Genomic DNA, 65283 nt, shown 5'->3' with positions numbered 1-65283 from the left:
GAAAGACCTTGCTCAACAGGCTGTCATCTCCAAGCAGCATAAGGAAACAGATAAAGTGAACCGCCTGAGTCGGACAATTCACAGATTGGCTTCTGAGAAGAAGAAGCTACAAGGTGAACTTGAGGATGCTCTAAGTGAGAAAGACATTGCTCAACAGGCTCTCATCTCCCAGCACTGTGAGGACACAGATGAACTGCACAAGCTGACTCAAGAAAATCACCAACTGGATTCTGACATCAAGACGCTACAAGGTGAACTTCAGGATGCTCTACAGGAGAAGGACCTTGCTCATCAGGCTGCAATCTCCCAGCACCATGAGGACGTCTATAAATTGGACCAGCTGACTCTGAAAAATCACCAACTGGCTTGTGAGAACAAGAAGCTAGAATATGAACATCAAGATGCTCTTCATTTGAAAGACCTTGCTCATGAGGCTGTCATCTCCAAGCAGCATGACCAGCTGACTCATGAAAATCACCAACTGGATTCTGAGGTCAAAACACTACAAGGTGAACTTCAGGATGCTCTATGTGAGAAAGACCTTGCTTATCAGGCTGTCATCTCCAAGGAGCATGAGGACAGAGATAAACTGGACCAGCTGACTAAAGAAAATCACCAACTGGATTCTGACATCAAGACGCTACAAGGTGAACTTCAGGATGCTCTACAGGAGAAGGACCTTGCTCATCAGGCTGCAATCTCCCAGCACCATGAGCATGTCTATAAACTGGACCAGCTGACTCTGAAAAATCACCAACTGGCTTGTAAGAACAAGAAGCTAGAATATGAACATCAAGATGCTCTACATTTGAAAGACATTGCTCATGAGGCTGTCATCTCCAAGCAGCATGACCAGCTGACTCATGAAAATCACCAACTGGATTCTGAGGTCAAAACACTACAAGGTGAACTTCAGGAAGCTCTATTTGAGAAAGACCTTGCTCAACAGGCTGTCATCTCCAAGGAGCATGAGGACAGAGATAAACTGGACCAGCTGACTAAAGAAAATCACCAACTGGATTCTGACATCAAGACGCTACAAGGTGAACTTCAGGATGCTCTACAGGAGAAGGACCTTGCTCATCAGGCTGCAATCTCCCAGCACCATGAGCATGTCTATAAACTGGACCAGCTGACTAAAGCAAATCACCAACTGGATTCTGACATCAAGACGCTACAAGGTGAACTTCAGGATGCTCAATGGGAGAAGGACCTTGCTCATCAGGCTGCAATCTCCCAGCACCGTGAGGACAGAGATAAACTGGACCAGCTGACTAAAGAAAATCACCAACTGGATTCTGACATCAAGACGCTACAAGGTGAACTTCAGGATGCTCTATGGGAGAAGGACCTAGCTCATCAGGCTGTCGTCTCCAAGGAGCATAAGGACACATATAAACTAGACCAGCTGACTGTGAAAAATCATCAACTAGCTTCTATGAACAAGACGCTACAAGATGAACTTGAGGGTTCTCTACGTGAGAAGGACCTAGCTTATCAGGCTGCAATCTCCCAGCACAATGAGGACACAGATAAACTGGACCAGCTGACTCTGAAAAATCACCAACTGGCTTCTAAGAACAAGACGCTAAAAGATGAACTTGAGGGTTCTCTACGTGAGAAGGACCTTCCTCATCGGGCTGTCATCCCCCAGCAGCATAAGGACAAATATAAACTGGACCAGCTGACTCAGGAAAATCTCCAGCTGGCTTCTAAGAACAAGAACCTACAATATGAACTTAAGGATGCTCTTTGTGAGAGTCAGCTCGCTCAGAGGCAGGGCCAGAGAGATAGAGAAGCTCGCAGAAGACTCTGGGAAGAAATGGAGAAGGATAAAGCACAGAACTTGCGTCTTCATAAAAAATACTTGAGGCTAAAGAAAGCCTCATCAGATGCAGAGGAGATGATGCCAAGGATGGAGGGCAAACACATCAGAATTCTCTGTCACCCAAATGAAGAAATCAGGGAACAGATAAATGATATCATGTCCAAGAATCCACCTACGATTGCTCAGCGCCAACATACGGCCGGAAAGTTCAAAGAACAACAGTCAGAGAGCAAGACAAGACAGGCCCAACCAGAATGTGCCCTAAAACCGGAAATTATACAAAGGAGTGTCATGGTGGAGCGAAGCAAACACACTGCATCTGCTCTTGTAAAAGAATCGAAGAGAGCTGCTGAAATTGGTTCTGCTCTTGAAAAAGAAAGTGCCACAAGAAGTACATGTCTTCAGATTAAGGGAGATATGACCAAGGAAGGTAAATTATTGTTGAAGCGGGAGCGTCGGCTTCCAAACCTCCTTAAAGGTTCAAGAGCATTCAAACCTTCAGTGCACACAACATTCGTCGAAATTAAGCCCAAGCCGGATGATCGAAAAACTGTTGTGTTTGAAGATTGTTTGAAAGATCTCTGCCTTGCCAGTGTCAAGTCCACAGAAGAATACTTCAAGTTGAGAAGCCACACCATGGCAACATGAGAGGGATAAGATTTGCTCATGCATTGTCAAAGAAGTAATTACTTAGTTTTTGATTCATTAAGGCCACACACCCTCCTCCAACCACTGAACATTTGAACACTTGCACTACACTGTTACTTTTTTTTACCACTGTATTATCCTGTCATATTGATATATTTATCTTGCTTAAAGTTATTATATCATACAATACCTGTTAATACTGTATTATTCCATATATATTTGCTACTGTACATATCTTATTTATTTACATTTCAAATATGCACAATACTCTGCACTTTAACTCCTTTTTTTGCACTTCTGGTTAGACGCTAAACTGCATTTCGTTTTATAAGTACTTGTACTGTGCAATGACAATAAAGTTGAATCTAATCTAATCTAATCTAATCTAAATTAAATAGAGATACAAAAGTTAGAAAACGACACTGGAAATGTTTCCAGGGGACAAACAAGTGATGAGCCTTGTTTTAGTTCAATGCTTTATGAAGATCCATCACCACTGATGAGTAGCAGACCTCAATAACTTCCCAAAGTATCGAACTACAGCCAGGGTCACACGAGAGATTGTGTACATTTGCATTAGCTGCATCTCTGCAACTAAATGTGGAAAATATCCCATTGAGGAGACATCACAATATCATTGAGTCAGTACATGGTCAACAACATTTGCTGAAGTACCCACGTTTCTGTTCTTCATGTGACTGTCATTGATATTTACATCTGCAAAGGAAGTGATGTTTCAATCACAATTCTAGTCTGAATGTGAGTCTGATACCGCTCCATTGGGCTGTGATTATGGGGCGTATTTCAATCGAACCAGATAAGAAAAAAAAAACTACAACCAATCAGGGCCACGTAGTATGTGACGTCTGTTAAGCGACTCATTGTGAGTTATTACTAACTCCGGGTTCACACCGGACGCTGAAGCGACGCTTAAGCGCAGCTAAATAGCCTTAAATAACAGCTGGCTCCTATCCACTCCCATGTTAAACCTTTGTGCTGGTCACACTGGAGGCTGAAGCACCGCGCTGCGCCAAGGCTGCCTCGCGCCGTGCAGCGATCATTTCATCGTCGAGTTTAATTTTTTGCGTTTGACGAGAGTGTATCGCACCAGGAAACACACTGAAAAATGATTTTAAACGATATTGATGACATATTTTATATGATATAAATGATCAAATATGCATCCCATACTTTGAAGTCCCCTTCTGTTGTCCTGGAGTTTTAATTTGACCAATGACATTATTAAATGTCCCCCTCTGCCCATCCACTACAGCCACACAAGCAGTGATACAGATAAAAAGAGAGAGAGGGGGACTACGTATTTTCCACATAGGCTTGAGTGGAGAATACGTAATTTAGCCTCGACACCCGACATCTAACGGAGCAAACAGCGAAGTTCTTCAACATGGATGACATTAAATTAATAATTGAAGTGGGGAAGTGCAGTGAGTTGAATGATACTCGGAACATGTTGTATAAAGACAACACCAAGAAAGACAAATGTTGGGACGCTGTTGCTTAATGTTGGAGCAACAAGTAAGTATATGCTTGAATAATTTCTTAATGAGTTGAGTGAAACAGAAAATTAACACAGAAATTGAATGATGTAGTATTTGTGTGTAACAGTATATTTTGTTAATATAGCCATGTCACAATTATTCAACCCTGATATAATATTGTTGTTTTTAAAGCTGTCTGACAGTTTTTATGGCCTAAAGTGGAGTTCAAACGTAATTAAGCCTTTGGAATCTCTATAATGAGCCGTCATCGGCTCAGATGTCATGCGTATATAAAGAGAGAGATCAACTTCATAGGAAATAGGAATCTAAGAACTAAAGACCTTAAAGCATGATGTTGCTCTTTCTCCTATGATGTTGGTTTCCACTTGTCAATGTTATACCATAGAAATGAGGAAGGAGTAAGATTTTCAATATATGCTGTATATACCTATGGTCAATCATTGGAGGATCGATTTACCAGAAGTTATATAGAGGAAAGTGAAAAGGAATTTGAGGAGACTGGATACAAAGAGGAAAAAATGGAGGCGATTATACAGCTTGAAGTAACATTGATTCCATTTCAATAATTGATTATTTCAATAAGATAATTCACCCACAATTTTGTTAATTTGGTTCAGCTTCAAAAGCACATGAGTAATAATTGTTTTGTTTCACAGGAAAGTAAATCAAAGCAGGCTACTGCAGGTGGTCTGCAAGAAGCCCCTCAGAGAGACACAGAAGCCAGAGCTGCACTGGAGATTAACTTGAAGCAAGAACAAGCTCAAATAACCCGTCTGCTAGAAAAGCGTCAGCAAATGAAGTCACAAAGGAAGCAGTTAAAGAACTGCAAACTCCAGAGGGCTGATGAGGCTGGAGTCTCCCAGCAGCAGATGGACAGAGAAGAACTGATCCGTTTAACTCGGGAAAACCAACTACTACAATATGAAGTTCAGAGTGCTCTAAAGTTTGGTGAAGACACTGTCATCATCCTGAATCAGAAAAATAATCAAAATCACCAACTGGATTCTAAGATCGAGTCACTGAAAGGGGAATTGGAGGGTGCTCTACGTGAGAAGGACCTCGCTCATCAGGTTGTGATCTCCCAGCAACAGGAGGAAGTGGAGCTGCTGACTCTGAAAAATCACCAACTGGCTTCTGAGATCAAGACGCTACAAGATCAACATGAGGGTGCTTTACGTGAGAAGGACCTCGCTCATCAGGTTGCGATCTCCCAGCAACAGGAGGAAGTGGAGCAGCTTATTCTGGAAAATCACCAATTTTATTCTGAAAACAAGGAGCTAAAAGATGAACTTGAGGATGCTCTTAATCAGAAAGGCCTTGCTCATCAGGTTATCATCTCCCAGCAGCATAATGACAAAGATAAACGGGACCAGCTGATTCTGGAAAACCACCAACTGGCTTCTGAGATCAAGATGCTACAAGAAGAATTGGAGGATTCTCTACGTGAGAAGGACCTTGCTCTTCGGGCTGCAATTTCCAATCAGCATGAGGACAGAGATAAACTGGACAAACTGACTCAGGAAAACCACCAACTGGCTTCTAAGAACAAGAAGCTACAATATGAAGTTCAGGATGCTCTAGAGCTTGCTGAAGAGGCCTCCATCTTCAAGCAGCTGAAGGAAAACACCTCTGACCATCTGAGTCCTGAAAATCTTCAACTGTCTTCTGAGACCAAGAGACTACAGGGTGACCTTGGGGATGCTCTAAGTGAGATAAACATTGCCCATCATGCTGTCATCTCCCAGCCCCATAAAGACACAGATAAACTGGACCAGCTGACTCTGGAAAACCACCAACTGGCTTCTGAGAAAAAGGAGCCACAAGGTGAACTTGAGGAGGCTCTAAATGAGAAAGATATTGCTCATCAGGCTGTCATCGCCAAGCAGCAAAAGGAAACAGATAAAGTGAGCCGCCTGAGTCGGACAATTCACAGATTGGCTTCTGAGAAGAAGAGGCTACAAGGTGAACTTGAGGATGCTCTACATGAGAAAGACCTTGCTCAACAGGCTGTCATCTCCAAGCAGCATAAGGAAACAGATAAAGTGAACCGCCTGAGTCGGACAATTCACAGATTGGCTTCTGAGAAGAAGAGGCTACAAGGTGAACTTCAGGATGCTCTAAGTGAGAAAGACATTGCTCATCAGGCTGTCATCTCCCAGCACCGTGTGGACACAGATAAACCGGCCCAGCTGACTCAAGAAAATCAACTACTGGATTCTGAGATCAAGACGCCACAAGATCAACATGAGGGTGCTTTACGTGAGAAGGACCCCGCTCACCAGGTTGCGATCTCCCAGCAACAAAAGGAAGTGGAGCAGCTGATTCTGGAAAATCACCAACTGGCTTCTGAGATGAAGACGCTACAAGATCAACATGAGGATGCTCTACGTGAGAAGGATCTCGCTTATCAGGTTGCGATCTCCCAGCAACAGGAGGAAGTGGAGCAGCTTATTCTGGAAAATCACCAATTTTATTCTGAAAACAAGGAGCTAAAAGATGAACTTGAGGATGCTCTAAATCAGAAAGGCCTTGCTCATCAGGTTATCATCTCCCAGCAGCATAATGACAAAGATAAACGGGACCAGCTGACTCTGGAAAACCACCAACTGGCTTCTGAGATCAAGATGCTACAAGAAGAATTGGAGGATTCTCTACGTGAGAAGGACCTTGCTCTTCAGGCTGCAATTTCTAATCATCATGAGGACAGAGATAAACTGGACCAACTGACTCAGGAAAATCACCAACTGGCTTCTAAGAACGAGAAGCTCCAATATGAAGTTCAGGATGCTCTAGAGCTTGCTGAAGAGGCCTCCATCTTCAAGCAGCTGAAGGAAAACAACTCAGACCATCTGAGTCCAGAAAATCACCAACTGTTTTCTGAGACCAAGAGACTACAGGGTGACCTTGGGGATGCTCTAAGTGAGATAAAAATGGCTCATCATGCTGTCATCTCCCAGCCCCATAAGGACACAGATAAACTGGACCAGCTGGCTCTGGAAAACCACCAACTGGCTTCTGAGAACAAGGAGCCACAACGAAAACTTGAGGAGGCTCTACATGAGAAAGATATTGCTCATCAGGCTGTCATCGCCAAGCAGCAAAAGGAAACAGATAAAGTGAGCCGCCTGAGTCGGACAATTCACAGATTGGCTGCGGAGAAGAAGAGGCTACAAGGTGAACTTGAGGATGCTCGACATGAGAAAGACCTTGCTCAACAGGCTGTCATCTCCAAGCAGCATAAGGAAACAGGTAAAGTGAACCGCCTGAGTCGGACAATTCACAGATTGGCTTCTGAGAAGAAGAAGCTACAAGGTGAACTTGAGGATGCTCTAAGTGAGAAAGACATTGCTCAACAGGCTCTCATCTCCCAGCACTGTGAGGACACAGATGAACTGCACAAGCTGACTCAAGAAAATCACCAACTGGATTCTGACATCAAGACGCTACAAGGTGAACTTCAGGATGCTCTACAGGAGAAGGACCTTGCTCATCAGGCTGCAATCTCCCAGCACCATGAGGACGTCTATAAATTGGACCAGCTGACTCTGAAAAATCACCAACTGGCTTGTGAGAACAAGAAGCTAGAATATGAACATCAAGATGCTCTTCATTTGAAAGACCTTGCTCATGAGGCTGTCATCTCCAAGCAGCATGACCAGCTGACTCATGAAAATCACCAACTGGATTCTGAGGTCAAAACACTACAAGGTGAACTTCAGGATGCTCTATGTGAGAAAGACCTTGCTTATCAGGCTGTCATCTCCAAGGAGCATGAGGACAGAGATAAACTGGACCAGCTGACTAAAGAAAATCACCAACTGGATTCTGACATCAAGACGCTACAAGGTGAACTTCAGGATGCTCTACAGGAGAAGGACCTTGCTCATCAGGCTGCAATCTCCCAGCACCATGAGCATGTCTATAAACTGGACCAGCTGACTCTGAAAAATCACCAACTGGCTTGTAAGAACAAGAAGCTAGAATATGAACATCAAGATGCTCTACATTTGAAAGACATTGCTCATGAGGCTGTCATCTCCAAGCAGCATGACCAGCTGACTCATGAAAATCACCAACTGGATTCTGAGGTCAAAACACTACAAGGTGAACTTCAGGAAGCTCTATTTGAGAAAGACCTTGCTCAACAGGCTGTCATCTCCAAGGAGCATGAGGACAGAGATAAACTGGACCAGCTGACTAAAGAAAATCACCAACTGGATTCTGACATCAAGACGCTACAAGGTGAACTTCAGGATGCTCTACAGGAGAAGGACCTTGCTCATCAGGCTGCAATCTCCCAGCACCATGAGCATGTCTATAAACTGGACCAGCTGACTAAAGCAAATCACCAACTGGATTCTGACATCAAGACGCTACAAGGTGAACTTCAGGATGCTCAATGGGAGAAGGACCTTGCTCATCAGGCTGCAATCTCCCAGCACCGTGAGGACAGAGATAAACTGGACCAGCTGACTAAAGAAAATCACCAACTGGATTCTGACATCAAGACGCTACAAGGTGAACTTCAGGATGCTCTATGGGAGAAGGACCTAGCTCATCAGGCTGTCGTCTCCAAGGAGCATAAGGACACATATAAACTAGACCAGCTGACTGTGAAAAATCATCAACTAGCTTCTATGAACAAGACGCTACAAGATGAACTTGAGGGTTCTCTACGTGAGAAGGACCTAGCTTATCAGGCTGCAATCTCCCAGCACAATGAGGACACAGATAAACTGGACCAGCTGACTCTGAAAAATCACCAACTGGCTTCTAAGAACAAGACGCTAAAAGATGAACTTGAGGGTTCTCTACGTGAGAAGGACCTTCCTCATCGGGCTGTCATCCCCCAGCAGCATAAGGACAAATATAAACTGGACCAGCTGACTCAGGAAAATCTCCAGCTGGCTTCTAAGAACAAGAACCTACAATATGAACTTAAGGATGCTCTTTGTGAGAGTCAGCTCGCTCAGAGGCAGGGCCAGAGAGATAGAGAAGCTCGCAGAAGACTCTGGGAAGAAATGGAGAAGGATAAAGCACAGAACTTGCGTCTTCATAAAAAATACTTGAGGCTAAAGAAAGCCTCATCAGATGCAGAGGAGATGATGCCAAGGATGGAGGGCAAACACATCAGAATTCTCTGTCACCCAAATGAAGAAATCAGGGAACAGATAAATGATATCATGTCCAAGAATCCACCTACGATTGCTCAGCGCCAACATACGGCCGGAAAGTTCAAAGAACAACAGTCAGAGAGCAAGACAAGACAGGCCCAACCAGAATGTGCCCTAAAACCGGAAATTATACAAAGGGGTGTCTTGGTGGAGCGAAGCAAACACACTGCATCTGCTCTTGTAAAAGAAACAAAGAGAGCTGCTGAAATTGGTTCTGCTCTTGAAAAAGAAAGTGCCACAAGAAGTACATGTCTTCAGATTAAGGGAGATATGACCAAGGAAGGTAAATTATCGTTGAAGCGGGAGCGTCGGCTTCCAAACCTCCTTAAAGGTTCAAGAGCATTCAAACCTTCAGTGCACACAACAATCGTCGAAATTAAGCCCAAGCCGGATGATCGAAAAACTGTTGTGTTTGAAGATTGTTTGAAAGATCTCTGCCTTGCCAGTGTCAAGTCCACAGAAGAATACTTCAAGTTGAGAAGCCACACCATGGCAACATGAGAGGGATAAGATTTGCTCATGCATTGTCAAAGAAGTAATTACTTAGTTTTTGATTCATTAAGGCCACACACCCTCCTCCAACCACTGAACATTTGAACACTTGCACTACACTGTTACTTTTTTTTACCACTGTATTATCCTGTCATATTGATATATCTATCTTGCTTAAAGTTATTATATCATACAATACCTGTTAATACTGTATTATTCCATATATATTTGCTACTGTACATATCTTATTTATTTACATTTCAAATATGCACAATACTCTGCACTTTAACTCCTTTTTTTGCACTTCTGGTTAGACGCTAAACTGCATTTCGTTTTATAAGTACTTGTACTGTGCAATGACAATAAAGTTGAATCTAATCTAATCTAATCTAATCTAAATTAAATAGAGATACAAAAGTTAGAAAACGACACTGGAAATGTTTCCAGGGGACAAACAAGTGATGAGCCTTGTTTTAGTTCAATGCTTTATGAAGATCCATCACCACTGATGAGTAGCAGACCTCAATAACTTCCCAAAGTATCGAACTACAGCCAGGGTCACACGAGAGATTGTGTACATTTGCATTAGCTGCATCTCTGCAACTAAATGTGGAAAATATCCCATTGAGGAGACATCACAATATCATTGAGTCAGTACATGGTCAACAACATTTGCTGAAGTACCCACGTTTCTGTTTTTCATGTGACTGTCATTGATATTTACATCTGCAAAGGAAGTGAAGTTTCACTCTCAATTCTAGTCAGAATGTGAGTCTGACGCTTAAGCGCAGCTAAATAGCCTTAAATAACAGCTGACTCCCATCCACTCCCATGTTAAACCTTTGTGCGGGTCATACCGGAGGCTGAAGCACCGCGCTGTGCCAAGGCTGCCTCGTGCCGTGCAGCGATCGTTTCATCGTCGAGTTTAATTTTTTGCGTTTGACGAGAGTGTATCGCACCAGGAAACTGATTTTAAATGATATTGATGACATATTTTATATGATATAAATGATCAAATATGCATCCCATACTTTGAAGTCCCTTTCTGTTGTCCTGGAGTTTTAATTTGACCAATGACATTATTAAATGTCCCCCTCTGCCCATCCACTACAGCCACACAAGCAGTGATACAGATAAAAAGAGAGAGAGGGGGACTACGTATTTTCCACATAGGCTTAAGTGGAGATTACGTAATTTAGCCTCGACACCCGACATCTAACGGAGCAAACAGCGAAGTTCTTCAACATGGATGACATTAAATTAATAATTGAAGTGGGGAAGTCCAGTGAGTTGTATGATCCTCGGAACATGTTGTATAAAGACAACACTAAGAAAGACAAATGTTCGGATGCTGTTGCTTTATGTTGAAGCAACAAGTAAGTATATGCTTTTAATCTACTGGATCAACGGGTGATATTATTAGCGCTGCCCGGCGGTTCAACGTTGCTTTAGTGCATTTGCAGTTCATTAAAGTTTCTTGAATTATTGTGATTGTATTTTACGTCTGTCACACTTTGAATCTGTGTTTGTCTTTGTGGAGAAAAATTCCCCTGACTAGGTGTCTCCCTGTTATGACCTTGATAAACAGGCAGGAACCCTTATTTGGTGATGTTTTTCTTCCAACTGGTACCGCGGACGGACGGACACAGCAGATAACACACAGAGGATGATCTCCTGTCTTTCATGTCTTCTTCTTTTTCATATCCTGTCTGATGAAATTCCTCTTTGTATAAGTTCTGGCTTTTGTGAACTTGAAGCCATTGTTCCATTTCGAGCACCCGTACTTGTTGTATAAACTCTGTAGAGTGTATTATTATAAAGACTCAAAAGCAACTCCAGTCTGAGAATTTCAATATTTCAAATCTCAAACTGAATTTTCATCTCATCTGTTAGTTATCAAAAATATGCTCAAAATCCAGGATGTCACCATGAAACTGGATGATAGGATGTGGTAAGGGTCAGTAAAGTACGGATTACACTTTGGTGCAGTAACAGGAATTCTTGCAACTTTCCTTAGAACATGACTGTTTTTATATCTCTAATAGATGCCGGAGTTACAAGGAGAATTTAATGTTTTAGTCCTGAATCTGTTTTGAGCCATCCATCCAGAAGGTGGAAGCAAAAAACTCCTGGACATCAACATGAAACTGGGTGAAAAGATGTGGTCAGGTGATCTTGATGAAAAACATCTTACATATTGACTATCATTCATAAGTGTGTGTAACTTGGTGCTGCTGGATTGAATGGAAACAAGTACGATACATGGAAACACTGAAGAATACTTTGTTTTAGAATGATATCAACAGAGAAGACAGGAAGTTAAATATCCAGCAGCTGTAGGAATACTGCATCGGTCTGTCTCCTTTTGAAACCACATTTAAATTCACTCGATCTAGGTTTTTGCTTGGATCAGTACCTAAATATAAACACTCATAACTACTATTAATCTATCAGTTTTCTATGTCTGTCTATTGTCTCCTCCAGAGCTCCCAGTGCAACACTTTCTTAATGAGGAAATCCTTCCTGCTGACCAGCAGCTCTGGAACCTTGAGAGGAACCCCAGTCTGGACCAAGAGGAGCCAGAACCTCCACAGATTAAAGAGGAGGAGGAGCACTGCATCGGTCTGGAAATAGAGCAGCTTGTACTGAAGCAGGAGGATCAAGATCACCTTTTGTTGAATCCTACTTTCAAGGAAAGTGACCACAGTGAAGCAGAACCAAGTGACCACCAGCTCCTCTCCCACAGCTCAGCTCAGTGCCAAGATGTCAACGGAGGCCAGCATGGAAACTCGAAATCAGTTAGTAATGCGGAGCAGGCATCAGAAAAGGGACATCATGTCATCACAAGAGCAAAAGTGAGCCCAAGTCCCAGTAACATTTCATGTAGCACTACCATGTCAAAGATTGTGCAGAATATCTGCAAGAGTAAAACGATTTTCCAGTGTGACACATCCATGAGAGAACACACACGGGCGAGAGACCTTTTCCTTGTAAAACTTGTGGGAGAAGTTTTAGTGCGAGAAAATCCCTGCAGGGACACGAGAGAACGCACACGGGCGAGAGACCTTTTCCTTGTAAAGCTTGTGACAAAACTTTTACAACTAGCACAAATTTGAAGATCCACGAAAGAACGCACACGGGCGAGAGACCTTTTTATTGCAAACCTTGTGACAAAACTTTTACAACTAGCACAAATTTGAAGATCCACGAGAAATCGCACACAGGTGAGAAACCTTTTTATTGCAAAACTTGCGGGAGAAGTTTTACAACTAAAATTAACCTGCAGGTCCACGAGAGAACACACACGGGTGAGAAGCCTTTTTCTTGCAAAACTTGTGGGAAAAGTTTTAGTGCGAGACAAACCCAGAAGGATCACGAGAGAACGCACACGGGTGAGAAACCTTTTTCTTGCAAAACTTGTGGGAGACGTTTAACACGTGCATGTAGCTTGAAAGTCCACATGAGAAGCCATAAAGGTGAGAAGTCGTATCCATGTACAACTTGTGGGGAAAGATTTGTTATCAAATCACTTCTAAGAAAACATTTGATGACCCACACATAGCAAAACTGATATGTTTGTAAAATGTTGTAAAGATCTCTGACTTGCCAGTTTATACAAAGTCCACAGGAGAATACATCCAGTTGAGAAGCCACACCATGGCAACAGGAGAGGGATAAGATTTGCTCCAGCATTATCAAAGAAGTTGTTACTTAGTTATTGATTCATTAATTAACGATACAACAGTTAGGGAAAATGACACTGGAAATGTTTCCAGGGGACCAAACCTGAGATGAACCTTGATGTAGTTCAATGCTTTATGAAGTTCCATCACCACTGATGAGGAACAGACTTCAATAACTTCACAAAGCATTGAACTACAGCCAGGTTCATCACTTACATCTACACAAGAGAGATTGTGTACATTTACATTAGCTGCATCTCTGCAACTGAATGTGGAAAATATCCCATTGAGGAGACATCACAATATCTTTGATGCAGTACATGGTCAACAACATTTGCTGAAGTACCCACATGTCTGCTCTCCATGTGACTGTCATTGATATTTACATCTGCAAAGGAAGTGATGTTTTCAACCCAAGTCTCTTTGTTTATTAATTTATCAGCAATTTATACCAGATGGTGCAGGAAGGGGACGGGGGTGAGAGAAATTGATTGGGTTAAAGTGGCAGATCCTGGATATTTTATTATCAGTGAATGTTGAGAGATGTTGTCAATGTGTCAGGAAAGACTGTGGAACATTAAGTAAAAATCTGACATAATGGTGGTACAGAAATTTATAAGAACACAGTATGTGGTGCAGATTATCAGATGACTTCCCTTTTCTTTTTTCCCTATGTCAAATGAAGAAAATATGTTGTTAATGTGTACACTGTCCTAAATTACTCAATGGTTATTTTTTTGTGATACGTGAATTCAATATTTCTGTGCATTTGCAGTTCATTAAAGTTTCTTGAATTATTGTGATTGTATTTTACGTCTGTCAAACGTTGAATCAGTGTTTGTCTTTGTGGAGGAAAATTCCCCTGACTATGTGTCTCCCTGCTATGACCTTGATAAACAGGCAGGAACCCTTATTTGCAACTTCTTTAGAACATGACTGTTTTTATATATCTAATAGATATCAGAGTTACAAGGAGAATTTAATGTGTTAGTCCTGAATCTGTTTTGAGCCACACTCCATCCAGAAGGTGGCAGCAAAAAACTCCTGGACATCAACATGAAACTGGGTGAAAAGATGTGGTCAGGTGATCTTGATGAAAAACATGTTACACATTTAGAGGACGATCATTCATAAGTGTGTGTAACTTGGGGCTGCTGGATTGAATGGAAAAAAGTACGATACATAGAAACACTGAAGAATACTTTAGAATGATATCAGCAAAGTAGACAGGAAGTTAAATATCCACTACAAATTAATCAGACAGAGCTGAATATTACAGAACTAGTGCTGAGGAGTTCAGTAAAGTACATGACTGTTTTTATATTTCTAATAGATCCTTGATTTCCAAGGAGAATTTAATGTTTTAGTCCTGAATCTGTGTTGAGACACACTCCATCCAGAAGGTGGCAGTAATATACCCGGACGCTGTTTTACAACCGTCATTAGAAGAAGAATAAGAAGAAGTACTGTTGTTAGCCTGCCATGCTAACATCCAACAGAACTTGATGTTGTGACGCGGCTAAATGCGTTCGGATCAACTCTTCTACTACACACGTGGTTATGTTGTGTTTATAACACTTGTCGGCAGAAGTAAAGCAAGTCGCCATCTTCCGTATTCGGTCTTCGCTGCGTTCTCTGAGAAGTTAGTTGTCTAAAGCGTTCGAATGGAAATGTCTACAATCCAGAGTTTAAGACAGTTTATCCACGAGAGGTTACACACTGCTGCTGAAGACATATTCGGATGTTTTGAAGCGACTGTCACAAAGTACGAGGAGGAGATCGGTCGTCATCGCAGACTGATGGATGTAACTTTGAAACCTGTAGTAAAGCTGCAGAGAATAGGTCTGTATCACCTGAGTTAGTGAACTATACACCACACTTATAATCCCTGCTAGACTAAACACATGGGCTCTTTTATCATGACTTCTGTCCATTGTCTCCTCCAGAGCTCCCACAGCGACATGTCTGTATCAAGGAAGAGTTTCCTGCTGACCTGCTGGAGAGGAACCCCAGTCCAGACCAAGAGGAGCCAGAACCTCCACAGATTAAGGAGCAGAATGAGCAGCAGGAGGAGCACTGCATCGGTCTGTCTCCTTTTGAAACCACATTTGAATTCACTCGAATTCACTGGATTTTTGCTTGGATCTGCACCAAACTGCACACACTCATAACTCTCATTAATCTATAATTTACATACGTCTGTCTATTGCCTCCTCTAGAGCTCCCAGAGCAACATTGTCTTAATGAGGAGGAGTTTCCATCTGACCAGCAGCTCTGGAACCTTGAGAGGAACCCCAGTCTGGACCAAGAGGAGCCAGAACCTCCACAGATTAAAGAGGAGGAGGAGCACTGCATCGGTCTGGAAGTAGAGCAGCTTGTACTGAAGCAGGAGGATCAAGATAACCTTTTGTTGAATCCTACTTTCAAGGAAAGTGACCACAGTGAACCAGAACCAAGTGACCACCATCTCCTCTCCCACAGCTCAGCTCAGTGCCAAGATCTCAATGGAGGCCAGCATGTAAACTCAAAATCAGTTAGTAATGCAGAGCAGGCATCAGAAAAGGGACATCATGTCATCACAAGAGCAAAAGGGAGCACAAGTCCCAGTAACCTTGCATGTAGCACTACCATGTCAAAGATTGTGCTGAATACCTGCAAGAGTAAAAAGGTTCTCCAGTGTGACACTTGTGGAAAAGTCTTTAAGTGGAAGTCAGGATTAAATAGACATCTGAAGGTGCACACAGGTGAGGAACCATATCTTTGCAAGAGCTGTGGAAAAATATTTTGTCAAAAGTCAGCACTAAAAACCCATATGAGAGTCCACAAAGGGCAGAAACAGCATTCTTGCGAAATGTGTGAAAAAGGTTTCACAACTAGCACAAATTTGAGGATCCACGAGAGATCACACACAGGTGAGAGACCTTTTTCTTGCAAAACTTGTGGGAGAAGTTTTACATCTAAATATACCCTGCAGGTCCACGAGAGAACACACACAGGTCAGAAACCTTTTTCTTGCAAAACTTGTGGGAGAAGTTTTATGCGTGCAAATACCCTGAAGAGACACGATAGAACACACACGGGCGAGAGACCTTTTCCTTGCAAAACTTGTGGGAGAAGTTTTACAACTAGAATGAATCTGCAGGTCCACGAGAGAATACACACGGGCGAGAAGCCTTTTTCTTGCAAAACTTGTGGGGAAAGTTTTATGCGTGGAAATACCCTGCAGATCCACGAGAGAACACATACTGGCGAGAAACCTTTTTCTTGCAAAACTTGTGGGATAAGTTTTAGTGTAAGAAATACCCTGCAGAGACATGAGAGAACGCACACAGGCGAGAGACCTTTTCTTTGCAAAACTTGTGGGAGAAGTTTTACAACTAGAATGAATCTGCAGGTCCACGAGAGAACGCACACAGGCGAGAGACCTTTTTCTTGCAAAACCTGTTTGAAAAGTTTTACAACTAGAGATGTCCTAAAGATACACGAGAGAACTCACACGGGGGAGAAGCCTTTTTCTTGCCAAACTTGTGGGAAAAGTTTTACACGTGGATGTAGGTTGAAAGTCCACATGAGAAGCCATAAAGGTGAGGAGTCGTATCCATGTACAACTTGTGGTGAAAGATTTGTTATCAAATCACTTCTAACAAAACATTTGATGACCCACACATAGCAAAACTGATATTTTTGTAAAATGTTGTAAAGATCTCTGACTTGTCAGTTTATACTAAGTCCACAGGAGAATACATCCAGTTGAGAAGCCACACCATGGCAACAGGAGAGGGATTTGATTTGCTCAAGCATTGTCAAAGAAGTTGTTACTTAGTTATTGATTCATTAATTAAAGATACAACAGTTAGCGAAAATGACACTGGAAATGTTTCCAGGAGACCAAACAAGAGATTAACCTTGTTGTAGTTCAATGCTTTATGAAGTTCCATCACCACTGATGAGGAGCAGACTTCAATAACTTCACAAAGCATTGAACTACAGCCAGGTTCATCACTTACATCTACACAAGAGAGATTGTGTACATTTACATTAGCTGCATCTCTGCAAATGAATGTGGAAAATATCCCATCGAGGAGACATCACAATATCTTTGATGCAGTATATGGTCAACAACATTTGCTAAAGTACCCACATTTCTGTTCTTCATGTGACTGTCATTGATATTTACATCTGCAAAGGAAGTGATGTATTCACCCATGTCTCTTTGTTTATTCATTTACCATCAATTTATACCAAATGGTGCAGGAAGGGGACGGGGGAGAGAGCAATTGATTGGGTTAAAGTGGCAGATCCTGGATATGTTATTATCAGTGAATGTTGAGAGATGTTGTCAATGTGTCAGGAAAGACTGAAGATCATGATGTAAAAATCTGACATATTGGTTGTACAGAAATTTTAAAGAACACAGTATGTGGTGCAGATTATCAGATGACTTCCCTTTTTCTTTTCTTTTTCTATTACAAAATAAGAAAATATATTTTTAATGTATACACTGTCCTAAATGACTTACTGTAAATGGTTATTCTTTGTACTATGTGTATTCAATACTTTAGTGCATTTGCAGTTCATTAAAGTTTCTTGAAATATTGTGATTGTATTTTATGTCTGTTACACGTTGAATCTGTATTTGTCTGTAAAATAACAAAAAACTCCGGGACATCAACATGAAACTGGGTGAAAAGATGTGGTCAGGTGATCTTGATGAAAAACATCTTACACATTTAAAGGACTATCATTCATAAGTGTGTGTAACTTGGTGCTGCTGGATTGAATGGAAACAAGTACGATACATGGAAACACTGAATAATACTTTGTTTTAGAATGATATCAACAAAGGAGACAGGAAGTTAAATATCCACTTCAAATTGATCAGACAGAGCTGAATATTACAGAACTGCTGCAGAGGAGTTCAGTAGAGTACATGACTGATTTTATATTTCTAATAGATGTCGGAGTTACAAGGAGAATTCAATGTTTTAGTCCTGAATCTGTTTTGAGCCACACTCCATCCAGAAGGTGGCAGTAGTGCACCCGGTAGCTGTTTGTAAACCGTCATTATAAGGAGAAGAAGAAGTACCGTTGTTAGCCTGCTATGCTAACATCCAACAGAACATGATGCTACTCGACTAAATGCTTTCGGATCAACTCTTCTACTACACACGTGGTTATGTTGTGTTTATAACACTTGTCGGCAGAAGTAAAGCAAGTCGCCATCTTCCTTATTCGGTCTTCGCTGCGTTCTCTGAGAAGTTAGTTGTTTAAAGCGTTCGAATGGAAATGTCAACAATCCAGAGTTTAAGACAGTTTATCCACGAGAGGTTACACACTGCTGCTGAAGACATATTTGGATGTTTTGAAGCGACTGTCACAAAGTACGAGGAGGAGATCGGTCGTCATCGCAGACTGATGGATGTAACTTTGAAACCTGTAGTAAAGCTGCAGAGAATAGGTCTGTATCACCTGAGTTAGCGAACTATACACCACACTTATAATCCCTGCTAGACTAAAAACATGGGCTCTTTTATTATGACTTCTGTCCATTGTCTCCTCCAGAGCTCCCACAGCGACATGTCTGTATCAAGGAAGAGTTTCCTGCTGACCTGCTGGAGAGGAACCCCTGAAATATAGAAACTCATAACTATCAGTAATCTATCATTTACTTACTTCTGTCTATTTTCTCCTCTAGAGCTCCCAGTGCAACACTTTCTTAATGATGAAAACCTTCCTGCTGACCAGCAGCTCTGGAACCTTGAGAGGAACCCCAGTCTAGACCAAGAGGAGCCAGAACCTCCACAGATTAAGGAGCAGCAGGAGGAGCCCTGCATCGGTCTGTCTCCTTTTGAAACCACATTTAAATTCACTCGATCTAGGTTTTTGCTTGGATCAGTACCTAAATATAAACACTCATAACTATCATTAATCTATCAGTTTTCTATGTCTGTCTATTGTCTCCTCCAGAGCTCCCAGTGCAACACTTTCTTAATGATGAAAACCTTCCTGCTGACCAGCAGCTCTGGAACCTTGAGAGGAACCCCAGTCTGGACCAAGAGGAGCCAGAACCTCCACAGATTAAAGAGGAGGAGGAGCACTGCATTGGTCTGGAAGTAGAGCAGCTTGTACTGAAGCAGGAGGATCAAGATAACCTTTTGTTGAATCCTACTTTCAAGGAAAGTGACCACAGTGAACCTGAACCAAGTGACCACCAGCTCCTCTCCCACAGCTCAGCTCAGTGCCAAGATCTCAACGGAGGCCAGCATGGAAACTCAAAATCAGTTAGTAATGCAGAGCAGGCATCAGAAAAGGGACATCATGTCATCACAAGAGCAAAAGGGAGCACAAGTCCCAGTAACATTTCATGTAGCACTACCATGTCAAAGATTGTTCAGAATATCTGCAAGAGTAAAAAGGTTCTCCAGTGTGACACTTGTGGAAAAGTCTTTAAGTGGAAGTCATTATTAAATAGACATCTTAAGGTGCACACAGGTGAGAAACCATATCTTTGCAAAACCTGTGGAAAGAGATTTTGTTACAAGTCAGCACTAGAAACACATTTGAGGGTCCACACAGGGGAGAAACTGTATTCTTGCGAAAGTTGTGAAAAAAGTTTCACAACTAGCACAAATTTGAAGATCCACGAAAGAACGCACACGGGCGAGAAGCCTTTTTCTTGCAAAACTTGTGGGAAAAGTTTTAGTGCGAGACAAACCCTGCAGGATCACGAGAGAACTCATACGGGCGAGAAACCTTTTTCTTGCAAAACTTGTGGGGCAAGATTTAACCGTAGAAGTAACCTGCAGGTCCATGAGAGATTGCACACAGGTGAGAAACCTTTTTATTGCAAAACTTGTGGGAGACGTTTTACAACTAAAATGCATATGCAGGTCCACGAGAGAACACACACGGGCGAGAAGCCTTTTTCTTGCAAAACTTGTGGGAAAAGTTTTAGTGCGAGACAAACCCTGCAGGATCACGAGAGAACGCACACGGGCGAGAAGCCTTTTTCTTGCAAAACTTGTGGGAGAAGTTTTAGCCAGAGATCTTCCCTGCAGGATCACGAGAGAACGCACACGGGCGAGAAGCCTTTTTCTTGCAAAACTTGTGGGAAAAGTTTATCACGTGCATGTAGCTTGAAAGTCCACATGAGAAGCCATAAAATTGAGGAGTCGTATCCATGTACAACTTGTGGGGAAAGATTTGGTATCAAATCACTTCTAACAAAACATTTGATGACCCACACATAGCAAAACTGATATGTTTTTTTAAAATGTTGTAAAGATCTCTGACTTGCCAGTTTATACAAAGTCCACATGAGAATACATCCAGTTGAGAAGCCACACCATGGCAACAGGAGAGGGATAAGATTTGCTCATTCGTTTTCAAAGAAGTTGTTACTTAGTTATTTATTCATTAATTAAAGATACAACAGTTAGCGAAAACGACCCTGGAAATGTTTCCAGGAGACCAAACAAGAGATGAACCTTGATGTAGTTCAATGCTTTATGAAGTTCCATCACCACTGACGAGGAGCAGACTTCAATAACTTCACCAAGCATTGAACTACAGCCAGGTTCATCACTTACATCTACACAAGAGAGATTGTGTACATTTACATTAGCTGCATCTCTGCAACTGAATGTGGAAAATATCCCATTGAGGAGACATCACAATATCTTTGATGCAGTACATGGTCAACAACATTTGCTGAAGTACCCACGTTTCTGTTCTTCATGTGACTGTCATTGACATTTACATCTGCAAAGGAAGTGATGTTTTCATCCATGTCTCTTTGTTTATTAATTTATCAGCCATTTATACCAGATGATGCAGGAAGGGGACGGGGGTGAGAGAAATTGATTGGGTTTAAGGGGCAGTTCCAGGATATGTTATTATCACTGAATGTTGAGAGATGTCAATGTGTCAGGAAAGACTTTGGATCATGATGTAAAAATCTAAAATATTTGTGGTACAGAAATTTATAAGAACAAAGTATGTGGTGCAGATAACAGATTACTTCCCTTTTCTTTTTTTTCCAATTACAAAAGAAGAAATATATGTTGGTAATGTGTAAACTGTCCTAAATGACTCAATGGTTATTTTTTTGTGCTACGTGTATTCAATACTTCAGTGCATTTGCAGTTTATTAAAGTTTCTTGAACTATTGTGATAGTATTTTACTTCTGTCACACGTTGAATCTGTGTTTGTCTTTGTGGAGAAAAATTCCCCTGACTATGTGTCTCCCTGCTATGACCTTGATAAACAGGCAGGAACCCTTATTTTTTTATGTTTTTCTTCCAACTGGTACCGCGGATCGACGGACACAGCAGATAACACACAGAGGATGATCTCCTGTCTTTCATGTCTTCTTCTTTTTCATATCCTGTCTCATGAAATTCCTCTTTGTAAAAGTTCTGGCTTTTGTGAACTTGCAGCCAGTTGTTCCATTTCGAGCACCCGTAATTGTTGTAGAAACTCTGCAGAGCTTATTATTATAAAGACTCAAAAGCAACTCCAGTCGGAGAATTTCAATATTTCAAATCTAAAGATGAATTTCCATCACATCTGCTAGTTATCAAACATATGCTCAAAATCCAGGATGTCACCATGAAACTGGGTGATAGGATGTGGTCAGGGTCAGAAAAGTACTGATAACACTTTGGTGCAGTAACAGGAATTCTTGCAACTTTCTTTAGAACATGACAGTTTTTATATCTCTAATAGATAACGGAGTTACAAGGAGAATTTAATTTTTTAGTCCTGAATCTGTTTTGAGCCACACTTCATCCAGAAGGCGGCAGCAAAAAACTCCTGGACATCAACATGAAACTGGGTGAAAAGACGTGGTCAGGTGATCTTGATGAAAAACATGTTACACATTTAGAGGACTATCATTCAAAAGTGTCTGTTACTTATGGCTGCCGGATTGAATGGAAACAAGTACGATACATGGAAACACTGAAGAATACTTTGTTTTAGAATGATATCAACAAAGGAGACAGGAAGTTAAATATCCACTTAAAATTAATCAGACAGAGCTGAATATTACAGAACTAGTGCTGAGGAGTTCAGTAAAGTACATGACTGTCTTTATATATTTAATAGATGCCGGATTTATAAGGAGAATTCAATGTTTTAGTCCTGAATCTGTTTTGAGCCACGCTCCATCCAGAAGGTGGCAGTAGTGCGCCTGGAAACGGTTTTACAACCATGATTAGAAGAAGAAGAAGAAGAAGTACTGTTGTTAGCCTGCTATGCTAACATCCCACAGGATTTGATGCTACTCGGTTAAATGCTTTCGGATCAACTCTTCTACTACGCACGTGGTTTTGTTTCGTTTATAACACTTGTCGGCAGAAGTAAAGCAAGTCGCCATCTTCCGTATTGGGTCTTTGCTGCGTTCTCTGAGAAGTTAGTTGGCTAAAGTGTCCGAATGGAAATGTCAACAATCCAGAGTTTAAGACAGTTTATCCACGAGAGGTTACACACTGCTGCTGAAGACATATTTGGATGTTTTGAAGCGACTGTCACAAAGTACGAAGATGAGATTTGTCGTCATCGCAGACTGCTGGATGTAACTTTGAAACCTGTAGTAAAGCTGCAGAGAATAGGTCTGTATCACCTGAGTTAGTGAACTATACACCACACTTATAATCCCTGCTAGACTAAACACATGGGCTCTTTTATCATGACTTCTGTCCGTTGTCTCCTCCAGAGCTCCCACAGCGACAAGTCTGTATCAAGGAAGAGTTTCCTGCTGACCTGCTGGAGAGGAACCCCAGTCCAGACCAAGAGGAGCCAGAACCTCGACAGATTAAGGAGCAGCAGGAGGAGCACTGCATCGGTCTGTCTCCTTTTAAAACCACATTTAAATTAACTCAATCTGGATTTTGGCTTGGATCTGCACCAAATTGCACAAACTCATAACTATCAGTAATCTATCATTTACCTACTTCTGTCCATTGTCTCCTCCAGAGCTCCCAGTGCAACATTTTCTTAATGAAGAAGAGTTTCCTGCTGACCAGCAGCTCTGGAACCTTGAGAGGAACCCCAGTCTGGACCAAGAGGAGCCAGAACCTCCACAGATTAAAGAGGAGGAGGAGCACTGCATCGGTCTGGAAGTAGAGCAGCTTGTACTGAAGCAGGAGGATCAAGATAACCTTTTGTTGAATCCTACTTTCAAGGAAAGTGACCACATTGAACCAGAACCAATTGACCACCAGCTCCTCTCCCACAGCTCAGCTCAGTGCCAAGATCTCAACGGAGGCCAGCATGGAAACTCAAAATCAGTTACTAATGCAGAGCAGGGATCAGAAAAGGGACATCATGTCATCACAAGAGCAAAAGGGAGCCCAAGTCCCAGTAACCTTGCATGGAGCACTACCATGTCAAAGATTGTGCCGAATATCCGCAAGAGTAAAAAGGTTTTCGAGTGCGACACTTGTGGAAAAGTCTTTAACTGGAAGTCAATGTTAAACAGACATATGAAGGTGCACACAGGTGAGAAATCATATCTTTGCAAAACCTGTGGAAAGAGATTTTGTTACAAGTCAACACTAGAAACACATTTGAGGGTCCACACAGGGGAGAAACTGTATTCTTGCAAATTTTGTGAAAAAAGTTTCACATTAAGCACAAATTTGAAGATCCACGAGAGAATACACACGGGCGAGAAACCTTTTACTTGCAAAACTTGTGGGAGAAGTTTTAGCCAGAAATCTACCCTGCAGGGACACGAGAGAACGCACACGGGTGAGAAGCCTTTTTCTTGCAAAACTTGTAGGAAAAGTTTTACAACTAAAAGGAACCTGCAGGTCCATGAGAGAACACACACGGGCGAGAAGCCTTTTTCTTGCCAAACTTGTGGGAGAAGTTTTAGCCAGAGATCTACCCTGCAGGATCACGAGAGAACACACACGGGCGAGAAGCCTTTTTCTTGCAAATCTTGTGGGAGAAGTTTTACAACTAAAATGAACCTGCAGGTCCATGAGAGAACACACACGGGCGAGAAGCCTTTTTGTTGCAAAACTTGTGGGAGAAGTTTTAGCCAGAGATCTACCCTGCAGGGACACAAGAGAACGCACACGGGTGAGAGATCTTTTTCTTGCAAATCTTGTGGGAGAAGTTTTACAACTAAAATGAACCTGCAGGTCCACGAGAGAACACACACGGGCGAGAAGCCTTTTTGTTGCAAAACTTGTGGGAGAAGTTTTAGCCAGAGATCTACCCTGCAGGGACACGAGAGAACGCACACGGGTGAGAGATCTTTTCCTTGTAAAACTTGTGACAAAACTTTCACAACTAGCACAAATTTGAAGATCCACGAGAGTACACACGGGCGAGAAGCCTTTTTCTTGCAAAACTTTTTGAAAAAGTGTTAGTGCGAGACAAACCCTGCAGGATCATGAGAACGCACACGGGCGAGCGACCCTTTTCTTGCAAAACTTGTGGGAAAAGTTTTACACGTGGATGTAGCTTGAAAGTCCACATGAGAAGCCATAAAGGTGAGGAGTCGTATCCATGTACAACTTGTGGGGAAAGATTTGGTATCAAATCACTTCTAACAAAATAATTGATGACCCACACATAACAAAACTGATATTTTTGTAAAATGTTGTAAAGATCTCTGACTTGTCAGTTTATACAAAGTCCACAGGAGAACAGTTGAGAACAGGCCATGGCAACAGGAGAGGGATACGATTTGCTCATGCATTGTCAAAGAATTTGTTACTTACTTATTGATTCATTAATTAAAGATAAAACAGTGATCAACAACGAGACTGGAAATGTTTCCAGGGGGCCAAACCTGAGATGAACCTTGATGTAGTTCAATGCTTTATGAAGTTCCATCACCACTGATGAGGAGCAGACTTCAATAACCTCACAAAGCATCGAACTACAGCCAGGTTCATCACTTACATCTACACAAGAGAGATTGTGTACAATTGCATTAGCTGCATCTCTGCAACTGAATGTAGAAAATATCCCATTGAGGAGACATCACAATATCTTTGATGCAGTACATGGTCAACAACATTTGCTGAAGTACTCACGTTTCTGTTCTTCATGTGACTCATCGATATTTTCATCTGCAAAGTGATGTTTTCATCCATGTCTCTTTGTTTATTCATGTGTCAGCCATTTATACCAGATGGTGCAGGAAGGGGACGGGGGTGAGAGAAATTGATTGGGTAAAGTGGCAGATCCAGGATAGTTTATTATCAGTGAATGTCTAGAGATGTTGTCAATGTGTCAGGAAAGACTGTGGATCAAGATGTAAAAATCGGACATATTTGTGGAACAGAAATTTATAAGAACACAGTATGTGGTGCAGATTATCAGATGACTTCCCTTTTCTTTTTTTTCCTATTACAAATGAAGAAATATGTTGTTAATGTGTACACTGTCCTAAATGACTCACTGTAAATGGTTATTATTTGAACTACGTGTAATCATTACTTCACGGCATTTGTAGTTATAAAAGTTTTTTGAAATATGATGATGTATTTTATGTTGTCACACTATATTTGTATTTGTCTGTAAATTAGCAAAAAACTCTTGGACATATATATGACACTGGGTGAAAAGATGTGGTCAGGAGATGAAAAACATCTTGCATATTTAGAGGACTATCATTCATGTTTGTGTAACTTGGTGCTGCTGGATTGAATTGAAACACAATACAGGGAAATACTGAAGAATACTTTGTTTTTGAAGTGATATCAACAATGAAGAAAGGAAGTTAAATATCCACTTCAAATTAATCAGACAGAGCTGAATATTAGAGAACTGCTGCAGAGGAGTTCAGAAGAGTACATGACTGTTTTTATTTCTCATTCCTAATAGCTTTTTTCAGATAGGCCCTGGAGTCCAGAGGAGGGGCGGAGAATCTCTCAGATTGAGAGCCGCTATTAAAACTCTGGCGCCAAACACCAGCTAGGGGGCGCAGTCCCTTGAAATGGAAAGGACTCCTGTCTAATCTGGAAGTAGTTTTTCCCACCCCTGGCGGAAGTAAACAAATAGTCGCAGCTGTGTGCAGCTGTGTGCATATCCCAGCGTCTCGTCAGCTGTGGTTGATCTCATGTCCCGCGGATTAAACATGTCGTCGGTCCTGTGTTTCAGAAAGTTTGTGAGTGAGCGACTGATCGCTGCCGCTGAGGAAATATTAGGAGTCTTTGAACAAACAGTTCAGGTTTACGAGGAGGAGATCGAGCGTCAGCGGAGACTGCTGGAGACCAAACCACCCGAGAAAGGTTTGTAGCATCACCGTCCACTGATGACAGGGGCTAAATGAATTGACGACAGGTCTCCATCCTCTTTTTTCATATTATATATATGCTGTATTTTACGGTGGCCGAGAGAGCTGAACGCAATGCAACTCATAGCACATGCAGGTACAGAAACAAACAAAAACGCATGAAACAACACATTAGAAAACAATTCAATTCACTACACAATTGTACGCAGCAACCCAAGAATAATTCTCTTAGAAATCAATCCAAAATGTCGCAAACCGTCCTATCCAGCAATGTTTGAGAAAAAAAAAATCAAAAAAACGAATACTGAATCTGCTTAATGTTTCCAAAAATCGTCAGATTTATACGACGTCCGTCCAACAAGGTTTGTGGTCGGTGGAGTTGTTTATTTTGAAATCATGGTCACAACCAAACAAACAATAGGACACAGGTGAAAACCTAAAGTCATTGACGGAGTGTATTAGTTATTGATTCATTAATTAGTGAAACAGCTCACAATACGCCTCCTAGGGCTTAAATAATGGGTTTGAACACACCACTAGGGGATTCATAGCTTTCCAGAGATGCTCCTCTAACCCACTGACTATGTGCTTTTTTTTGGTTCCACTTCAGACGTCTCTCAGTCTTCTTCCTGTAATGAGGAGGTTCTCCTGGGACAACAGAGTCTCTGTGACTGTAACCAGAAGAGGAACTCCACCCTGAGCCAAGGGGAGTCAGAGTTTAGCGTGGATGCGGAGGAACTCTGCTCCAGTCGGGACAGAGAGCAGCTTGTACTGAAGCAGGAGACTGACTTGTTAAGACTTGCACATGAGGGAAGTGATTACACTGAAGACCAGATTGTGCTAATGGATCCTCACCAAATTCAGAACGCAGCACAAAGACAGTTGCAGACCCACCTCACAGCCACACAAGTGAAATCCGAATCTTACACAGGGGGTTCGGGCGTATCCGTTCTAAACAGTGACCATCAGCTTACCAACAACTCACACATAGCTAATGACAGAGACCTTGAAGGAGGACACCAGGAGAATGCGAGTTCTCATCAGACACCAGAGAACAAACATTTCAAATGCATGCTTTGCTCTGAAGAGTTTAATGATTTCTTAAAGTTCAAATTTCACTCGAGGACCCACACGGGTGATAAACGTTTTGAATGTGGCACCTGTGGGAAAGGGTTCAAATGTCAATCAAACCACATCAGTCATATGAGAACTCACTCAGGCGAGAGGCCGCACAACTGCGTCACTTGCGGGAAAACTTTCACCCGTAGAGCCGACCTGAGGAGGCACAACCGAACTCACACGGGGGAGAAGCCGTACAGCTGTATCTTCTGCGGTAATAAGTTTTCTCATCACTCGTCTCTCACTAATCACGTCCGGGTGCATACAGGGGAAAAGCCTTATAAATGTATTTGGTGTGGGAAGAGGTTTGCCATCAACACCACGTTGAAAATACACACCCGAGTCCATACAGGGGAGAAGCCGTACACATGCAACCTGTGTGGGAGGAATTTTGCTCATAACACGGGGCTAAGATTACACAGAAGGACTCACGCTGGGGAAAATCAACAGAGCTGAAATACTTTGTGTGGAGTGGCTTCTAAAAGTCAAAACTTAAACTGGGATTCAACTTGAACAGCTTATTTATCGCCTTTCGTCATTTTCCTTTTCTACTAAAGCATAACTTGCAGATTAATAGTACACTTGTGAGTAATGGTGCAGAGTTTATTGTATTGTTTTACATTACATATGCATCTTTGCCTTGTTTCCCAGATGTCATGTCATACCATCACGTTCACAAACCTGTTTAGAATCTCTACCGTGTAAGAGTGAAAATTATTTAACGTTTAATGTGTTCAGCATGAACTATGGAAATGTTAAGATATAAAATTAAAGACAGTATTTCACTTTCGGTCACCTTGTCTTTCTCTGAATCTAAACTGGAAATTGAGAATGATAATAAGAGTTTGCAACTTTTATCAGTGTGTTCGCTCATCTTAAAATACAAGCTGGAGAGTCTTTTGATTTTAATTCTAAAGTCCTCTATCTTTTCTATTCAGTCTTTCCTTGTTTGAATCGGCATCAATATTATGAAATGTAGCAGTCCTTCACATTTCAAACTCATTTACAGTTTACGTTGATGTTAAAACCATTTTCCCTGGAACATCATGTGACCTTCAAAGTTTAAATGCAGATGTTTGATGGTTTCATCTTCGTAAAAAAGCCTTCAATGGGAAACGTTTAGTTTGTAACGAAGCAGCTCAGACTGCCATTATACCCAGAAACTAAGTAGAAATACTATTACTGGATATACTTTTATTTGGAAATCAGAGGGATCTAAGTGTTTATGGGGGTGGAAAGTGCCAACGTACAAGACACTGCAGAATTTGAAGTATTTGAAATATTTTTTTGAAGAAATCTCAAGGGGTTGATATCAGTGGGGGTGACAAATTAGCATATATATTATAAACACGAAAAACTAGATAAGATATGTGTAAAATCAAAAGTGGAAATTTACGATTGGATGTTAAGTAAACCAATAACAATTGTATAAGATATTTATCACAGGAATTGTACGACACATGATTTAATAACTGGGAATAAAGTATCGTGCTTGTTTAAACGGGGACACAAATCGAGACGGAACCACTTCCTTCCTGGACCGGATATCCCATTTTAAGTGTCTGGATTTGCGTTTAACCAACAAGTAAACAATGAGATTAATAAACAGAACGGTTCGGCTTTAGCTCGGATTCTGCGTCACCGCATCTCTGCATCAATGGCTCCTCATTATTGTGCCGTGTGTCGGCAAACTACCTTCGCCGGGAAGGGACACATCTTCGGGAAAAGTCACCAGAGCCGATTGAGAGTGGTTCTTCTCAAATTCCTAGAGAAAGTAAGTGGTTTGATCTGAAGCGACTCGCGCTGATGCTGAACATTTTCAGTGACATTCGTTCTATTTTCCAACACTTGCATGCTAGCCCTGATGCTAGCATCTGGTGCTAACCAACAACGTCACTTCTGACGTTTGTTGACTTTTAAGTCCACAAAATGGCCACTATGTGCATCAGAGACATTGGGGACCAGCCTAATAAAGAAATGTCACAATTTGACCAACAGTAGATTATAGAGAAGTGAAATTAGGTAATTTATATTCACATACAAACATAAGCTTACATGTTCAGGTTGGTCAGTTACTCTAATAACTGAGCGACCATAAAAGTATCCAGAATTGTACTAATAGATTATTTATTAAACACAAATATTTGAAGTGTCCATTTATACGATCTAAGGTGTTTTAGTCATGAATTCCACTTTGTATTTCCTGTATTGCTCATGATACATAAATATGAGGTTATGATGTTTGTACCCCAGCCCACATGCATTCTAACATTTCATTCATGTATCTTTTAATTTATGTTGTGTGAAATGAAGTATACTAAACTAAAAACTGATGTGATAAAAACACAAAAGCAAATAACAGACAAAGAAGTGACCTAATCAACATTTAACCTTTATGAATTGAGGGTCTATTGCAGAGCTGTAGTATTAGAGTAGACTGCTTCAGATTTAATCAGAGCTAGAGTCCAACCACCATGTTTATCTATGCTTCCTGTGTTTGTTCCATTCTCTCTGTACCAGGTGAAGGAAGCTCGCCGCACACTCAAAAAGCCCCAAGTAGAGAAGTTCGACTCCAGCCAACACCAGCAGACATTCTGGTGCTACTGCTGTGGGCTCGAAGTAGACAGAAATGTTACAGACGGCAACATGACAGTGCTTTATGGAGGCTTGTTGGAACACATGGCCACGTAAGTAACAGCAATTTTTTTTTTATTGGTTTTGTAAAATATAAATTGCATGATCGACCTTTCAAATGGACTTGGTTTCAGCCCAGAACACAGGAAGAATACACACAAGTTCTGGTGGGAAAATAAAGCCGACCCCAAGCTTCGAGACAAGGTCATCATCACAGAGGAGGAAACTGAAAGGTAGTTCTCCGAGAGCTAGAAGTCAATATTTATGAAGATTCTTTTGGAAAATAAAAGATTGTCTTCATGGATCACTGTTTGCTTTTGTTTAGGTTTAAAGCTGAGCTGCCACAAGTTTTGGAATCATTTGTGGAGGAGGAGGATGAATTCATTAAACAGGTACACTAATGGACTTGACATTAACTTTAATGACAACTCATAGTCTACAGCCGTGGTGGCAGCTCTAACACTGCCACTAGCAATCCTAAAAAGTGTCTAAGAAATTATATTTCTCCCGAACTTGAAATCTGTTCACGGAAATCAATTTTTGTCTTTTCATGGCTTAAGCAAGCTGACCATATCCGGGCCCAGGAGAAGCATCGTCAAGAGGTCCTTCAGTCTCTATTAGAGGTTTGTTTTCCAGGGATGCAGTGGCAGTATCCATCACTACAGCCTTGACTGTTGATATTTGTGGTTTTGAGTTGTATGTAAGATGAGAAAAGTCCAAACTGTGTAACTGAATATCTGTTTAACTAAAAAAAAAAACTTGTTTTTTATGGAGGTCAGGGTGGTTTAATGACTAACTAATTTCAGGTTATGGTTATAATTATATGGTGATGGGGGAAAAAATAATTTCATAACATTTGGGGCTAAGTAGTGTGTGAGGAGTGTGATGATAAAAGCTGAGATGAAGATGGTTAGTGGTCAGACTTCCCCTGTGAACCACTGTTGGCATTTCCTGAATCACTATCAGCGTGAAGCAGACCTGGAGTCGTTCAATGGTCCCAATGGCACAGCCATGTCTGTGGAGGATTCTGTCAGGTAACACTTTGTCAACCTGGGACATATCATCCTCTCCTTGCATAGTGTCATCAATATAATTTGAATTACTTCACTTTGTTGTGGGTTCTCCTGGGAACAGCTCGCAGTTTACTTCTCAGGGATCAGACCTGCAGCCAGGGAGCAGCTTCGTCAAGTCACTGGTCAAAGCCCCGTGGGCGGCAGCGGGACAGGGCCTGACTTTCATCGGCCATCAGGTGGGAGGACACCCGTCAGTCAGAAAGTCTTTCATGAGTGACTGCTTTCTTTTGTACACAAACACAATGACCTCCTCTGATGTCTGTTACAGGATTCAGCAAACAGAGGAAATGTTCACACAGGTACAGTGATGCATGAATTTCAGTATCTAAACTTAGCTCTATATTTGTATCAGTCCATCCAAAAAAAGAAAAGATTTCATGTTTGACTATCTAAAAACAAAAAAATATGCATACATTTTGAATTCAAGTTTATAAAGTAAATTTTCCAAATTTCTTAGCTGTTGAGGTGTTCTGTCGATGTATATTTTGTCTTAATTAATATTAGGTTTGTTATTATGTGTTGTAGGCGGTGTCCCACCTTGGCTCCAGGACGATCCTTTGGAGGGGCCCTCTGGGGCTAAAGCACATCCAGAGATCGGCCCATCGATCCAAGGGTTCCTCAAACAGAGTAGGAGTCATTTTGAATTACTTATCAGCCGTTTGTTCTTTCCTTGTTTATCATTTCCATTTACTGAATGCTGTGACATCACTCGTGGTAACCAGGAAGCTTTAATTACTTTACACTCATCTTGTGGTTTGATGTTTAATTGACCTTTGTGTCTGTGTCAAATGTGAAATCACATAAATATATATATATATATATTTTTTAAGTATCAAGATGTGTATAATATTGGTCATTTTAATCTTCTCAAGTCTCAGTGATGTAGAGCTTTTATCCATGTGGACTTGTGTAGAATGAAAATAAATGAATTCTATGATTGAACATGATCTCATGTGACTTTTGCCAGAGGAGCAAGAGAAGCTGAAGAAGCTTCCCCCGAACAGAGTCGGTGCCAACTTTGATCACAGCTCACAGACAGACGCAAACTGGCTTCCCTCATTTGGAAGAGTGTGGAACAGCGGCCGACGCTGGCAGTCCAGGTGAGATCACACAACCCGTCACTAAACACAAGACTCATACAGAACGGTTGGAAACATTCGTAAAAAACAAATTAACTCCATAAGATTAATTTTACTCACTCACAGGCGTTAACCCTGTCGTTGTTGTATATTTGCCAGAGTTGGCCTCAAAGCAAACATTCCTTCTGTTTTCCTTTTTTTGTTATGTACATTAACTTCACTACTCTTTGCAAACATATGGGACTTTTTCTTTCTCACAACAGGGACCAGTTCAGAGAAGAAGAAGGGAAGAAGAAGAGACCAAAGAGGAAGCAGGAGCAGAACTCAGATGGGTCAAAGCAAAGTAAAACATCTGGACAGCTGACAAACTCTGACGGCACTTAAAACTGAGTTTGAGAGTTCCTGTGTGAGGGGATGTGTATATAGTTCATATAGATGGCAGGAGGTGAATGAGGTTTCTACTCTGTGTCTCTGAGAAGTTGTACCTGCCTTGATAGACACCTTTGTGAAAAAACGTAAACATATTTACCCAATGGGAACTGTTGTATTATGTTAACAGTGATGTATATTTTGTATATAAAGAACTCTTTGAAATTAGTTTCCTATCCACATTCTTCCACCAAGTCCAGGACTCAGATCTTCAAGTGGCTTTACCACAGCTCTCTGAACTGTGAGGACAATGTGAACAGCAGGGGGCGCAAGTCACCGTTCTGACAAAGGCACCTGCTGTGCGTTCAGAGAAGAGTCGATATGAAGGGAATCTGTTGAAGGATGTCAACGGGAAACCGACACGTGTATTCAAGTGCTCCTCGGAAAGTCCAGTTTCCCAGTCGTTGTCGTTCTGACAACGACTTAAATGTCTCTGCCACAGTTTACCACATTGCAGATACAGTACAGATCGTTTACAGACTGGAGGACGACTTGCCTGTGGACACTAGGAATGTTTAGCAACTGATTAACTTAAGTTTCTGCTTGTGTAAATAAATTATCAGTACCAAATGTCTTAAAGAAATTAAATTAGTTTTGTTCTTAGTTAATGCAAAGGTCTGAGTCTGAACCATACGTAGCTCTGATATAAGCAGACACACAAACATTGACTCGAACATGATGACAACAACCCTTGTTGCATTCTGCCATCTTGTCGTCCTTCATACACTTACACCATTACATTTCCAAATTTATGAGTAGTTACAATGAAATTGTTATATTTGCATTAGTATTTGTTGCGAAATAACTTTAAGTATTTGATTTCTTGAAGTATGTTTGATGCGCTCATGCAGGATTAGTCTTAACTAAACTCTAGGACGTGGGATGCATGTTCCAAAACCAATACTGCCATCAAGTGTTTTATACCTTCTCTTTCATTTTGAATTTTAAATCTGGACCATAAAACCATCACTTTTAAGTTAGATACAAGATAGATGTATTGGTCCCACACACATGCACAGACACACAACATGCAAATGGGGGGAAATGTGTCCTCTGCTTTAGACTCATGGTGAAAACAGGAGGACACACAGAGCAGTGGACAGCCATGCACGGCGCCCGGGGAGCAGGTGTTGGGGGAGTAAGGTGCCTTGCTCAGGGGCACTTAGACAGTGGGGTAGGGAGAGTCCTCTTGGACTTTTGAACAGATCCAGGTGTTGTCCACCATAATTTGGTGAATGTCAGAAGTGAAATCACACAAATATATTTTAAAGTAACGAGGCTTCACATCCTCCACTTTGTTCACTATGTCCTGTAGAAGAACAGACTTCATCTTCCCTTCTCTCTTCTGTGTTCACAGACTAAAAGACACAATCAAAGGCTCATGCACTGCAAAATATGATTGGACTGCAGGTTGCTGTCAGATATCAGGACCCAATGTATATGAATGTATTTAGCTGCAGCTTTGTGGGGGGGTATACACAGTAATACATAATCTTCATCGATTATAATGGAAGGAGAGTCTGGGACCGCTCTGTATCTCTGTGTCAGACCACCCACCCACCGCTCTGTGCTGTATATATATCAGTAATCAGCCGATCGTGGCTCCTGACTCACTTTGGACCATTAGCAGTTCACATGTGGCTTCATAAATCACAGAGATTGTGTTTGCTCAGCTGGTTGATATCTCCCTCCTCACAACCTCGCTCAGCCCCTGTCTCCATTTCTAATATTCATAATCATGACTTTTCTAATTATGTGACTGATGGAGTAAGTGTGAGTTCAGACCTTTGAGGGGAAAAACAGTTGTGTTATTTATTATTTTCTTTTATAATGAAATACGTTGTAACTTTGTTAAAAAATTGATTTCTTCTTCTTCTTCTTCTTCTTCTTCTTCTTCTTCTTCTTTTTCTTCTTCTTAATATTATTATTATTATTGTTATTATTATAAGCACCTGACAATAATTTGTAGGATGTAGGAAAGACTTAAGTTTTATGTTATATTAAATTTATGAGGTCTCACTTTTATCAAAATGTGCAGAACACAAATGTTACTCCTGAGGTTATATACGTGCTCTCTCTCTCTCTGTCTCACCCTCTCTCTCTCAACCTCTCTCTCTCTCACGCTCACTCTCTCTCACTTTATCTCTCACTCTCTGTCTCACCCTCTCTCTATCTCTCTCACTCTATCTCTCTCACTCTATCTCTCTCACTCTCTCTCTCACCCGCTCACCCTCTCATCCTCTCACCCTCTCACCTTTTACCTTTTCTCACCTTCACATTATAGCCAGTTTCTGGTCTAATGGTGATTGCATTTCATTAAGTTGGAGGACGTTGTGAGCTCCCTGCAACAAGTCTATGCTTTTTAAAAAGTGCATGTGGACAGTGTTCTGCTGGGAACCTGCTGGTGCGTCTCACTGCATCATTAAGTTTGGCCCCTTCTCATTTTCTCGCGCTGACGTAACACTGCTGCAAACAGATCTGCAACACCATCGTTGGCCTTTAATGAGAGGAGAAGTTTCAAAGTCAGATTTGACTGAATAAAGAGGCGTTTTCCATGGTTCCAAAGTGTATCAGTAGTGCATCAAAACGTGCAACATATACACAACATAAAAGCAGAATAAGGCTATGATTGTGGATGTTGTGTACTGGAGGTAAAGTAGCCATGATTGTCAGCGGGAACTTTCCCTTCTGTGTCATTCTTTCCAATGAAGCTATAGTGAGTTAAAAACGGACACATAAAAAAGATAAAAAAGGTTTTGTGTATATTTAAACAAATTAAATAAAAGCTTAAAAGGATTTGTGATGAAATCCCAAGCTCAAAAACCCATGTCTGCAAAATCCATCATGGTTTTCACAAGCTTTCCCTGGCGATTAGCATTGGCTGGAGCATTGGTGCGCACTGCAAATCCAAACCATATCCATTCTGGCCAGACACGCTCGTGTGCTCGCATCGAGTGTCTCCGCCGCCAACCCCGTGATTTATAAACGTTTATCTCGCCACAGTGGCCGAATCAAAGTCCTGGGAACAAATTAACAGAAAGGTATTCAGCTTTTCTAAGGGACCTCATTTTGAAAACCACAGTATTCATAAAACCACAGTGCACAATTATGCTTTTATGGCTGTATAAGCTATAATGTTACCTTGTAATTTCATGGTTACTAAAGTAGCAATTTCGAGACCCCAGTTTTGCTTTGGCTTTGTTTGTTTGCATTTTTGCGTAAGAACTTTTGCATGTTTTAGAAAAGGGGCGCTCGGATTTTCACAGGATGTGGGATTTGTATAAATGTTACGTTTGTGAGGAGAAGTCCTGTGAATGTAGAGCAGTGGCCGCTGTGCAGTGAGAGTTGGCCACAGGTCTGATGACTCATGAGCCAGAAACTATTGATCATAGGCCGCTGCTGTATAATAAGCTGTGGTGCTGCTGCAGGCAAATCGAAAGGTTTCACAGAATCCATGTCCTGTTGTTTTCAAAGAGAAATGGACTTTAAGATGGATTTACTGCCTGTTGTGGTTTATAGAACATTTCAAGAACTTTTGCACCAATTTGATGTCAAGTCTTGATTTCTCCTTTATTTAATTAATTAAAAACAATCTTATTTAATATTTAATCAAGTTTGCATCAATATCATGATATGAAATTTAATATATTGGGATCAAATCAACATTGCCCTTGTCTAAGTACGATTTAAAGCATTAAAGTCTCATTAATCTGTAAGTTCTTCATTTAATTTAATGATTTATTGTTTAACCTTATAGAATATTAGTACATATTGAAGTACGACACACTTTCACAGTATCTCGGGACATTGCCCAGCTGATACTAGGTTTTTCCGGCAGATTCTGGTTATTGATATAGATATGTGTAGAATTTTTAATAAAACCAATTTTAGTGGTAGCCTATAGATTTTTTTTTTATTAAAAACACCAACAAAGCAGAAGTCTTGAAATGAGTCTGTTAGATTTGTTTTTAAATGATCATACACAGACTGAATGGGACATGTTAGTGAAAAAGTCACTTGCGGTGCCCTCTGGTGGACAAATCATGCAATAACATGGTCAATTTATCTGTGAAGCTCTATATAATAAAGACCCCTGCAGTGTGTGAGGTGCATGTGCTTGTTTTCAAAGAGAGACCAAAACATTGCTTTTAAAACCAGATTTGAAATCTTTCTTTCGTTTTTGGAATATGTTACTCTGCTATTTAGTGACTGGGATCATTCATGGTTTATGTCAATGAACGTGTGGATGTAAAATCCACAACAGAGGTTTGAACTGATTGGCTCCAGCATCAAGGAAAATTGGTATAGTATAGATGATGGATGGATGAAATGGATAAAATCTGTCAAGGCCCAACAGTCCCCTTAAAGTAAACCAAGCACACACTGGTGGATATCAGTCCCTTAAAGATGTGTGATTTATATTTTCTTGAAAAAAATCTCACCACAATTCTCTGGTTACAACTTCTCAGATGCAAATATTTTTTAAATATTCCCTTTATATCACATAGAGTCTCAGACCTCTGTTAAGAAGCTGAAAATCTTTAACTATCCTGGAACCAGTAAAGCACCGTCTTTTTTATAGCTTGAAAAATCACTTAAAATGAATTGATAATCCAAATAACTGATGACAATCTAATCAAAGAAAGAATTGTGAAATTAATATGTGGGATGAACAGTTAATTATGTACTGAAATGTTTGCTGACACATACTTTTCAATAAATGGAAAATGCACCGACAGTAAGTAAAGCTAATGATCAACAGCCCAGAATGTTAAACTGCTCATACTGAAAACAAGAAATGCATCAGAACAAAGACAACTATGATATTGAAAAAATATAAAACAAACGTTTTAATAAAATGTATTATTGTCAGAATAGTCTTTTGGTCCAGTCGTACCAGAATGGGTCAAAACCGCAGTTCTTTCTAAGTATGTTTGTTTGAGAGGACTGATGGCCACCAGGGGGCGTTCGTTACCTTGTTGATTGGGCTGTGACTGCCTCACTCAGACTCGGTGTCACAGAGAAACGTTACAAACATATAGAAGAAGAAGGGAGAACCACTGACTCCTCTGTCAGCAGGATCAGGATTTAACTTGACGCACAGAATATGTTGCATATTCAAACTTTAAATACTCGTCGAACAAAGTGTGGACCAGTTCTTGTGTCCTCGTCTCCCTCTGTTGTCTGTGTGAGTCTCTGTCTGTTGAGTGTGTCTGTGACCAGCAGCTGCGTGAAGCAGAGGTGAGCTGCAGAGCTCGTAAATCTTCCTCCGCTCACAATGGGGTCGACTCACTTCAAAGGGAACCCCTGTCTGCAGAGGAACTTGTTGCCTTCACTAACGCAGGTTTAGCTTGGCCAGCTGTTTCAACCGTGAGTGTGTGTGTGTGTGTGTCTGTGTGTTGAGAGGGTTTAGTCTTAACATTGACATCAGTGGGCCACCAACCAAGAGCAATGTCTGACACCTTTTGGATGAAGCTGTGTTGTGTTTCTCTCTCTCTCTCTCTCTCGCTCTCTCTCTCTCTCTCTCTCTCTCTCTCTCGCTCTGTGTGTGTGTGAGAGTGTCTCTCTGTGTGCGTGTGTGTGTCTCATTTCAAACAACCTTACCAGTGGTTTCACACCAGTGAGCCCATTAGCTGCACCTCATACACTTTACTTTGCTCGCTGTCATTTTCTGTGTGTCTTTATATCTATGCAGTGTTTATATGAAACCAGTTTCCACACAGAAGAGAAGTCAGTGAAAACACTATTTATTCTGTTCATATTGTATACCATTTGTTTTTGTGTTGATTTGTGTTAATTTGTACAATTCTCTTTGGTGTGGTAACATTTCGCCTTTTGGGATAAAGACAGATTTCAGGATTTCAGGAAGATGTATTGTCAATCCGAAACATGACGTACATGAGAGGGAACTTAACTAAGCGCTGAGGTCCTGGTAAAGCAGCAATGACATAAATCACTTGAATCTAAACACAAATCAAAATATTTAAAAAATATAACAGGAGAAGATTCTAGAAATGTCCAAAATATGTCATTTCTAGTGAATAAATTCCACAGACAAATTGCAGCTTGAGTCAGATCTCACGTCGGGATCCTCGATACAGAGCTGAATAGTAAAAGATATAAAGAATGTAGGGATGGGAGCACACTCGTGTTGTGTCTCCAAGTGAGTCACACCCATTGGAAACAACACAAAATAATATAAAAAAGCTGCAGCAAGAGCTCGGACATCTCATGAAATTCAGTTTTTGGCCGCCGGACAGAAAATATTTTCTTTGCACATGAGAACTCTGAGTAACTGGAGAATCATCCTGACACAAAATCTTTCACATGTCGACATTTGCAGTTTCTCAAGAAGGTTTGTGGGAAAACTTTTGGGAAAGAAGCAGAAGCTGAATGTGATTGATCCCAATGGTTTTAAAAACCCATGCAGGAATTTGGGAAACAACTTTTCACGTCAACAAAGGATAATATTGCAATCTTTCTGGAAAAGGAGTGAGCTCTGCATTCTTCGAAGAAACAAATCATCCTGTCTGCAGTTATCAGAAAAGGCTGAAACTCCCTTAATCACCTAATATGAGTCTTTCACAGACAAATCAACGTTTGTATTTGTTTATAAGCAATGCAGAATAGATACGTTTTGTTTAATTTCTTAATTCAAGATAAACACATTTGGTTGAATTCGTGTTTTATTCATATATATATATATATATATACTTCCTTATAATAAACTTTATGATTTGACTGTAAAATATCAATATTTCTTTGTCATAAGGGTTTGATATCGACTTAGTCATTATTGCCTTGTGTTTTGTGTGTCTGTTTGTTTGTTTAAAAGCACTATTACACAGAAACTAGTGGATGGATCAGACATGGGCCATAAAAGATCCCATTAAATTATGACATGGATCCAGAAAAAGGATCCAGGGATATTCTGTCACTTTTGTATAACATTGGTGCTTTTTTTGTTGTACTTTTCACAGATTTAATTTTTTGGGTTGTAATTACTAAGAGAGCCTGTGACTCAAGCATTTCATTGCCAGCGACTGCTTAATGTTATTGTTGTTCATTTGACAATAAAAATCTTGAATCTTGAATCACTTTACTGAGTGACATTCTAGTTTTAATAGATGTATATTTCGGCCAATATATAAATATTTTACTCCCTAATATCAGCCCCCAGAAATCCATTTGTATATACATATATATATATATCAGGCTGATCATGTGTTGAAGGCCTGCAGATTGTTTCAGTCTCTCTCTTCCTCTGCTCTTTCTTTCTGGCATCTGTCTTTGTGCTCTAACTTTGATCTGCAGAGCTTCACACCATCAGTCTTTCACCCGCTCACTCTCGTCTCACCCCTCTTTCCCCCCTTCTCTCCTCGTTTCTCTCACCCTCTTCCCATCTCTCGTGTTGGTTGTCTTTCCGTGTCAGAGACTAAGCAAACAGAGTCGTGTGTGAGCGGCCTCATAACTCCAGCGTTCCTGAGAGACTGGGAGCTCTCAGACCAGCGCAGCTGTGTCTTCATTTGCTGGTCGTGTTCGGCATTCCCCAGATATCTCCAGGGGGCTCCTGGGCTTTTTCTGTGTTCTGCTCTGACCTTGTGGCCCCTGTAAAGGGCTGTGTGGACGGGAAGCAAAGAGGGACATGTTTTCAGGTGGAGTTATGAGGTGGACGGACATGTGAGATGTATCACTCCAGAAGAAGTTTGGCAGATTTACAGTAAATCCACCCGGGTGATGCAGTTGAAATCAACATACACATGTAAAATCACATGACATTTTCAGGTTTTGAGAAGATAAAACCAGTAAAGTTTTGGTATTTTGTTTGAAAATGGCAAAAAAAACATCTAAAACCAGTTTAAAATATAATGACTTGTATTCCACCATCGTACATTGAACCAAACAAACTTCTTACATTGAAAACTGTCTGTTGCTCAGTGTCTGAAACCAGATGATGATCCCACTGAAAGCGGATTTATTTTCATTATTATTTAATCCACCTAATATTTTCCAGATTAACCACGAAACCATTGTTTCCACAAAATGTTTAAATTTTTTTTTCTTTCTGCATGAAATCTACAAAAATGCCCCCCCCCACACACACACACTTGCTTTCCCTTTGACCTATCCCCTCCTTCATCTTGCAGAATCATATTCACACACTTCTCCATCCACACCCCTCCCCCGACTCCCTCATCTGTTCTCCTCTCTTCTCCTCTATATCTCTCTTCTTCTTTGACTTCTTCAGTCTCTCCCTCTCTCTCATATGTTTCTTGGTGGATCTGGCGAACATGAGCTGTGGAAAGACAATAGACGAGTAATGGGAGAAGTGTGTGTGTGTGTGTGTGTGTGTGAGATGAAAAAAGCCACTGATGGTCTTTGTCATCTAAATCCAATCTGAAAGTGTTTTCCTGTGAGCGTTGGGTTCTGTAGCGACACAGAACCGACAGCCACAGAAACCACATCAGTATCTGAACCGTCCACAGCTGCTCAAACCTGTCACCAAATATTAACCAGGGCTGCATGATTCATCATATTAAAAATCATTCTCACAATTGACTCACACATACATGCAGTCTCCTTTCTAACTGACAACGATTCGGCTGCATTTTGATTGGGTGCTTCAGCTACATCAAAACAAGCGCTCCTACTTTCTCCGGCTCGACCAATGACAAGGCTGCTTAATCTCGCCCAGCTGTTTACCATTTGATCTTAAGCGATAAAATCAGGATTCATCTTTTTGTCAAGAATCATGCAGCCTAAATACTAACATCACTAACTCTGCATTTCAACATCTGATGGTTGTAACATGATGGTCACAGGTTTGATCCCCACACAGGTGTTTTCATTGGTGTGAGTTTTGTAGCTCTCCCATGGCTGCACATCTTTCTTATGCACTGTTCAGACACACACACCAGACGTACAAAGTGTGTTGCAGGTTATCATGCAACACACAAGCAAATCCAGTTCATCTTCGGCTCAGTGTCAATGTTTGTCTGCCCCTTGTACATGGGAAACCTCAAGTACCATCATACCCAGATTATCACGATGCTGCAGCAGATTATCTGACAAGCTGTTACAAGTACAAACATCCGAGCCCCTTGTAGAGCAGTGAATTGCTCTCAATGTTCACTGTAATAACACAAAATGAAAAGGTCAACTCCTCCTTTGACTGTGGCTGTGAATAACTTATAGAGATATTAGATTTCTTTTTAAAACAGATATCTCTGTGAGATTGATCTTTTCCATTTTTCTGACATTTTACTCCACACTGAGACTTTTGAGCTGAAGCATGTGAAGTGTAAAGTCACAAAAGACGGTATTCATCTCCTGTACTTTGCATATTGCATATCCGCGGCCCTGCGCTGCTTATGAATGGTGGGTTTGTGGTTCAGAGGAGTCGAGACGCCAAGTTGTGGATGTGCAGATCCTGCCAGTGACCATTGGTTATACAGTTAAATCTACACTGTGAGTAATATGACGACCTGATGGTCTAATTCGCTGAGAACTAACATCTGTCAAGCTGAGACGTCCTCTGAAGTGTAAACAGATGAAGGTTGTAGCGCTTTCTGTCCGAGCCAGTCTGGTGGTTTGTACTTTCAGCACACCTACAAGAAAAACGGCAGCAGCCACCAACCACATCTCGTTCATCTCTGGCCTCGCTCCTCCTGAGGTTTTCCTCTCGAGGCACCTTTCTCTAGCACCTTGCAGCCCACAAAGAAGCTGACTGACTCTGGGGAAGTGACAAATTGAGAGGTTTTGGCAGTCTGCTGGTGGTAACACTTGCCTGTTTACATGGGAGGATCCCACAGAACCACAGATATGTCTCTGAAAGCCAGTGAGAGAGGAGGAGCCACTGAGGGGAGAGGTGCAGGAGGGAAGAAAAGGAGGAGAGAGGAAATGGAAACGCTGCCAAGATATGAATACCAAGATGTTAAAACACAGTTTTCTGCAGGTCAAACTGAGAAGCACAAACTTGCACAACTTACATGGTTTTCTCAAAATGTTGTACAGTGTTCTGGTTGTAAATTGAAGACATTTATTCTAATCCTCATTTGTAGCCAGGATAATGTAAATCTCCCTGATTCCCCTTTGACTCAAGTGCCATTGGGAATTTGACATTTGTGCTTTTGAATAAAATCTCTCAACGACTATTTGATGGATTTTTAAGAAACATAGACTGTATCCCTCAAAGCGTCTCTATCGCCACCTGGTGGCTGGCTGTAGTATAGCTCATGAATCCCACTTCCTTCATGCTAGCGGATTGGACAAACTAGAAAGTCAAAGTTCACGTAAAGCAAGTTTGTCCTTGAGATGGTTTCTGTCATTTTAGTCACTTCTTATCACACACAGTGATAAAGTTTTTTACAGTGAGTAATTATGTTAGCTGCTATAAAGTGGGCTGTAACTGACTCGTGATTGGTCGAGGATGTGTATCGATGGAACTTCACGACTGTGACTCCGCCCACTGGTCGCCACTTGTCAAACTCTGGCTCCAAATATGGAAGATGCCGATGTTAGCATTTTGGATATTTCGGTTTAATTTTGGGAAAGTGGGAGGAGGTGGACACGCGTCATCCATCTTTGTAAACAGCAACATCATTTCTTTAATTCCTCCAATTCACTGGTTTTTGCTAATGACAGTCCCACTATTTTGGGGTTTAGAGCTAATGAGCTGGTGGACATCGAATCCACTGCAGCTCTTTATGGTTTTCAGTCTTCTTACTGAAAGTCTTTGTCATTAGTGGAGCAGCCTGTGGAGAGGAGCTCGGGTTTCTGGGCCAACTTTTAAGATGCTCTGACAGAAACCGTCTGAGAAACTCTATCCTGCACGTGTCATTGTAGCTCAGGAATATTCTATGATTTAGAGGGTGGAGAGCACAGGGCAATGGAAACACACAACTCAGCAGCAGGACACACAAAGGACGTCTGTTCTTCCACAATGGAAACTTTGTTGGCGATTTCTTAGCTCTTTGGAGAAAAGTAAAGAATAAACAACAGTTTACTGTCCCCTGTCTCTGTATCCGAGCTCTTCCAAAATGGAAACTAGGGTTGATTTAAATTCATCAGACCCAAATCCCAGCTTGATGATTGGATTAGTTCATTTGGTCTATAGGGATCAATTGTGACTAACAAAATCACAAGCCTTGACTGAAGCCGGACAGGAGACACAAGATCAGTTCAAGTTACATTTTTATATATTTTCAGAGATTAACTGCTCTTTCTTTTTCAATACATTTTAGTAGCAGAGATCTCTGCTTGTTTACAAGATATTAAGAAACTGCAAATTCTATTCAATGTAGATTATTTTCTGGCAGAGAAAATATCCTAAAGCCTGGAGTGACATCGTCAAACAAAACCCCAAAGATATTCATAGAAGAAGCTTTTGAATAAACGCAGAATCATTTCCTGTCAATGGTCAGTTTCAGTTTGATTCACTGCCCCCAGGTGGCCAAAAAACAGCTAGAACGGATGTCATTGCAAAAAAAGCATTTTCATTCAAAAAGGATAATACATTTCTTATTCTAATAAACCAAATGAAAAACGAATTTTCCGTTGAATTTGTTGTTACACTAAGTGAACAAGGACAAATTAATTATGTGAGAATTAAACTTTATATATATTTTAAGGAATCAAACGCTGCTGAAGGTTCTGGTGATTCCTTGTAGTCTGCAGTTCCCTGTTACACATTATCCCTTTTGCCAGAGGCCACAAAGTGAAGAGTTTAATTTGAGCAGAAGCTCACAGGAAATGAACCAGATAAGATGGAAAATGTAGAAAAGATGCTCATGATATTCTCCAGACTGAGATCTGTTCCAGGAACTGATACAGAGTCCCGTGTTTCGACATCTCATTCATCATCATTTAGACAGTTCCAGAAGATCGCACACTTCACACAGCTGGACAAGCTGATCTGTGTCAGTGAAGGCAACAAGTTCATCGTAGACAGAGTTTCTCTTTGAAGACGTGTCATCTCGGCAAACAACAAGTGGTCCGAGGAGGATTTATGACCTCTGACGCTCACCTCTGTTTTCCTGCAGCTGCTTCACACTCTGCTGGTGACGAGCGGCAGGAAGAGCAGCCACATCGACCAAACGTTCCTCTATGTTAGCTCTACTATTCTGCAGGAACTATAGGAACCTTTGCGAGAACTCTGTGGAAAACTATCTCCTCCAAACCCAGCGTGTTTCAGAAGACTGTGGAAACACGTGGGAAAAAAGACTGTTCCTAATAAAGCTAGAGATTTATTTATAATTATTTGCTTTGGCATTCATTCAACACAGATTATCTGCATCAGCTGATCCTGAAAACAATCACGATAAGTCCTTGTTCATAACACACTCATAAATAGTTACTCAAACTTTATGACACTCAATGTTTAGGTAGCTCACGTAATGCAGAATATAACTCACTCTTTGTCTTCTCGTTCTGAAACAATTCCAGTGTTGAATAGGGTCAGAAAACAGCCATTTGCCTTCATGTTAATATTTTTAATAGATAAATGTCTTTTAAATGCCAAAACTGACCTTAGAGATGAATGTATGTGAGCATGAAACATTTTGCTGTCGTGTTTCCTTCCTGATTGCTGATCCCCTCCCCTGATAGAATAGTTTTGCTTGGAGAGAACAGGCCCACGTTCAAAGGCCGAGTTCGGGGGTTTGATCAATTTGCTGCAATCTTGATTAGCCAATGATTCACCAATCTGCCCGGCAAATCAGCAGCAATTAGCCGGCCCAGAAATAAATCTCCTCCCCAAAAAAAACTCCAATGTGCTTTTTGTCCCAACTTATCAGTCGGGTCCGAGCACCAATGGCAGGCGCTCGCTGGAGTTCCTGCGATTACCTTTGGCGTCATCTGAGCCGCTATCTCCTCTCCTGTGTAGTGAGGCCAAAAATGTGCAGGCACTGAAGGGGGACTAATGGGGCCAATTGTGAATGGCCCAGATGGCCGCAGAATACATTTTGGTCTAAGCTGACAGTTTATCCAGGAATCCGACAATTACAGGCTCCTGCCGAAATAAAGGGCAACATTTGGAGAGTTCATTTAGATCTTAACAATGGGGAGGAAATGTCAAAACACATTCCCACACATAGACCGGACCATATGGCAGCCATCTCACCTGGGTCTGATTCAAAGGGCTGCTCTTTAGATGCTCACTTTGTGTACTTCCGTACTTATGCTTGCTATTTCCATGGCATTAGCGGATTCACAGTGACAGCTAACGCGACAATTTTCCATGTGGCATGACTCACAGGGGGCGCACACAAGAAAACGGTAAAGGTTAAAATCAACTGGCAGATATTTTTGTGGGCGACATTAATTGTAATTTATGTTTCTGCTGAATAAAGAGCTGTATTTGACCTGTTGGGAATTCACATGTTACACCAGTGAATATACTATGTAGACAGTGTACTACTATGTATTTTATAAATGTAACGTAAGTAAATGTACAATATTTTCTGCAATCTGTTTTCTAAAGTATAAAAAATACGTTTTCACGAAGCAAATTGGCTTTGATTGACAACCAGAGACCAATCGGACTCTAGTACAGTCCCTGTGAGTCTAATTATAGGTGTGTGTGTGTGTGTGTGTGTGTGTGTGTGTGTGTGTGTGTGTTTTATCTTGGCAATACACTGTGTCTTAGGTGTTTGCTGACAATTAAGGCCTTTTGAGTTTGATGATTCTAATCATTTGTGAAAGCTATTTTGAGTTTTTTCTCGTCTGAAGCGTAATGCCTTCGACTGGATGCACCGTGAGACTCTCAGAGAATAAACCATCAATTTTCCTCAATGCATGCTGCTGATTGTTTGATCCAACATGTTCTCCGTGCACTGTAGCTTCCAGGCAGCCAATACTTCAAGTTCATGGCTCCACAGAATCCACATCCACTTGCAGAGACTTGAAACTTGCTTGAGATACATAAAACATCGCAGTCGACAACTCAGTGTGGGCCGAGTTCTTGTTTCTTGGGTTTTCCAGAAGAGTCTGTGGATGTAGACTGTTCCCAGTGCATTAAACGTGCTTGTGAGTGGAGAGTTATTTATCTTGTGTAAAAACCTGGAGTGAAGCTTGGGTTGGAAAAACTCTGCAGCAGTTTGGTGCGGTCGAACTAGAGCTTTTTACTCAGCTAACTCTTTTATGGAGGGAGAAATGAACATCTTGTTGACTTCAACATCAATTTATCCTCTTACAGTTCTTCAGATTGATGACTCCAGACACATGTATAAATAGAGGCTACAAAAGCATGTGGTCGAAGGCTTTAGTGCAGAAAAACGTTCAAATCCCTCATTAGTTGGGTCCACTGGCAAGTGATGAAAGATCCTAATGTGTTGGATTCATAGAAAACAAAACAAATAGAGCGAGTGAGTAACATATGGTTTGGTGCATGATACAGAATCAATCCCCAAACATCTGCTGCAAATTAACCCAAGAACACGGCGATAGAAATAATAATTATGCATGGAACTCACATGTAGACGCAACTTTATGATGCAATCGTGAATCCAGTCGTCTTCTGAAGAGATCAGGCAAACGCATTGCTTCATAATGATGAGGGTACTGATTCATACTTTAAAGCATAAACAAGGGAGTGGTTGTGTATTTGCAGAGCAATGGCTTTGTGTCTTAAATAATGCAAACACATGACAGTGTTGCATGTTTGCAGACACTGCAGAACTCATTTTTATGCAGAATATTATTATAATTATATCATATCTTTTTACTAAAATGTTTTTAACATGGGTAAAACTGCCTAGAACAGGTGATGAATCCTTTTCATTGGCAGTAGAGGAATTAGCCTTTTTGCTAGAAACCAATGTCAGTAACCTTGCTTTCTCTCCAGTGTTGCATCTTGAACGATCCGCTGGAAAAGATTCCATTTGCATGTTGTTCCCAAGATGAAAAACCAAGAGTATGCAAAGGATCATGGGTATTTATGCGCCGACGCCTGTAAGTTAAATCTGCATCATAAGGCCGTTTCAGAGGAAGTGCAGCGGCTGTGTTCGGCTGCCAAAGTAAAGCAGCAGAGATGACCCTCTAGAGTTTGACCTGGGAATCAATGCCGATTGTATCTATTCTCATTGCATTTCTTTTTCTGACCAGTTGAAAAGCGGCTCAATCGTAAAGACCAGTTCCTGCAGGTTTAGCATCAGATATAAAGATGTGATACCACACGCAAAGTGAGATTCACTAGAAGTGTTAAATTCAAATGATGAGGCTGTATGAGTCACAGCTGAATCAGCCATGTGCCTCTTTTTGCAGATCAGTGAATGGAAAAAAAACCTTTGTTGTGAGTCCAAATAATCCTTGGAACCAAATGTAAGTGTCTTGATTCCAAGTGCAGGTTGCTTCACAGGAAAAAAGTGATTTTCATGGCTGAACAACACAACTGTGTGAGATGATCCCCTCCAGAGTGATTCCTCTATCTGCACCGAGAGCAAAGAGTCAAATCCTGTTGAACAGGACCCGGAGCGAAATGAGCCCAAAGATAGAACGACAGATTTATTGCACCCCAGATGCGCCTGATTTACGGCCATTGTTTAATCTCCAGATTCCAACCACATGAAGGTCTTATATTTAGAGCCTTAATTTATAGTGCTCAGAGAATGCAGGCTTAATTTTTCCCTCTCTGCAGAAGATGAGCCAGCACTGTGACAAGGGCACATAGACAGATGCTTGGATTAGCATTGATCCTATAAACAGATGTGGAGAAAGGTTATCTCTTCAACAGGCTATTTTCGTTTGTTTTTGTTGACAAAAACAGGAAAACTGCATCTAAACAGCGGTGAATGCAACATGAAAACATCTCCTACTTGTTTATTGTTAAATTGAAGAGCTCAGATTAGAGTTTTCTCCACAGCTTTCACTCCAGCGCTTGATTCTCAGGGCTGGTCGGAGGCAGAAGTGTCACACAAGTAATTACACATTATAATATGTCTCCAGTTTTCTTACTCCCAACCCTTGGCACCATTGGCAAGTTCTCATTACCAGATCGGCTGAGCTGGGAGCCCCGGGCGGCTGGTTTTTCCCAGCGAGATGGTTTTCCTGTGTTGTGGTGGGAGGGTCGGCAGAGGCGACGGGCAAATGTTGCTGTTTATTTCCATTCTGTCATGTGTGTGAATCTGATTACAGGTCGCTAAGTCAATATTTAGCTTCTGCGGACGCCAATCCTCGTCGGCCAGTTTATTTTTCCGGGGCCCCCGCCACATCTGCTGCCAATGTCATGTGCGGTAGCCGACGTGCGCTTCTACCAGGTATGAAAGCAAACAGTGAGTCGGCAGTCCTGGTGGAGTGAGTCAGGCAAAGGAGCGGTGAGCATGAAACCGTGATTTACAGCCTGAAGTCCGACTGGTTGGTGGATGGTGGTGATTGGAGTGGTTTGAGGGAGGCCTTAATGGATCTGACGAGGGGTCATGGAAGTTCACGTTTCCCTCACATCAGCCTCGTTCGCATGTAAAGGAAAAACAAACCACAAGGAGCTAAACGCAAAACAAGCAGAAGATTTAAACGTATTTGACGCTGAAGTGCACACTTCCAGTTCAGGTGATAACTGGAGTAGAAACCTCTTCCGTACTGTGCAGACTTTCTAGAAACTGCCGGGACAGTAATTGCATTTCATGCATTTTTTCGTTTGATTCCCGTTGTCTGAGAATCTTTCATGGGGGGCTGCCATTTTATGAGTAGCCAAGAGGAACAAGAGGTGGAGGCCTCTTTTCATCTGGCCCTCGGGCAAGAAGGATTTGATATTTATTAAAAATAGAGAGCAGCATATTTCTTCCAGTCGTGACTTCTTTACCTCAGGTTATTCCAGTGAGGCGGACCACACACAGTCACTACATCTGAAACACCTCCTCTCTGTTTATCTGAGCTACTATTTAAATGTCAGGGTTCACAGAATTGTGGACTCTCTGTGCCAAAGATGTGCAAGTCAGAACTTCATTAGTCTTGGGAGTAGTTTCTATGCCGGCTGTTACTTGAATGGAGTTGGCAATAGTAGAGTTTGTATGGACTTGCTCTTATTTGAAACTATTTTGCCTAATTTTTCCTAATAAACTATACATTTGTTTTACACACAAATTGGATTTTCTCTGCTGTTCACTGAGGACAAAATGTCTTCGCACGACTTTCGAGTCCCGCCATGTGTAAGGGGCCTTTATGACTTTTTTTAGGTAGGGTACATGCATAGATTATACAAGAACTACTCCCCCTATACGTGTGCACCCCCCCACCCCCACCCCTTTAAACTCACTTTCGTCTGCATAACATCTGGAATTCATTTGGAGGAGGAGGTTTCGGGTAAATGAACTCTGACAAGACTCTGTAGCTCTGGGTGCAGCCCCCCCCCCTCAGATGTTTGAGATAGGCCTGCAGACAAAAACCCACTGGTTTGTCTCACACAGACGTTTACCTTTCCCGCCCCGGAAAACAAAATAATACTTTGTTGTGTTAAGATTGGAACCAATTTCAGAATAAATCTGCTTTCTTTGCATTTGAATGAAGTCACTGTGGCTGTCTGTGCAGAACTTTCCTTCTTGTTCTGACTTGGAAAGCAGCCTTTAGAGTCGAGCACAGTGAACACTAATGTAATCCATAATGAAGCTGTTTCCTTGATTTGTCCCACATTAAAATCCACTCTTTGCATTTAATGACCTCATGAAAGGGTCGGCACTGTGAGAATACGTTACGGTAACTCTGGATTTTACAACAGAGTTATCAGTAAACCTCTAAGAGACCTGATGCATTTTCCCCATAAAGACCTGAGTCATGGTGTTAGTCAGAGTGACCAAACTCAGAGAGCTGGAAAGCTGCAGGATCATGAAAGACGAGTAGACGATCTATAAAAACCAAGAGAAATCTGACCAGACGATTGGTTAGTCTGAAGGAAACTGAAATGACGATATACTCCTCAATATATTCAATATAAAAGCAGTTAAAATGGAATTCAGTTGCATGTGCTCATTAACACACATTCATGTATTCATTATTTAAAATAGTTTAAATTAGAATGCACAAGAAAATCGATTACCTCAAACCATATAAGGACGACATGAGGAGCTGTCATGTCGTCCTTATATAGCCTGAGATAAGCCCTTTAAGCATCTTGATCGCCCCCTGGTGGCCAACTACAGAAAAGGTCATAAACTCCGCCTCCTCCATTTTAGCTAGTGGCACATGGACCAAACCAAAAAGTCAAAATACATGCTAAACAAATTAGAGTTTTGTCATCTCAAATCTTTCGGCAACTTTGGTTTTAATTTGATAAAGCCCAATCTTTACAGACTGATATCCGTCTGCACAGTGTAACTTTCAAAAAACCCTCTTAATTACCAAAATACAACAATACTAATGATGTAGAGCTCTTTTTGATGGGAGCACAAATGAAACACCTGGGTCTGCGGGATGTGAGGGACCTTCCTCATGTGTCAAAGTTTGTGTACTCCATTACCACTCTTTCTCTCTCTCTCTCTCTCTCTCTCTCAGTCCCACTTGCAGCACACGTTCACTTGTTTTCCTTTTTGTTTTTTTTTCAAACACACGTGCCAGCTCCTGTCGACTGTGGCGAAATGAAGGTTGTGATTCACGATTTTTCCGAGAAGTGTTTTTTTTGTTTCCCATTATACCTACAGTGTCCCAGCATTTTTGTAACTATCATCTTTATTCAATGCGGCTCTTGTCTTCCTCCCTCTTTTTGTTCCCCTTCTTTAAAATATGAGAGAATTATGAGCCTAGCAATCCTTATTAAACGGAACGTGCATGTAGCAGTGCCTGGAGCAAATAGTTTCTCAGTAATACACGGGTAGAGGCTTCACGGTGGCCTCTTTATGAACAGAATTACATCTGTTTTTTGTTGGTCTGAGACATTAATTATATCCCTCTGGAGTTTTCTAAACAGTGTTTGTGTAACTGATAGTAAGACACTACGCACGATACAACATTTTCTTCGTAAATGATCTGTCTTTGTTCGCGAAAAAAATGTTCGTCGCATTTCGTTTAAGGTTCTCGTCTGATGTTTGTCCGTAAGTGAATCGCACATAAATGACCTGAGAGTGGCGATCAGTGCAGTTTGAGATATTTTTTTAACCCGAGGGACAATCTGACTTTTGGTTTTAACTTTACTTTTAATGTAAATCCAATTTTAACCTGCCTTTTGGTTCCATTTTTGGTCTCCACCTGACTCTAGCTTCTAAATTCTCTACAGCTCTATATTAGTTGGTATAAAGTGAGTGTATACGTGAAAAGTGTTGCTAGCTATGACTGAAATGGACTACGAATATAATGTTAAACTCTCAGCTGTAATCCAATGGGAATAATCCAATGTCTTTGATATTCGTTAGCATTTTTTGCTAACAAACATGTAGCAGATGTTTTAAAAGTTGTGTTCTAATCTCAGCGAGGAGCCATTTTGGCTGTTGATTCTGTTAAAAACTGCTTGTTTAAATGCAAAGTCTTATTTATAAATGTCTGTAGGAGAACACACAGCAATGTTGTTTAACCTGTTATTGTAAGAAACAGATCTATGGATTAAATGAATAAACAATGTCCAACAATGTGCGTGTGACTGGCCCAACCCCTGTTACAGTTTCTAAGCAGCTTCGTTAAAGAACCTTTTCTTCGGCAGGAAAACACAAAATAAACCTGGTGAAACAAACACTGCTGACATTTAGGAAAAGTATAAAACAAGCTGATATGGTGCATTAATGACAGAAGTGAAAGACCTTTACTTTGGTTATGGAGAAACTTAACATGCTAGCTTTGGTTTTAAGTGTTCCCAGCTGGTTTTGTTTGTCTTTTCTCTTCAGGCTTCTCTCGACAGGTCTGCAGTAACAAGGGTGCTTCGCTGTCCCGGAGTCCTAAAACTTTATAATACACAGAGCTGAGGATCAGTGTGCCAACATGGGCCACTAAGCCCCTGCTCTAATAACCTCAAATATGCTGCACTTCATATGGATGTGGTTCAGCCTATTTGTGATGGAAAACTACACCCTGAGTCAGGAACCAAAACACTGATCCCGTCAGCGCAGGGCCGGGAGCGCTGCCAAAACGCTGCACTCATTTGGGACTGGTTCCTGGTCACCGGAGTGCCGCCCGGGCCCTGCTGCCATCGTCTGAAAGGGTCTTTCAGACAGGATTTGAGAGGTCGGATTCACATGAGGTCAAACTGTGCAGTGCTGTCACGCCGAGTTAATTTATGATATAAAAGAGCTGAAGGTTCGTCAGCAGAGTTCAACAGGTGAGAAGCTCAAGGCCACAAACTTTCTTACAAGTTGCTTAAATACACTTTGCCAACAAGCTCCTTCTCTTTTTTCAATCCTTTCTATCGTCTGTTCTTTTCCTTTTCTTGTCTTTTCTCCTGTGCCAAAGAGGTTATGTCTGCACCACTGTTTGTTTGTTTATCGGTTTGTTTGTTTGTTTGTCAGCAGGATAATGCAAAACTACTCAACAGATTTCCATGAAACTTGGCGAACGGGATGTGGGCCAAGAATGAGCACATCAAAAGTTGTCATTGATACGTACAAAGTTTTTTTAACCTTTTTTAAATTTACGAGATTTTCCCTGATCTCCCTTAAATCTTGATAAAATAAAAATCTGACATATTTAGAGACGTGATATTTATGAGTGTGTTCAATTTGTAGCAGCTTGATAGACTTGATGGGGTCTTGGTGGGATATGTGCTCTACTGAGGGACATTCGCGTTTCATTTAGCCAAGACTTTTATTATCTTTAATCCATCTATCCAGTTGCAGACGAGCTTTGTAAGTCACTGACAAAGATCAGAGATCGGAGCCAAATTGTCTTTTTGGATCGGTAGTTACAGATTTCTGCCGGATAAACATCTCAACAAATCGGCCACAACTACAGCCAATCAGAGCGCAGGATGGGTTAACAGGCTTATTATTTTTATGTGAAGTAACCTCATGCAAAGAAATACATTTAGTAGTCGGCTAATATTTGACTTTGAGCGACACAAAATAAAAAATGTAAGTGTGTAACTAATATTAAATTATTTTTCCCGACTGAGTGAAAATGTTTTTAAATAGTTAATGACAATACTTTGATGTTTCTATACAGCTGTGAAGTAACGTCCACTGAAGCATTTCACCTCTTCCTCAAGAGGATTCCCAGGAGGACAACAGAATCTTTACCTTCTCCTTCTACCCTCCCATAATGACAGAAACCACCTCTGCAGGTCGTTGAAGAAACACTATTTTCACGATCCTAATTGGTTTTCTGTTTATTCACGGCCAGGCCGCAGCGTTTAAACACTTCTTCTGTGTTTGCTTTTGTTTCTCAAAGCAGCTGTTGCAAGAAATTATGAAGTGTGCGAGCGCTCGTCACCGCTCAGTAGCTCCGAGGGCGGAACTCTTTGGATTATCATCTAATCCCTCAAACAACGCTGATAGCTGTGTCAACAAACTCGCCTTTTTCACACTTGCTCCGTCTGTGTGCTTTGCTCCTTTTGGCCGCGATACCAAAAATAAACAGCTCGGCGAACGCTGCTGCCCTGCTCAGGATTTGTGATTTATCTGTCCATAAACTTTTGGCCCAACTCAAAAGTAGTAAACAAGCAACAATTTCAGTCTGGTTGTCAGCCAAGGCAAATGGTTGTATTATGATAACAGGCCTATTTCCTGTAGTTAACATTTTTGTTTAACATTAGGCACTATTCTCAGCCTGCAACTGGCGAGGAGCGGTGGCCCACTTTCGACACTCTTAACCTCTGCCTCAGCCGTCCAACCAGATGTGGGTTCCCTGAAGCAAATTATTAGCGGTTCCTAGTACACACAGGTTCCCTACTAAGTGTTTCCAGCTCAGATTTGGCAGGACGGCGAGGAGACATTCCAATGGCGCAGCATCATATTTTCCCCTCAGCATCGCCACAGCAACTAATTAATTATTGTAAAAATAAAAAATCCATCCCTGAACCAAACTAATATGTTGTGTCACGAATGATTTTCTGGATTGAAATAGAAAAGAAGCTTTTTTTTCATGTTGAAACTGTTTGTGATGCTCCACTGTGAAGATGAGCCACGCTTGTGTTTGTTTTGTGTAATAAAATGCCACACACACAAGAGGCATTTGATTTTGGTCACACTCGCCCACTCAGTATATGTAGTTTCTTCATCCTCACTGGTATAAACCAACACAACTCTTTCATTCTCATATTCCTTCTCATATTTGTCCTCCTGTGAGGGTTTTTATATATAATATTTTAGTGTGTAAATACTCCTTGGGCTGTAGTATTTTGTGGCATTATTGTTAAAATCCATTTACTCTAATGAATTAGTTTTTCCTTGTACAAACAAATACTGACAATAAACTCTAAAAACTTTAAATCCTGGAAAAGGGCAAATTTGATACAAACTACTGCAAATGAGGCAAATGTCTGAACTATTAATGTTTTATTTAGTATTCACAAAACTTGAAGAGGGGGTGTTGAATTGATAGGTATTCATGATTAGTCTACAGATTATTGTCATGTTTGGAAAAAAACTGTACATCCCAAGAGGCCATAGTGATGTTTCATATGATATTCAGTTTACTGTCAAAGAGGAAAAGAGAAGAAATGCCAATCAATTTATTTTTGACTAATATATTAAAGAGATGTTTTAATAGACATATTCAGGTTCTGAACTTTAATTATTGTTATTACTTGAAAATGTTAACAGGCTCTATTGTTCAGAGAAAACATCACTGTCCATTGCTGCAGCTCCTCTTTTCAGCCTCTGTCTGGAACACTTGGTTTGAACTCCTGTCTCTTTAAGGCCCCCCCTCCCGAGAAAGCCCAGGCTGCGCTGATTGGTTGACCACTTCTAGCACGAGTAGGAATCTTCAACCTCCACTGTGCTTTTGTGTGGCTTTGTTAGGGGGCGTGCCGGACTAGCCGCAAGACGTATGCTGTCCACATGTGATCCACAGTGTGATGTCCCAATGAAACAGTCTTGCCAAAGCCGACTTGGCTCTAGATATATATGTTCTGTTGAATAAAAGCAGTGAATGCTGAACTGTCTAACGACTCATTTGTTGTAATGATGAGGACAAAGTCACCATTAATCAGCCCGGTACATAAAACCACCCGGGACGTCTCTCAGCCGTCGTGCAGGAGGACATGTTTCTGCTGACAGAACACTTTGCTCTCTAACAACCGGAGCCACTGCTCTCTCCATCCGTCCGAGCCCACGCCTTTTTAAAACCTGAGCGTTGCCAGAGACGGGCGGCCGACAAATCCACAGCTAAGGAAATATTTACAATGGGAGAGCACTCGCACACGGTGGCTGTGTCTCTCTGGACGGAGCTGATGGCGCCTGATGGTGGTTGGTCTCCAGAGTGAACGTAAACAATCATTGGACGAGGAGCCCACCTGGTGCTAACGCCACAACCCTCCGACACGTAAACACGTCGTTCAGCTGTGTGAGCGAGCGGCCGCGTAAAACACTCGTCACAAACGGAGACGTCAACGCGCTGAGAGCAGAGTCGCTCGGCTCAGCAGCTCTGACGTGTCCCTGTTGAACACGAGGAAATAGATTAGTGTAAAGACGAGCTTAAAACGAACATGTTCTTGGATTTCTTCAGTTTCTATTGAGGTTGATACCAAATTATACAACATCAAACTGAGACTGAGTGTTTCAACTAAACCAGGGAAGAGAGATTTGAATACTTGCTGCAGAGCGCTGGTCGCCTGTTTATTCAAAGTTTGTTAATATTTTAAAATAATGTATCCCGTGTTTCGGCTTTATAACTTTTTAAAAGATCAGACAACTGGTACCAACCAGCTCTCAACTTCTTTATCGCTTGTTTTTTACCGCCCTCGAAAGGCCAACATGATCTGGGAGACACTGGGAGCAGAAAGCGGGGCCCCCCCTCTCTAATTGCACTCCTTGCGATGACTTCCTGTTGGGACTCCACAGGGGATGTTTGGTCTTGACTCTTCAGATGACCCCCAACCAGAAACCTCAGCGCTCATTCCTTCTGGCTCATGAAATATGCTCTGGATTCAAACCACTCCCTGGTGGATCATTAATACAGCACAGTGTCTGCGCTGCCAGAGTTTGCTTACAGGCCTCGTCTCTCACAGGGAAAACAGGCCGGGGTTAATAGAATATGATCAGAGTACACAGGAGGATTTGTCCAGCTTGTTCTGTTTAGACGCCATGTTAGACCAAGTGTTTGCCCTCTGCTCTTGTTGTCGTTTGAATCATCCAATCAGTCTTTATGCTTTCGTTTGAACAAAGGTGTATCGCAGTAGATAAATTGCCTGTTCTGCACAGTTTCCTGGTTCCGAGCCCGGGTTTGCACAACCTTCTCAAAGTGTTTCGCTCGCTGCGGGAAGACTCCCTGAGCCGGCACTGATTCCACTGCCCTCATTTTCTCTGACAACACGCCGAAGCCCTAGAGCTCAAAGATAGATTCTCATATTCAGGTTGTATTTACATTTGAAATTGTTCTGAGAGCAGCTTGTCTCCGAGGCTGCCGGGAGTGTACACTGTTTAATCTGGAGACAGCAGATAAATCACTGGCAGTCTGGACAGCGGCGCTGAGCGATTTCCAGCAGGATCAAAATCACATCCATCAACTGGACGGCTCAGGACTCGCTATTAAAGCTTGTGTCTGCTCCTGTAGATTCACATCGTAGTTACAGGAAAAGTTCAGTCTTTAGATGAACGTTTGAAAATAATTTTTCTTTGAAAGATCAGAACTAGAGGAACTCAAGTAAGATACATTTACATGTTGCTGCTATAGATGAAAAGTCATTTTATCCAAATTGCACAAAAACATTCTCAGTATAATGAATTTTAGGTAGTTTAGTTTTTATTTGTCCTGGTTTATTTTTCAGGATATAACAATCACTCTATGCAAACTAATTTCCAAATGAAAAAGATATTCATGTGCAGTTTTAGATTCATCACGCTGTTGTATTTAAGCAAAAAATACACGACAACTTTGGACAACAAAACTCTTTAACTTTGAGCTTAAATGCAACAGCTTCATTAATCTGAAACTACACTACGCAAAATCGTTGTCATTGCAGAGAGTGATTGTTAAAGTGTAGAGAGAAGACTCAATGGTACACGCTCTATGAGATGAGCTACAGGTTCGCACAGAGATTGCAATTTTAAACGTTTAATCCTGAAAGCCTCAGGCCCTCCATGAAATATTAAAACATTTTAATGAATGTTACATGCACATTTCTGTTCTCTGGCATTGCTGAGATTATCAGCCTAGTTTTTCTTGCAATTTGACAACGTGTTGTGTGTTATGTCTAGCAGAGACTTTTCTGAAAAAATGGGAATCTTGTACATAAATGTAAAATTTTGAAAAGTTTGATTGACATTACTAATCGATTCTAGAAATAGAATAGTGGAAACTGTTTATATTTTGTTGCGTTTCCGTCAGGGCTTGACTTTTCCTTATTGTCACAAACTAGTCAGAGTTGTCATAAAATTTCCTCGGGGCAGAGCACAATCTTTTACATATTTAACACATTTTAAAGTTGATTCTCTGATTACTGTTCCTAACGTTATAGTTTTTTAAACCAGTCTGGACGATCGAGGTCGAACAACATCTCTTCAGCTAATTATAAAGCTCAAGTAGAGACAAAAGCCCTGTGCAGTTATTTCCTTTGGTCTGGAACAAACCTGGAGTTATTACAGACATGGAAACAGTGATAATATATCAGTAACAGCTTTGATTACCAGCTCTATTTAGACTGTCGCAGGTGTATTTGACAATAACCCTTCTAAATCCAGTGCGTTCTTTGAGATAAGATGGGTTCTGCTCTGTTTCTGGAAGAGCTTCAAGGTCTTTCAGCCTGTATAGGTTACTTATCTATAGTGTATATAGCAGACTATTCTTGTCTGTGTAAATGTTACACGAGAAGTTACAGTATACTTTAAATAGCAGCAGATACATAATACTCCCTTTACCTGCTCTGGAGGAATCTGAAAAAAAAAACACCTGCTCCTTCAAATAGGTTCCATGGTTTGTAAGAGAAGCAGTTTTTGCCTCCATAGACAAACTCAAGCAAAACTTTCAAAACACAAATAGTATAGGTAGGAAATATGATTTATAAGGAAAGACAACTTTGACACATGTAAACTACAGAAAGTAGATTTTAGTGATGATTTTAAAGTCATAGTTAAGGTTTTTTAAGTTGCGTCATTGGGGGTAAATGATCCTTAGACTGACATTCTCTATTTCACCTGATTGAAAGTCACCCGTGTTTAACCCTTCAAGCAACATTGATTGAATTACGCTTTGATTTGACATCCACAGAAAAACCAGCTGAACGTGATCGTGTCTGAATTTTGATCCTGTGCCAATTTCCTGTCTCCAGCCAGAGAAGTTTACACACTCACGCCTCCGGCAGTGCTGCCACAAATCCAGACAGGGTAAAAAATTCAATCACAGAATATCTAAGAAAATATTTTCAACCAGTGTCCTCTCTTTTCGACTGACAGTCAGAGGGATGTGAAGTGATGTGGGTCAGGATCTTTGATGCTGTTCCTCATTGGCTCTACAGTTTTGAGTCTGCGTATATAAATGACAGGGAAAGTATTTTCACTTAGGCATTTTCAGCAGAAAGGGTTAAAACCTCAACAGAAGCACAGGAAATCCTGCAATGTTAAGTTTATTCAGAGTTGCTTTGTAGAAATGTGCTGATGAAGTTGTTTATGTTAAATAAATCACAATTTCCCCAAGGCTCATTTAATTCCTGCATAACTCTCTTCTCAAAAAATAGTTCTGCCAAAACTTTGACTTAATATATCAATTACATATAAAATTTCCTTTTTATTAAAGTGTATTGAATTGTTTTCTGTCATGTCGAGTTCGTGCAAATGAATCAAATAACTTAATATAGTTGAACTTCTACATAAATATATTCATAAAACACACAAGTTTCATGTTTTAAGGTTATTTAATCAAACCACTCAAGTAAACATAAAATCAATGTCTAAGGCATAATTATTTTCTTGACTTTGACTTGAGCCAATTGAGCTTTCAGACAGAGAATGAGACCAAGAGAAGTTAGATGAAAGAATCAGCTGAGTCCTCAAACAAATGGGCGTCTGAAACCGTAGCTTGACCCTTTTTCGTGATGTTCCATCTGTGTCATCATCAAAGAACAGACTCCATGTCTCATATTTTCCATGACTGCACCCTTCATCTCCAGGGATCATTTATTTTTCATCTGCTCCCATGACCTTTAAAATCACATCATCTTCCATTGGAATTTTAAAACTGTGCTTTGGATTTGTTAGAAACCTTTTTCCTTTCTCTGTGTGCGTCTGAAAGTCCATGTGAGGTTTTGAATAAATCCTCAGAGTGTGTCAAGGCTTCTTATTTATCTAACCCCTCTTCCCTGGCGCGCTCCTCTGTGTCTCTGATGTTGTGGAGATACTGAGTGAGTCGGGACCACCCGAGTGCCAACTCCCACTCACAGGTGGGGATCTAGTGTTTCAGCCGAGGTTAAAAGTGATTATTGTGTCTCGAAACAACCCTGTCTACACACTAGCATGTCAAATAAAGCTCTGAAGAGGGTGAAAATAGCCAGCGATGTAGCAGCGCGGTGGATCCTGAGGCCACAGCCGCCTGGCCGCCCGCCTGCCGCTTGATGTTTAACAAGCCGGTCATTTAAACACTGCTAATAAAACATCTCCTGCTGGGGGGGGGGACAGACTCTTCATAAACCCTCACTTCACAACGTTGAGTGTACGTTTCCCCCTGCCCTCCTCCCTCCCCTCCTCTCCGGGTGATGAGTGAACATTCAAACAGGCATTAATGCAGGCGTCATGTTTTTAACTATAATTGGAGCGATAAAAGTGAAACAGCTTCCACATTATAGCTGAGTTAACTCATGTCCAGACCTGGGTGACATAAAGGGGAGTTGCATGCCGTTGTGTAGGAGTTTTGCTCTCTGGCATGCTGGAGCAAACAAAACAATATTTAGGTTAATGTCTTTGTCATTAAAGGTGCAGTGTGAAGAATTGAGGGACATCTAGTGGTGAAGTTGCATGTTGCAGATGTATACCTACAGGTCTCGTAAAACTCAAATGTGTTTAGTTTGTCCAGTCTGGGCTACTGTAAAAAATCATGGCGGCCTCCATAGAGGGGACCCGCTCCTGATGTAAATATATAGTATTAAAATATAAAGGGCTCATTTTAGGGTAAAGAAAACAACAATTCATACAATTTAGATGAAACTCACCAGTGAAAACATAACTAGGATTATTATATATTCAGTAGCTGATAACAGATCCTTTCACCTAGGGCTTAGGTCAGCCTGATATTGATGATGTGCAATAAATCAGTGAGCTAATCCTCAGGTCTGAGGATCTCTGGAGCTGCAGGTGATATGTGTGTCACCTGAAATCTGTTTGTAGTATTTCACTCTGGATTGCAGAACAGCTAGTGTCCTTTTCAGTTTTTTCCCAGAGCTGTCGCAGAAGAAAAATATGAGAAAAAGTAGAAGTAATGAAACAGATTTGGCAGAAGACTGATGACATTCTTGTGAGTTTCTGGGTTCCCGGCCTCATGGGGTCGACCTCGTCCTGGGACAGCAGGTCCGGGTCACATTCAGGGCAGCGAGGCAGCGGCTCCTCTTCTCCTCCTTCATCACGTTCAGCCTGGAACCTCTATTCACCCCCACTGAGGGTGATTTGAGACCCGATACATCACAGATTATTGAGAAATTACAGAAATGTGCAAGTTTTCAGTGAGCCAGTATTATGTCGTTATCCTGTTGGCTTCAGACTCCCTGAGAACTGCGTAAATGGATTTAAATGTGGGTTTTCGATGTTACAAAGTTTCCCACAACCATGGCCCTCTTATATGTCGTAATATCAGTGCAGTTTTTGCTTAAGTTGCTCCAAGGAGGTTATGTATTCACCCCTGTCCTTTTTGTTGTTCTTTGTTCATAAGCTAAATTACACAAGCACCACAGGATATATTACCATGAAACTGAGTAGAAGTATGGGTCAGAAGAGATCCCATTAAAATTTTGATGCACTTGTTAATTGATTTCATTGACAGGACAGTGAATAAGCATGTAGATATACTGTGGTGAAGCCAGATAACGACTTATTCCTTTCCTTTCTGCCCTTTATTATTGTTCCTATTAGAGAGAGGCCTCAGGATAGACTGAAAACCCCTCAGGGTAGAAAGTGGGGGAGGGAGAGATGAGGGTGGTGGGGGGGGCATTCCTAATATTAGGTTTCATTCAGTTCAGATGCCAAAGTTCCTCAGTAATTTCAAAACTTTTAGACCTTTGACAAAAGCTGGATTCCAATGCTGGTCTGCAGGACTTCATTATCAGCTGATGCCTCTCGTCAAGGAAAACTGTCTCTTTATAGAAAGATGGAAACTACATCTGTGTATGAATCCAGTGTGTCTCTGTATTATCATGCGAAAATAATACAGTAAAGTCTTAAGAAGATGACATCCGGATATTTGAGCTTTAAAAACACAAGATAAAAACTTAAATAAATAGGGGCTTTGGAAATGCACAGGTTCTTATTTCAGAAACGCTCGTGAAGAAAGTGATTTTTATTTGTTTTTGTAAAAAACATATGTGGGTATTTCAAAAATGGATATCATATTGCAGCGCAGCCTGAAGCCCCCATCTGCTCCTGAACCCCTACCATCATATAGCCAGGTTGCAGCTGCATCCTCCCTCCCTCAGTCACACACACACACATACACACACACACACACACTCACACATGAACACACACGTCTTTCGCTCTCTGACCAGCTGGCACCACCAGAAGTGCAGATATCTCATTTCCCTTCAAGTATTCGGGCCTCACTCAGAAATCATGAGTGTGAAATGATAAAAGATGCAGATAAATTCTTCCCTTATCATTTTTCAAATTCATTAAAGGCAGCAGATTATGTAACAGCTCAACACTTACATATACAAAATATATATATTTGGTATTGTTGGTATCCCAGAGTCACGTTGTTGCACTACACTGACACGTTCCTTAGTGACGAGGAATGTGCAAGGACTGTACTTTATTTAAAGTTGACCCCAGATGCACCATCACTACTGCCATGAAAACTAATTGTGTATTAATCCACGGTTGAAATGGTCCCTGGCAACCACACCTTTGACGGTTGTTGACTCATAGTGATGAAGCTACAGAATGATCAGCTGTCCTCAGCTTTACAGAGCTTTATAGTTTCAGCTCAGCTGTTTGGCCACAACTTTACAGTTCATTGTGATCGTCGGCAGGAGGCACCTGTTTCCAGCGACAAGGCTTTGAAACCACATTGTTCACTAGTCATTTAGAAGTTGAAGCCAAATCCTGTGGATCGCCCCCTGGTGCCTTGCTGCAGTATGGGTCATAAACCTTGCCTACTCTATTAGCCGACAAACAAGTAAAGTTTAAGCGGTATCACTATTTCCCAAATATGGTAATTTAGTTGGTTTCTTATTACACTGATACATTTAAGTGTTTATGAGTCCAATATTGTATTTAATGCTACGAGAGGAATCTGCCACCAACTGGCCATAAAATCAGTCCTTTTGCTTTTAATCAGAAGATGTAGCCATTAAATATCTCAGTAGAAATGAATGGGTTTGGATAGAGTAAAAGAACCTTTGTTATACTTAAATACTGAGTGAGTTTGTGAAGGTGTGTGTCCCTGCTACTGATCCTCTGTATCTCACCTGGTCAATATGTGAACGTGACACCTAACCAGCAGCCAGTAGCACATCCTCAGCCCTTCAGTCTACCTGATGGACACAGGCGGAGGATCTCTCATGAAGGCAGCTCCATGCGGGCGTGCAGCTGCCGGTGGACTGAAGTTCCAGGTTGAAAGAGTCCCGTGCTGCAGGAAATGAAGATTGAAGTTTCACTGTTCAAAGCAGAGGCCTCGTTTGTGGCACATGAAGGTTGCATGAAGGAAAGAGAGGCTCCACACAATTTGACTTCACTCTGTCAGATTCCGCAGAGGTGAAAAAGATTCCTGCAGGCTTTACCACTGCTCCTCTGTCTCCCACCACTGAATGATACCAGCACTTGAAAGCGTTCCTAGATTTCCTGCTCTAAAGCCAGATATCCCTCTTATTACATTTTCTATAACTTCATATTTCTAACACTTTGCTGTCGGCTCCCTGTAGTGAAATGGGATGAATTGCTTTTGTTGGATAAAATGTCCTCATGATTTCAGCAGTTATTTAAACTGTATGCTAAACTAGGTTTCAGTAACTTGCTGTACAGGATTGATTAAATTGATTTGAATGTAAGTGTTCTGAAGGATTAAATCAGTATGTGGAATATTTGCTTAATGTCAGAAAACTGATGAAGCGTGTGCCATGCATCAGTGTATGAAGGCTTCACAAATAGTTTTTATCAAAATAAGTGTATTTTTGCATGATTTCATACTTTTTGTCTGAACCTTACTCTCGGGCCGCGTTTCTACATTCAGGCCCTTCGGAAAAAAATTCTGAAAACTGTCCATATACTTCAATGCATGGAAACAGCTCAACACAGCATCATTTACTGAATTGGTTTCTTAAGTATAAGGGGCTTTAGGAACATTTTTCCTCTCTTGTCCATTTCCGCTGATTTTCTAAGTTTCCTGTGTTAAACAAAAAGGTCTGAAACACACTACCTTGTTCCTTTCTCATGAAAAAGTTGGACTGCAGTGAATAAAAATCCTCTCCCAGATGTTACTTGGCCCTTTGTCTGAGGAGGTCTCAGGTTAGTGCAGACAGTCATCACGTGGTTTCTGGTTTCGGGGAAGCCTCCTCCTCCTCCTTTTTCGTAAGATTTGATGTAACTGCAGGAGAAGCTGATGCAACACGCAGGTTTTTGGAGTCGAACCTTGTTTTGGTCCCCGGCTGTAGTTTAAGTTCTCCCTGAACAGGCCCCTCAACTAATTTGATCCAAGCAGGAGAGAAAAGCAGACACCAAAAAATCCGCCTGTTAAAAGTTGAGCTGAGAAATGTTCACTGTAACTTTATTGCTTTTTTATACTGGATTCCAATTACTGGAATATCTCGCCAATAAAACTCGCTTGACTTAATAGATGAGAAATATTAAAAGTGACATTTATTTAATGGGCGTTTTACGCAATTATTAGAAAATGTGGAACAACCCAACTCCCTGCATTTATGTTGGAAAAAAAAGGTTATTTTAACGTGTGCATGATTTAGGTTTGCCGTTTTCTCACCATTACGACGACAGCGACACATTTATCTTGGAATGTTTCGTGACCGAAATGTGTACCGTGCCTATCTGAACATCAAAACCAGGCCTTGGAATCGATGCCAGAAGCTCTCTCACAAATGAGTCCCACATGGTTTCAACCAAAACAACTCGTTGGCCTTGTCTGGC

The 65283-nt window shown here is 41.2% G+C and overlaps 5 protein-coding genes across 6 annotated transcripts; all 5 read left to right on the top strand.

The window, feature by feature from the left end:
- The first annotated feature begins 12425 nt into the window (after window positions 1–12425).
- On the top strand, window positions 12426–13340 carry LOC133933548 (zinc finger protein 709-like). Its single transcript, XM_062380685.1, has 3 exons — window positions 12426–12467; window positions 12613–13138; window positions 13273–13340. Exons 1-3 carry the CDS (start codon window positions 12426–12428, stop codon window positions 13338–13340), a joined length of 636 nt encoding a protein of 211 aa, XP_062236669.1.
- Window positions 13341–14812: 1472 nt separating this feature from the next.
- LOC133938497 (gastrula zinc finger protein XlCGF26.1-like) lies at window positions 14813–17941 on the top strand. The gene is made up of 3 exons (XM_062381492.1): window positions 14813–15187; window positions 15292–15429; window positions 15565–17941. The coding sequence occupies exons 1-3, from the start codon at window positions 15010–15012 to the stop codon at window positions 17013–17015; spliced, it is 1767 nt and encodes a 588-aa protein (XP_062237476.1). The 5' UTR covers window positions 14813–15009; the 3' UTR covers window positions 17016–17941.
- Window positions 17942–18421: 480 nt separating this feature from the next.
- On the top strand, window positions 18422–21628 carry LOC133938561 (zinc finger protein OZF-like). Its single transcript, XM_062381497.1, has 3 exons — window positions 18422–18803; window positions 19041–19181; window positions 19313–21628. The coding sequence occupies exons 1-3, from the start codon at window positions 18626–18628 to the stop codon at window positions 20593–20595; spliced, it is 1602 nt and encodes a 533-aa protein (XP_062237481.1). The 5' UTR covers window positions 18422–18625; the 3' UTR covers window positions 20596–21628.
- A 978-nt stretch (window positions 21629–22606) lies between these two features.
- LOC133938513 (oocyte zinc finger protein XlCOF22-like) lies at window positions 22607–28516 on the top strand. Its single transcript, XM_062381493.1, has 4 exons — window positions 22607–22960; window positions 23065–23193; window positions 23325–26602; window positions 27218–28516. The coding sequence occupies exons 1-3, from the start codon at window positions 22783–22785 to the stop codon at window positions 24728–24730; spliced, it is 1713 nt and encodes a 570-aa protein (XP_062237477.1). The 5' UTR covers window positions 22607–22782; the 3' UTR covers window positions 24731–26602; window positions 27218–28516.
- A 751-nt stretch (window positions 28517–29267) lies between these two features.
- Window positions 29268–33511, top strand: cenatac (centrosomal AT-AC splicing factor). Of its 2 annotated transcripts, XM_062381504.1 has the most exons (12): window positions 29268–29500; window positions 30247–30413; window positions 30495–30593; window positions 30686–30752; window positions 30921–30983; window positions 31327–31394; window positions 31495–31609; window positions 31702–31732; window positions 31959–32060; window positions 32401–32533; window positions 32776–32869; window positions 32903–33511. In XM_062381504.1, exons 1-12 carry the CDS (start codon window positions 29384–29386, stop codon window positions 32906–32908), a joined length of 1062 nt encoding a protein of 353 aa, XP_062237488.1. In that variant the 5' UTR covers window positions 29268–29383; the 3' UTR covers window positions 32909–33511. The 2 variants fall into 2 exon arrangements, with proteins under 2 accessions (XP_062237488.1, XP_062237487.1); XM_062381503.1 differs by having other exon boundaries at window positions 32776–33511.
- The last annotated feature ends 31772 nt before the right edge of the window (window positions 33512–65283 follow it).

This window comes from Platichthys flesus, chromosome 3 (genome assembly GCF_949316205.1).
Source record: "Platichthys flesus chromosome 3, fPlaFle2.1, whole genome shotgun sequence".
Lineage (NCBI taxonomy): Eukaryota > Metazoa > Chordata > Actinopteri > Pleuronectiformes > Pleuronectidae > Platichthys > Platichthys flesus.
The sequence above is the reverse complement of the archived record's forward strand: the minus strand, read 5'-3'. Positions and strand labels throughout refer to the sequence as shown.

Excerpts from the sequence above, each read along its gene's own strand:
- LOC133938561 (XM_062381497.1), top strand. The coding sequence starts at position 18,626 with ATGGAAATGTCAACAATCCAGAGTTTAAGACAGTTTATCCACGAGAGG. Across the intron at positions 18,804-19,040 it reads AGTAAAGCTGCAGAGAATAG|AGCTCCCAGTGCAACACTTT; the intron begins GTCTGTATCACC and ends TTTCTCCTCTAG. Across the intron at positions 19,182-19,312 it reads GCAGGAGGAGCCCTGCATCG|AGCTCCCAGTGCAACACTTT; the intron begins GTCTGTCTCCTT and ends TGTCTCCTCCAG.
- LOC133938513 (XM_062381493.1), top strand. The coding sequence starts at position 22,783 with ATGGAAATGTCAACAATCCAGAGTTTAAGACAGTTTATCCACGAGAGG. Across the intron at positions 22,961-23,064 it reads AGTAAAGCTGCAGAGAATAG|AGCTCCCACAGCGACAAGTC; the intron begins GTCTGTATCACC and ends TGTCTCCTCCAG. Across the intron at positions 23,194-23,324 it reads GCAGGAGGAGCACTGCATCG|AGCTCCCAGTGCAACATTTT; the intron begins GTCTGTCTCCTT and ends TGTCTCCTCCAG.
- LOC133938497 (XM_062381492.1), top strand. The coding sequence starts at position 15,010 with ATGGAAATGTCTACAATCCAGAGTTTAAGACAGTTTATCCACGAGAGG. Across the intron at positions 15,188-15,291 it reads AGTAAAGCTGCAGAGAATAG|AGCTCCCACAGCGACATGTC; the intron begins GTCTGTATCACC and ends TGTCTCCTCCAG. Across the intron at positions 15,430-15,564 it reads GCAGGAGGAGCACTGCATCG|AGCTCCCAGAGCAACATTGT; the intron begins GTCTGTCTCCTT and ends TGCCTCCTCTAG.
- LOC133933548 (XM_062380685.1), top strand. The coding sequence starts at position 12,426 with ATGTCAACGGAGGCCAGCATGGAAACTCGAAATCAGTTAGTA. Across the intron at positions 12,468-12,612 it reads AAACTCGAAATCAGTTAGTA|ATCCATGAGAGAACACACAC; the intron begins ATGCGGAGCAGG and ends CCAGTGTGACAC. Across the intron at positions 13,139-13,272 it reads CCACATGAGAAGCCATAAAG|TTTATACAAAGTCCACAGGA; the intron begins GTGAGAAGTCGT and ends CTGACTTGCCAG.
- cenatac (XM_062381503.1), top strand. The coding sequence starts at position 29,384 with ATGGCTCCTCATTATTGTGCCGTGTGTCGGCAAACTACCTTCGCCGGG. Across the intron at positions 29,501-30,246 it reads TTCTCAAATTCCTAGAGAAA|GTGAAGGAAGCTCGCCGCAC; the intron begins GTAAGTGGTTTG and ends TCTCTGTACCAG. Across the intron at positions 31,733-31,958 it reads CAGAGGAAATGTTCACACAG|GCGGTGTCCCACCTTGGCTC; the intron begins GTACAGTGATGC and ends TATGTGTTGTAG.